This window comes from Cupressus sempervirens, chromosome 5 (genome assembly GCF_028749045.1).
Source record: "Cupressus sempervirens isolate cs-2001-9-10 chromosome 5, ASM2874904v1, whole genome shotgun sequence".
Taxonomy (NCBI): Eukaryota; Viridiplantae; Streptophyta; class Pinopsida; order Cupressales; family Cupressaceae; genus Cupressus; species Cupressus sempervirens.
Genome location: NC_143122.1, coordinates 77,683,070 through 77,744,017, shown reverse-complemented (window position 1 = coordinate 77,744,017; position 60,948 = coordinate 77,683,070). Strand labels below are relative to the sequence as shown.

Here is a 60,948-nt window from a genome sequence, read left to right as displayed (position 1 = left end):
CCCTAGCTTAGAATTCCTTTATAGAAAATTGCCTTCATCGTTCCCCCATGAATTTTCATGTCCAAAATCTAAATTTGAACCTCATCCCTAATAAAGGTGTTAGTGTGTTAAGTTCATACTAATAGTTTACAATTACCACCAACATAAGTAACAAATGCATTTGTGTAATCCATACTTCTAGAGTTCAACTTGAGATAACTTAACACATTAAAACCTCAAAGATTAAAAATCTAACTAAATGTTCATGGAAACTTCACTTAAACTAAAATAATAAATAAAATTTTACATTATCCCATATCACTTAAAATGTTTTATAAACAAGTATGAACTTTACATCCTTTTGAAAGTAATTCTATTTTCTATTAAAGCTATAAACAAGTATGAACTTCACATCCTTTTGAAAGTAATTCTATTTTATATTAAAGCTAACAATTAAAGTTTTTAATGATGAAAATATTTGTGCCCATAGCATGTCCCATCCCATTTTATTTTGTGGGATGAGTACAATCTTTGTGAGAAGATAAAATAATTCCCTTCTCATGTTTTCATCCCCATACACGTATTTAGACAATTAGCCCTAACCTATCCTTTTATACATAGATACATATTTTCCTTATTCTCATAGTTATCACAAACAATTATACACTCACCTTCATTTAATTATTAGTCATTTAGATATAATTGTTTACCCATTGACAACTTTTCATGATTGTCATCTCGCTTGAACCAACTAAACACTATCATTCAACACAATTTAATGTTTATGTACTAATCATTCTAATCATGCATTTATAATCAAGATATATTTTGTTTCAAAGTATTGTCAATCAAGTAATAGTGACATTAATTTGGTTCACTAAGAGTATCATGCAATTGGATGTTGTTTTTTGTTTTTTTATCCCTATTTACTTTTTGGGGAGTTCTTTAATCATGCATTTAGAGCCAATATAATTCATTTGATTTTTTTTTAAATCCTCATTCATTATTTGGGAGTTTTTAAAGGGAATCTTGCCTCCTTATAATGAATCAACAACCAAACTTTAAGTTTTTATGAATATCACGAAGTCCTAAAGTCTTCAGAAAGAGCATTATAGACACTAGTGATCAAATGAACGATCGAGCAAAACATCACCATACACAAGGAAGAGTTCATACATAAGGATTTGAATATTAGGACAATAAGTAGGCCCCTATATCGAGGGGTCGAAGACCTCTCTCTATCAAGGAGGCAATGTGGTTTTATTTGAATTAAGAGAAGCACAATTGCAAAACCAAGATTTTATCATGAATCTACAAACTCGTCTTCAACAAGCACAAATCTAGTGCAACATCAAAGCATTTAACTTTGTGAGAGACACTATTTCCAAAGAAAAGTACAAAAGCACAACCACAACTTTGTACCAAATCTACAAACTCATCTATGACGAGCATAGATCCACTTCTCAATCCCAAATCTACAAATTCTCTAACAAAAATACATCTTGCACATGGACCAAATCCACAAACTCCCATCTTCGACAAGCACAAATCTCTCACCTCATCAAGGTACTCCACTTGCTGAGGGAGCACCGGGCTTGAAATTTGACAGTCGTATTGGCCGTTTTCATTTTCAAATTGTATACAATAGGCTAGAAAAGTATTATAGACAGTACATGTTGACAGGGAAAATGTTTATAAAACCATAAATTTTACACTTAAATTTTTTAATAAACCGTCAAAATGTGTTATAAAGAATCTAATATTTTATTTGATAATATAAATATATTATTTTAAAAAATATATGGCATGTGATAAATAAATGTTTATTTATTAATATCTAGACATTAATTTGGAGTCTATTTAAAATCTTGTATGATTTATGATTTCAATTTTAGTGTGTAATGATTTAGAAGTTAATATAATTTTTTTTTTTTTTTCTATTAGAAATAAGGGGATCAGAGTACAAAAAATAAAATAAAAAAATACGGAACAGTCACAGCGAATAACAACAGGGGGGCCAAGCCACCCCACGGAAAGGAAATATCAACTATGCATCAGAGCAAATATGCAAGAGAGAGAAACATCAACTAACTGAGTTTTTCTCTGGTTTATAATAATAAAAATATTATTTTAATGAAAACTTTTTTAATCAAATTTGTAAGTTTAGAAACTTGCTTCTATAATTTTAAAATTTGTGTATATGTTACTAGTTCTAATTTATATTCTAATTTTGTGTTCTTTGCATCTATATCAAAAATTATATCAATAAGAATTTTTATCAACAAACAATTGCATCTCACTTTTATAGTAGCTTAGTCTTCTTTCTTCAGAACATAGTGAATAGTGAGAGCATAGTGAATAGTGAATTGTAGAAATGACTTAAAGTAACTTCATAATATAATTATATTATAAATTATTTTATGCACTTCTCCAATGACTCTTCCATAGTGTATTGCATATGATTATTATATTGTAATCATATTGATTTTTTTAATCAATATAGATTTAGATATGCATTAATGAATATATTTTACATCAATTTGAAATAAATAATAAAAATAATAACATATATTTTGGAAGAAAATATATAAATCAAGAAGAGATCTTGTTTTTATGTTTTATATCACAGTTCCAATGAGATTCTCATAAATCTAGATATTTTATCTTAAGCTATTTTTTAAAATTTAATTTATATTACAAAAGTATATTGATAAATAATTTAAATTTAAATTTAAAATAATTTATTAAATTACTCATTAATTAAAATTTTAAAAAATTAAATAAAATTGACAATCAATGTTTCCTTGAAGCCTGAGGTCACTAAAACGATGAAACCGTATTAAAAAAAAAAGAGGCATATGATAGATAGATAAAAATTTAACGTCCACGAGGCTAAAAATAGCCTATGGGACAGCAAGACAACTCAAGCAGACTTAAGTAACAATGTTCGTTGCTTGTGTCAGATGATGATGAGTCCACCCAATTGCTCAATGTACTCTTCGTTGAATAGGTTATGCCAAGAACTGTCACATATAGTGTCCGCAAATTTATCTCTACTACTCTTGTAGGCTTCACATTCTAAAATAAAGTGTTGTTCAGTTTCCACTTTCCCAGAATTGCAGAATCTGCAAATTCTTTCTTCCCAAGCCTCTTTTGGCCTCTTCCAACGTCCGTTCTCACAACGAAGTTGGTGAGAGTTGGTTCTCAGCTGAGCAATACGAATTTTAGCCCTCCAAGAAATGTTGGCTCCTATGTATGATTTTTGGAGTTGATCATAAGCGGAATTGAACTCATTTATATAATATAATTTCTTCCTTCCGATCTCGCTTCTCCAATTTCTCTTGTAGAATTTCTCCATGACAAGCAAGCGTGACCGTCAGTGACCGTAAAATTCGAGGCGGGGAGCCCCATTTCCAAATAAAGAATCAAACAAAATCCAATATATTCAACAAAAGCACCCCATTCGTTAATCATGCAGCTAATACCCCAGAAAAGGTGTCACGTCACAAAAGCAAAATAAAAATGATAAACAACCAATATAATAGTTGAAAAACGGAAAACTGGAGATTAGGTAGAGAAGAATATACAGATACATAAAATTAGTTTCTAGGTGCCCAGCATAACAAGCCTCAGTTTATATTTGTTGCTAAATTTGTTTCCACGACGGAATTTTATTTGATATGTACAAATATTAGTTGGCTACAACGCCAAAGCCGTCATGAACTTAAGTTACAAGATGAAATTCACTCTGCCCGAGCTCTTCTACCATGAGATCAGTGATTCCCACGCACATTTGCACGGCAACAGGGGCAATCTCTATGGATTATCAGCCATGGAGTCAAGCAGGCAATGTGAAATCTGTGACCGCACTGAAGTTTTATCTTTTGTTCCCCGCGCAAGAATGAATCCAAGCATATCGGACAATCTTCCTTCGCTAACTCCAAGTTTTCACATTCAGATTTTTCATTTCTGGCCACAAATTCGCTTTGTAAAGTTGATGCTAGCCAATGTCTAACATAGTCTTCCCATTCAAAAGCACTTAAACTAGCATATTTATCTGATCGAACATCGTGCTCAGCTCTGTATGCAATAATGTTAAAAGATAGTTAAAAACCCAGAATGTACTAAATTGTAATTCTGGAGAAAGACAAGAAAGTGCATTGTAGAATATACAAAACAGAAAGCTAACCTGTTATCTAAAAGTGATGCAGCTTTAAACTTCTGATGAAGCCTGTCTCTTGCACACATCGCTACTCCATGCATACTATTATTTTTTATAGCCTGCTCTGAAAATGTCACCAGATTTCGGAGTTGAATGCCATTCTTATAGCTGGAAATATTAATATTGGAGTCGCTACCAAGTCTCCGACTTTGTTCAGAAAGTGGTGTTTGGTGGTCCTGTCATGTGAACACCAATGTAATCCATTAAAGTTATTACCCTATGTTAAAATATTGGACTACAAAGAAACAATGCTTTACGCCTTGTGTCATCAACATAGACCGAACATTCCTAAATAGAATTGGAAGATTCCTCCACAAAAAGCAAAGAAGCTTGGATTCTGATTTCTTAGTAAAAAGTATCGGAACAAATAGTAGATCCAATTGAATATACACTTTTTAACAAACCCAATTTAATTTTGATATGCAATCACTAAGGTCGGTCAAAGACCTCGCACATTAAAATTTGGCCTAACTCGCAGTGGAGAGGGAAAAAATGAAGGCAGAGAGCATCTAGAAGCGCAAGCAGCAATGCCTATCATATATATTTCAGCTAAATATGTAACTATTCTTTCCTGTTTGCAAGCCTGGTCAAATTATTCTCTTCTGCCAATGCAAAATTTTAAAATGACAAATGGCTCCTAATTATTATAGTATTGCATTTTTTAACTCTAATGTGATGCTATAGCCATTTATGGAAATACTTCCCAATAGTAATTATTAATTATATACTTAAATGACACAAAGTCTACCTTCCTAAATTTAAATAATAGTATTCACGGACTTAAACCATAAACCATATGCGTGCAGCCTTTTTCTCTATTCCTGGTCCAATTAAGGAGGAACTATCCCCCCTCTCCACTTCCCCCTTCCCCCCCCACCCCCCCCCAAATCTCACCGTATCATTCCCCAAAAATAACAAAGCAAAGAGACTTGGAGATTGTGTTTACAGTCGACCCTTCCCCCGGATGAGGCATACTTGCTGTTCCCTAACAATAACATCAAAAAGCTCTCCCAAGTCCTGGATTCAGTGAACTTGACTTCATGAACATCTCTGCCATCTGATTATCAGTCCTCACAAAATATAAAATTGGCATCTCATCCTATGAATGTAGAGCATATGAAACTCAATATGATTCATTTGCTGCCACTCAAGTGGATTATGAGTTATCAGTGGCAACTTATCTATAATGAAGATAATATCTGGAAAACCGTGTGGGAGACCCAGCTCGGTCAAAAGTTACCTGATACAAGCAACCTCTGCTACATTAACTATTATATACTCATTCTCAGTAGTGGGTGATGGACTTAACTTCTACTTCTTGTAAGACCGAGCAACAGGTATCAGGATAAGGTTCAGATCAAAGGCTTTTTGTATAGTTTATCAACGTGAGAAAGTAGCCGAGCGTTAGACAAGAAGAGTTCAGAGTAGGTAGGGTGCTGCAGACTGATTCTAGGAACCGGAATGGAAAATGGAGTTTGTTTCAATATTTTAATCTCAAAAATATGATCAGAGAAAACTGTATCTGAAGCTGCAAATGAAATAAAACCAGGTTTGAAAATACAGGGAGAATCAAAGGAGACAGAGTAAGAAATACTCAAAAAATAAGCTCAATAGAGTAAAATAAGTTGTATGCTGAGAAAACTAATTGCAAAACAAGAGCAGGTGGTGGTTGGGAGATGGATGCACAAAAACAGAAGCAAAATTTAAAAAGATGCAATAAAGATAATCAGATAGGAAAACTAGAAGATGATCAATAGAGATTAGAATGTTAGAGAGAACTAGTTAGAACTGGGAAAATATGTTGCAAGAAAAATAAAAGAATGGCGAAGAGATTATAAGATACAAGTGCTTAAATACTGACAGATACAGAAAGAAAAATGTACTTATAAGATACAAGTACTTAAATACTGACAGATACAGAAAGAAAAATGTACTCAATATACCAAAAGCTGAATATAGATAGACAGATACAAAACTAATAGAATTTAGCTACACAAAATGATAAACCCCACAAGTAAACATTAAACGAATATTTCCTATTAAATAATCTATTTTTCTATATTTCTTTTAGCCAGTTAAACATCCTCGTGGTAATCTCCATCATATAAACTCATATTTGCACAGAGAAACGTGCAAATATTCAATGATCTGTTACCTTCAAAAAATAAATTGATTAATAATCTGCACAATAAAACATGATCTACCTTTAGAGTCTATATAAACCTTTCATTTCTCAGTTCCCACATAGTTGGCCTTTCTTAGCTTTGTTTGCCGGCAAATAACTGCCTAGATAGAAGACTTATTTGTAGTGAAGACCTCGGAAAATATATAACTACAAGTATGACATAGTGGTTAAATAATCAAGCAGAAAAGATGGATTGGAAAAAGGGCAACTATCTCCAGAGCATTGTAAAACTATCCGTAACAGCTGTGTTTTCAAATTGCAATTTCAAGGATCATATAAGTTATTAAAGAGATTAAAAGTGGATGAACAAGAAAGCCTTTATAATGAGGGAACAAAAGGCTTACATGATGGAGTGAGTTCTTCCATTGTTCCCTAAAATGCAAAAGTAAAATACTTTTAGCCCATTTGGATGTTAAGTTTTCTGAACAGAGACTTGGCATACCTGGTGATTCACCAAGGTATCACAGTCAAATCAATCTCTACATAGCTGGCATATCAGGTTCTTTTTACATTTTATGTGGGAGATCAGAAACAATCAGTCATGCATTCTAGAGATGCACTTTGCTGGGACATTTTCTGTTCGCTACAAGATGAATTGAAATATCCAATGCTCTTCTCACTTGGACAGGCGATCTAGAGAATATCTTATGTCATCTAAGAGACAATTTGACGATGAATTCTGAGAACCTTGCTTATTTTGAAGTACAAACTGGATTATAATTTATCTAAGTTCAAGACATAATCTTCTCAACACGTGAGAACTATTAACTTCAAGTAAAAAAGGCCAGAAATTATAACCTCAACAATGAGGGTACCAAAATTAAATAGCACCAGGAAATATTTTCAGTTTTCTAATAAGTTTGTCATCCATCCATTTTGACTCCAAGAGGCACATGGTTCACTATCAGGTGTGGTGACTTCAATTGTCACCAATAACCTAATATACTTTTTTAATAAGTTCCCTATTTCTTGTATCGTAAAGCTGTCTAATAGCTGAATTCAAAGCAAGCAATTTTTAAAAAGGCATATATCTCTTATACTGTTGAAAATTAATGCTTACATTATGTAAGAAAACCATCTTGGTGACTCTGTATTTAAAATGTTCAGTTAGTTTTATATTAATAGGGGTTAGCTTTCTTACAGGTAAGTTTATGGAATTTATCTAGGAATACAGTACCTCGTAAGAATTTACATTAGACATTGTTATAACTCCACATGAAGTATATCAGTATAACATAATTTATATCCTCAATAGAATGTGTAATTTATATTTTTCATTCTGTATGCTCTTTGATTTCCAGTTTGGTACTAGAACAATAATGAGATTTTGTCCACGTTAAACCAGCTTTCCCAGACAAGACAATAGCAGATGAAAAGAGGATAGCTATGTACAAAGTATGGAAAGTTTTTAAAATATAGGGAAGTTTCATATATTCATATCATAATATTGATAGAGCATTCATCATAACATTAAATTGGAATTGAGAGTTCACATGAAAGTTGAACAATTTAACAGAATTTAATTGCTTTCATCATTCATTATCAATGTGCATATAATATGTATTTTATAAGATTATAAAAGTATAACGAAATGCCCATAGTACAAGTTTCAACTACAAAATATAGAAAATATGTTGCTGCCTCCTACTCAGCATCTATCAGCATTGCGTCAAAATTGGAATCTTTAAGAGCTGCCTCAGCCAACAGAAACCAAATGAATCCATCTTGTTCCTCCTTATTAATCTAGGTGACATTTTTAGGATTAGCATCCCACCATAAAATTGAAATCTATCGATGCTCTAGACTTTGATGATCCTGAAACACCATGCATGGGCACCAACTTCTCCACTCATCTAGAGGTGAGTATTTCTTTTGATAGTGGTTGAAATTTTATTTATGCCAAATCCCCTCTGTGACAAAGGAATTGGCAACCTATGAAAAGAGGTGAATGAAAAGCAACATCAACTCACACATAATCCTTTCCATGCTATGGCCCAAGTATGTTGTCCAATGACATCTACAAAAGCCTAAGTTGTTGATTTGGATTCGGGTTCAAGAATCCAATTCGTGGATTCGTAAAAAAAATTATTTCCTATTTGATTCGTATGGATTTAAGTGTGTGGGTGCGCACATTATATATTCAAAAAAATAAGAGACACATAATTGTAAAACTCAATCATTTCATAGTATGAGTCTATGATATTCGATCATTGATAAAATGTGTTTGTGAACTCCCTAGTAGGCTCGTTTTAGGGTTTTTTGAGTCTATGATATTCGATCATTGATGAAATGTGTTTGTGAACTCCCTAGTAGGCTCGTTTTAGGGGTTTTTTTGTCTCCTCCCTATAAAATAGTGGGCTAGTGCCTCGTACCCAGTATGTATTCTTTGTTCCTTGCTTCGACCTAACGGAACGTTCGTCCCCACTAGCAATTCAATTTCCCAGCACTCGCAAAGCCCTCTATACATGCATCAAGTACTATAAAGCCCGCCATATTTGTTTCTATGGTGTCAAGTCCACCTCCCCTTAGAATAGTAGGGACCAAGTTGAATGACTAACACCTCTTAATCAGCAGCATGAAGAGAACGCAGCGTAAATACTGCACTGGGCAAGTGTACCTCTGCAACATTAGGTATGTCTAGGAAACTCCAGCCAGGGATAGTGAGGGGGAACTTGAAAGGAATAGTAGGGGCCTTTAGAATAGTGGGGCGTCGCACTATAGGCAAAGTGCAGCCCACCATATGTACTGTGGAAGCGGGAGACATGGCACACTAGTGTTCGCCACAACTCTGCACGCATTCACATGAAGAAGGGCTAACCGGCCCGCCTTAGAATAGTAGGGGCCTACTATTCTTTCTATGGACCTACTATTATGGCAGGCATTCTACGGACCCTTTGCATGTATGCATGCACCAACCCATAAAATTGTAGGGGCACACACATTGGGGACTGGTGCACCAAATTCTAAATGTAACATGCCCTATAGTGGCCTATAGATAGTAAGGCCACCGGCAATTCTTCATGTTATAATAATAGGCTATCAGGGCCCCTACAGTAATATAGTCTATAGCCTATAAAAATGGTGGGGTGCGAGCAGGCCCTACTATTCTAAAGGATCTACCCCATAGAATTGTAGGGGGACCACCATGCATTGCCACCCACCTGGGCATGTTACGTAGAGAACAAATATCTACCATATATCTTGCATGAAATTGTAGCCGAACAATGCCATTAGAATCTATTTTCGAGATAAAAGGATGTGTAACCTTGGGATTATTAGTACATTCGCCTTATTCCATAGCTAATCTCCACTTTTATAGGCAAATGACTACTTTCCTCTTTCTTTACAATCGGATGACTCCTTTCCTCTATATGGCCAAATAAAATATTGAAAGCCTGTGGAAATATGGATGGGGGTTTTATATCCTGTGCACACTCCTTTGATGCCAACTCCTTCCTATAAAGATCCTATAGGTAGGGTATTCCTGTGTAGGGCTTGGGCCTTGGTGGGAGCCTGGGTAAAAAGACCTTTGAATCCTCTTGTGGCTGCCTAAATAAATGATAGGCGCCTGCCTTAGGCTCTGTTGCCTATCATTTGAGGCAAAAAATTTAAAAAAATGAAATATCTTTTATTAAGTTTGGCTCCACATATTCTTATATTGGCCTACGGGTCCCTAGAGATCCTCCCAGATTCGTGTCAAATTTCCCTAGCTGCAAAGATCCTTGCCCGATTTGTCCCGAGTTCCCATAGGGTCTAGCTTTGACCCTGTGAGTCCATTTGGATCTGACCCAAAAGGTCAAAGCCAAACCCTGTGCAAATCTAGGACGTATTAGTTCGCGAATCTGGACCCAACTCGACCTTGAGTCTGATTCGTGAGCTAGAGGCGCAAATCTAGTAACGTGGACAAAAGTGAGGTGAAGTAAAAAGCGCCACAAACGAAATTTTAAACAAAGAATCAAAACACAAATGACAAGTTATGAACATAGAATAGGATTATCAATTTAAGAAAATAAATTTGGCAATTTCATAATTTATTGCGGACCACCAATCATTATCAAGGATCTTTTGTTTGAAACATATTCTCAATCAATTATGTTGGCCTTAATCTCTCTACTCCACTCCAAATCAACAATCATCAATTGTAGAGGCTCCAGCCCTTAAGCATCCTCTTTAACAAAATAAAGTAGCTAGTCTATCTAAACTCGACAAGTTTGAAGAATTCTTTCTATGAATATGTAAATTGTGATGGTTGGGAACATTTGGATATCTCACTTATGCCACCACTTAATTCAAACAAACTATATTCCTGTTAGAATATATAGTCCACCAATATAGCTAAGAGGGGGGTGAATCAATTATCACAATTATCAACCTTATTAAACTTTAACCACATAAGCAATATAATCAGAAATCACAACACGGTACTCATGCACAATAACACCAAATATGTTAACTAGGGAAACCCTTGATCAGAGGGAAAACCCTGATGGGGATGGTACCCACAAGATGATGTACTAATATAAATATTCCTTGCTAGAGGATGGACCCTGTTAGGAGTCTATAACAACATTCAGTGCATATCAGTCCTTGTTATGAGACTTTGAATCCTTGTTAGGAGATTCCAACCCTGTTAGGAGTTGTGGAAGACAGCTGAACCCGCTGCCCAAACAGCTTCAAGGGCAAGATCAATGAACCCACTGTCCAAATGATCTCGATATTATTCCTTGCAGAATAATAGAAATGAATAGTACCGCTCCTTCCTCTTACTATCCTTTCAACCGGACTTCTGCTCCTAATCTTGTAACCAAATCGCAAATCTTGCATCCAATAATCCCTTGGATCGCTTACTCACATTTAGTAAACACTCTGCTCCTTTTCACACTTCACACTTCATACAGTAATCACAACTTGTATGCACACCTTACAAACAAGGAAAAACATCTTTCCTCTATACCATATCTTCAAAATAATTCCTTGAGTCGGCCTTGAGGCTTTCCCAATTAATTATAATAAGATAATTAATTAATTCATAATTACAATATAGTGCTCACAGTCTATACAATTTCTCACACATGCGACACTAAGGCTTGCGCATCTGCTGATGTCATCATCAGACTGTCATCAATCACTGGCTTACCACACATCAACAAATTATATCACTGCTAAAAGATATAATGTAAACATCAGAAACTGCTTCTCAGGTACTCTGTCTCTGTACTGCTCTCTGTAAATCAGGTACAACTTTTGTACGTCTTCAACTTACATGCTACGCATTGAACCTTCACATCAGAACACTATACTGAACATGTCCATAAATGCGCATATGTCCATGAACGTGCATCAATAGAAAATCAAAACATTGTCCATGCAACTAAGATCTCTGTCTGCTACTTTGCCAGTCTTCACAGACTTATTGCTACGTTGACATCAATGAACACATTCATGAATGCAACATGTCAATACTCTCCAACGCTTACGATACTCCCCCAAAGTAGTATCATCAGCATTCATGCTAACAATTCCCTTGTGACTTTCAGTGCATTACTCGATGCATGAACACATAAGATCCAAAAGATATGCTTGTTAGCACCCTCCAATACCATTGTAACATCCACTTTTTCTGAGTGTTAACTAATAACAACTAGTATATCAAAAAAATACAGTTACTACTTCATTCTCATAGGAATACAGTTAAATCAATTATGTTCAAGTGAATGAGATTAATAGTTACAGTCAGTTAAACAGAAATTTCATAACTAACGATTAAAAACACCATCAATGAATTTACTATGGACATTAAAATCTACATACGATGGAATTTGAAACTGAAATCAATCTAGGGATGCTTCTGCAAACACCCAGGTTAGTCCACAAATACCACTTAGTATCAAATGATGATTACCAGCCAATACCACTATATCAAAATCAAATGACTTACCATCAAATACCACGATATCAATATCAAATGACGATTACCATCAAATACCACTATATCAATTAGGGCATCACATACCACTGTATCAATTAGGGCATCACATACCATTTTATCAATTAGGGCATCTATTATCATTGGATCATTTAGGGCATCACATATCACCATGTTATTTAAGGCATCATATACCACTGTATCATTTGGGGCATCTGATACCACTGTATCATTTAGGGCATCAAATACCTCTATTCCATTCATTTTCTTCCTATTGCTCACTGTAGCAATAGCATAAGATTAGACGATATGCTCATAATCATTATTCTTATAAATGAAAGACTAAAACATCAATCCTATAGCTATATTTCATATTAAGTTGGAAGGTCAACCGTTCTAAATGGTTACCTATTACATTAACGAGAAAGGTTGCTTTCATTAAAGGAAATAACTGAATTCAACAATATCAATTAATCCATCATTTCTTCTACTTATATAAATATCATAAAAGTAAAAATACCTGTTACAAATAAATGTTTGAATGCTCATCTTTATTTGATGCATGTCCTGACATCTCGTGGAGAGGGGAAACATTTTCAGGTGCTTAACCTCCCAACCACAGACCTCAAACTTATCCCCACACTTTCTCTAACTAGAAAGGCCCTCCCTACCTAGAATAGGCATGGAACACTTGGTCAACCACTGAGCAACCTAATTCTTAAGCACACCACTCAACTTGACAACAAATAATGTATTGGACATGCATGAGCTATCAAATGATTTCTTTTTCAAATAATTTAGAATTGTTATGACATGTCTGATTTTTATTTCTTGTTAATGCAAATTTCTATCTCACCTCTTCACCTCTTCCTTGGCTATACAGTCGGGTGAGTCCCACGTTTCTGAATCTCAAAGCAACCAACTCTTTTTGTTAATCCTCAACTGATATAAGAATATTATATGTTTCCAGCTTATCACATTTCTGTGATCTGAGAAATATAACTTTAAGACTTGTAGAATAAATACCATTTGATTTTGACATTCAATAGTATAATAAAGATGTGCTATCATGTCATGTATACTTGGTTTTGACTCATCATAACAAGTTTTGAACAAAGATGATTTACAACATATTCTGGAACTGTATCTTACTTCTGTAACTTCTATATGCAGTAGTATCTGAAAAATAAAAACATATTACAATCACTGAGATATGGGGGCAACCACATAACCTGGTAAAATTTGGAAATATAATTGAGTCAGGCTGGATGCTATCAATCAGCCCCCTTCATGGAAAAACTCTGGTTGCAGACTTAGTGCGGTTCTAATCATGTGCTTCAGCAAGGAAAATACATATGAAATGGTAAATCGCTGCATGGAAAAACGTAGAGTTATCGGGTGTTATATTGCAGAGATATCAGGTAGAAAATATGGTGCCCATGGTTTCTCACGACTTCATATTATAAAGAAGTATTTGAAAACCTTTTGGCTTCCGTAACTTAAAAGAACTTGGCTTCTTGAATGCCAATATGCCAAATATGCTTTATCAGTTACTAGCAAGAATTTGAATAAATATGGAAAAGATTTGAAGGTTATAATTTGAGGATAATTATAATGTATTTATCTACTTGCACATAGATGTACTTAGGAGGTGGTATCATATTATTTATTTTATAAAACTAATATTATGTTGTCACCTTTATTTCTATATCTATGTGCACATACATAAATATATGTCAATCAAAATCATTTGAGTTGCGCATTATTTTTAATTAAAACAATTAATGTTTTAAATGTTTATTTAATAGCTCATGCATGTCTAATGTGTGTACCCTGTTATGCAATCGCTAAGTCCTCGACCATGGTGATTCACGATTAATACCCATTTGCCCAATGATGGTGATGCTGCTGTGCCCAATTTTTTTCTAACAATGCTTCCACCCCTTTGGCGTGCTCCCTACAAAGAAGTTCTCCACAATTCAATCATATTACCATAACAAGTTATTAATCATAAATAATCATAAAGGCTAACCGCCTTTTTAATTCCATGAATTCATGATAAATAATCATCTAGCATGTCATCTTCATATGAAATTATAACGACTAATCATCTTACCATTTTGTAGAATTATAACAAATTTAACTATCAACTGACTTCATGTGAACCTCAACAGCTATATGAACATTTTAAATTGGGTCGAAAATTGGGATGTAACAACCATGCTAACTAATTTGCATGTGTCAAATTAGTAGCCATCTATACAATTTGAAGCGTCAACCTCTTCTATGACTGCTGCTCTGAAAAAGTGTGAAATTGGAAGTGCACATCCATCCACTTCCTTGAACAAAGAATCACCACGAAAAAATAAAAATTAGTAGCACACGACCGATGCTTTTCCTTTTAAGGTAAAATGGCAAAGCTACTATAATATATAAAGATAAAGAGTTACAAATAGTGTAAGGCCGAATAGAACAAGGCCACGAAAATATAAACATGATAGTAAATAGAACTTAGAATGATTGAAGAGACCAAGGTCAAAGACACATGCATACAAGGAACATGGCTGATCAAAAAACATCTTTATAAACACCCACTCTGAGGTAAATCAACAAGATATAAACCAAGGGTGCTAACACAAAAGCTCACCAAAATAAAAAGCTGAACCAAGTTGTTGATGCCTAATAATAGACCTATTACAAATTTTCAAAAAGCTAAAATTATAATGCTCCCTCTTAGCAAAGGAGAAATTCCCCACGAATCAAAGTTTGTCTTTATATGCATCAAACTTCTCTTTCTCTAAGGGCTTGGTTAGAATATTAGCCAATTGTTGATCATCTACTTTTTGGAGGCTAGAAGACTTAACGATGTTACTCATCTATGTTATGTAGTTCGGAAACTTCTTTGGAGGTTTATTCTACTTGAATGTGCTCCTAGGAATCTTGACATGCTCTCGAGCAACCCTCAATGTGTGTTCAAACCATTGAAGTCTCTTAATAGAAGAAGAAAAAAGGGCTAAAGTTTCTTCTTGCTCACTCAAAGGTTGTTGCCTTAAATTGGAAACAACTGAAAATTTTTGAGATCTAACTTTTGAAGCTTCCAACAACTTGTCCTCTACTTATAGAATGAATTCCTATGATTTTTTCAATGCAAAGTCTTCCTAAAACTTGAAGCCGTATTGACAAAATATTTCCTTAGCTATAGAACCCAATGAACCTTAATTCCTATGATTTTTTCAAAGCAAAGTCTTCCTCAAACTTGACTCCCTATAGACAAAATATTTCCTTAGCTACATAACCCAATGAACCTTTGATGTCTCCCTAAAACCTAGAATTAAATCCTTCCTACTAGAAGGTCTCAATTATCCTCTTCTTTGCATGTATATAGAAGTATGTAAGACAAACAAAGACATGGTAATGACTCACCTCTAGCTTCACCCAACCAAATGCCTCTTTTATTGTCTCAAGATCCTGTGAGGACACCTATTTTATATGTTGCTTATTGTAAGACATGCTTTTTGCCCAAGAAACGTTGACAAGTCCAAGTAATGGATCATGGCCTTAGCAACCTTATGATTCACTGGATCTTCTATTCTATAACCCCATTTTGTTATGTGTTGTATAGAGCTACCAACTTCCTTTTATCTCTACCTCCTTGTACAAACCTTCTAACTCTTTGAAGGTATGTTCCCCCTTATTGTCCGATCTCGAAACCTTGATATGCTTCCCTATCTAGTCAACTAGATCTTTGAACTCCTCAAACATTTTGAAGAACTCATACTTGTTCATTAAAAAATAAATTTGTGTCATGCAAGAGAATCATCCATAAAAGAAACATAATACATGCTTTCAACAATTGATCCTATTGACATTAATCCACACACATCCAATGCGCTAAGTATGAAATCCCCTTGGAACTATGCCCATTGCTTGAGAAAGTACACTTTCTTAACTTGCAAAGTGTGCATCCTCTATAAACACCCTAGCATTCAATGCTAAACACTAAAATTCCTACAACAATATCCCTCAAAATAGGTAATGATGATGTAGATGCCCCATCCTCTTATTCCATAACTCACACAAATAATCACTATTATCAATTAAAGATACAACTTGTTTACCTTGCAACCTATAAAGGTTGCCTTCTCTAATCCCTATAACTTGTGCTATAGTTGGAATAGATCCCTTTAGTATGATAAGAGCTTATTGATCATTGAATTCAATTGCAAAGATTTTATCATCCATTACAAAAACTGAAAGGATTTTTTCCTTCAGAGTCAAAACAAGCATTGCCAAACTTCAAAAAGTTGTCTAATTGTAATAAAAAATTAAAAAAGAATTTTACCAACTTTTGCAATTCATCAATAAAAGAAACATAATACATGCTTTCAACAATTAATCCTATTGACATTAGTCCACACACATCCAATGCGCTAAGTATTAAATCCCCTTGGAGCTATGCTCATTGCTTGAGAAAGTACACTTTCTTAACTTGCAAAGTGTGCATCCTCTAGAAAACAATCCAGCATTCAATGCTAAACACTATAAGTCCTATGACAATATCCCTCAAAATAGGTAATGATGATGTAGATACCCCATCCTCTTGTTCCATAACTCACACAAATAATCCCTATTATGAATTAAAGATGCAACTTGTTCACCCTACACCCTATAAAGGTTGCCTTCTCTAATCCCTATAACTTGTGCTATAGTTGGAATAGATCCCTTTAGTATGATAAGAGCTTGTTGATCATTGAATTCAATTGCAAAGCTTTTATCATCCATTATAAAAACCAAAAGGATTTTTTCCTTCAGAGTAAAAAACAAGCATTGTCAAACTTCAAAAAGCTGTCTAATTGTAATAAAAATTTAAAAAGGAATTCTAACAACTATATACTTGGCATCATTGCCAAGCTCCACTTGTACTCTAGTGTTGTGTTCTTCCAATTTGGTAATACATTGTCACCTCATTGTGAAATGCCTAAAGGCGTCACAATTTAGAAACCAAAAATCCTTTGAAATTGTGAAATTTGCTCTAACTCAACAACAAACTCATTCAAACTAAGTTTCTATAGAGGTTGCTACTTCATGTTATGCTACTTCCTTCACTTCTTCTACATGCTTGGACAGTTTAAAGCAGACCAAACTTATAGCAACTATAGCACTTGATTTTGCTTTTTCGCTACCTTCAATGACGAATCTTCATCCTTTCCTTTTTCCTTGTTCTTTTCTCCTTCCTTTCCCTTTCGGTATCTGATCAGTACTAAATTCACATCACCACCTTTTATGTTGGATTTTAAATCTATTGAATTTCCCCCCTAAATAGAATCATTCCACAATCTCTCAAAATAAGTAAGCCTTTTCATAGCATACATACCTTGAACAATGAGATTTGCATCTTCAACCTTCTCCTTGACTAATACAAGCTAGTCACCAAGTAGAGTGACCAACATTAATTAATTTCTAACAATGTCTATGCTAGACATCTCTTTGGATCAAGCTTTTGTTCTTGTTATTATTTTCTTGTTAATATATTCAGTATGGAGAGAACTAGCCAAGGTGTCAAATATCTCCGTGGCTAGTTTCTTCATCGATAAGAAAGGAATTAAACAATTCTTTATTGTATCTAGGATTATCTACCTAGCTTTGATAGAATTCTGTGAACTACCCGATCCTATAGATTCATAGGTACGCCATCTAATCCTTTGTGATCTCTTAAAGATCATTTTCCTCCAATAACTAAGTCATCTTGACCTTCAAAGGCAACAAATTTTACACATCCTCCCCACTAACCTCAAAACAAAGGCTAGGCAATGCATTACTTTTTTTCCATGAAACAAACTATTCAAACCTCTCAATAATATAAACCACCCCAAAATAGTAAAATTAGGTTTTCCAAAATTCTGATTACACTAGTAAGTTGTAACATACTATTTTTCCTAGCCTTAACCAACAACTAGTAAATTATTGAACACAGTTACTTTTCATATTCATGAAAAGACAGTTATAACAGATCATTTACATATTCATATGGGAAAGGGGTTAACAGTGATAATAGATTAATTGAATTCTAAATAAATGCCCTAACCAACAGAATGAAGTAAAGTTTAATTTAAACACTTGACTAACTACTTGAAATACTGAAAAGGAATATTCCATCAGCAACTAACTATAACATGATTCAACTGAATTTGAAGAACATAACAAGAGTAAAATACCTGATAAATGAGGGAGACATGAATGTAGATCCGTGCTATGTTGAGAAAGTCCTGGCATCAGGTGGAGAGAAGTATTATCAAAGGCTTAACCTTCCAAACCTGACTCTAAGTATCCCCACACAATCTCAACTAAGAAAGGCTCGCCCTATACAGGATAAGGCACAGGAACACCACTTGTCTTGCCACTGAGCATCCTATTGTTAAGAGTGTCAAATTCACAGTCAGCTAGGTTGTAGACTCCTTTTATGTTGGATTTTAAATCTATTGAATTTCCCCCCTAAATAGAATCATTCCACAATCTCTCAAAATAAGTAAGCCTTTTCATAGCATAGATACCTTGAACAATGAGATGTGCCTCTTCAACCTTCTCTTTGACTAATACAAGCTAGTCACCAAGTACAGTGACTCCTTCCATCAACCTATCCTTTTGACTGCAAGTTGTCTTGACCTCTAGTGATTACAACAACATCATATGCCACTAAACCTACCCTAGTCCGGGATCTATGTGGAGAATATGTACCCAATCACCCACTGCTCGACTTGACAACAAGACCATACCCTTTGCCCACCATTACCTGACTCAGTTATAGATTTAGTTATTAAGTTCTTCTAATGCTTATCATGTTCTAATCCAACTACTTTAGTGGCAAGAAAACTCCATGGTTATCAATCTACACCTCTCATCTTGACCATACTTGGTCATCCTGGATGATCCTAGTTGTGACTGTGCTTTATTTTTAAGTAGTCCAACTATCTTTGCAATCATTGAAAGTTTTTGCCCAAACAAGGGCTTGCATGGAAGCAAAAAATAATATGCATGTATTTCACGTATTGCATCTTCTCATTGAGATAAAGCTTCCCTCATCTCAGAGGTATATAGTGTAATACCTTTGTATGAGGGAAGTATGACTCGTGACATTATTAAATATTGGATAGAAGTGACATAACAGATCAAGAGATTATAACTATAATACTAAAGCTGAAACTTTACTAGATGGCTTGCATAAGAATTCTACCATGAAATGATTGAAAATAGGCCACGCAACTATTGGGCCGAGATATACTTGAGATCAAAACATCAATAAGATATATGATCTAATATGAATATCATTGCCTAAAAGTACTTAAATTCAGACTTCAAAAATGCATATGAACAATCCTTAACATCATTGATCACACATTGTTAATGCAAACGATATGACCTTAACAATGTCGGTCGATATTATGTAAGAATAAAATCACATGAAATGGTGAAGTCAAGGAAGGATGAAACCAAGTACAAGCTGTCAGTAAATGGTGGACAATGAATGATTAACTTTTTTGCAAAAATCAAGCCTTCCCATGAGCCTCTTGTATTACTAATGCAGTGCAAGGCAGGTGTACCTCCAAAGAAGATGACCTAGCCCCCAGCAAGTAACCACACAGCATAATATAAACAATAACACAAAGATTTAGATGCAAACAACACTAATTCTCATATTAGAATCATAAGATTTACACCCAACATACTCAGTTGTAAGGCCTTCAGGGTTAAAGCCAAATACAAAAACAATTATGCAAGACGTCACAAGATCCAAACCCCAACTAACCTAGACCACAATTTGGAAGAAACCCCAACAAGAATCTAAACTTGTGCTTGCAAACCACCAAGCATCCTTCTTGCTTCCCAAGCCCGCACTTAGCTAGCTTTGCTAAACTTCGCTCTTCTCATCTACTCCATGCTCCACTGAAATAATCATGAAATGAATAATCCAAACATCACAAGACCCTTTACTTATACTAAACCAAGCCATAGGTCGGTCTAGCCAGTTACATTAAATAAACTCTCAAACCACAAGTCGGCCTGGCAGATTAAATTAAATATACACTTAGGACAAGCCCCAAGTTTACAATCCATAACTAACTCATATGACAACATAACATTATGCGGCCTTAGACATAGGTCCATGCGCCATCCAACGATCTAGATCTAAGATTGCATAAGCCAACTCCAATAAATCGAAGCTCGCAAAAACAATCTCCAAGGTCTGCTAGGAAATAGGAAGACATTACCAACAACCACCAAAAGGGCTCTAACTCCAATATGATCACTCCAATCCTTATCCACACATAGGACAAGGTCCACCAATATGCCTTGAACATAACCCTAACTATGTGAAATGTAAGGCCCACAAAATCCATGCCTGATGATCATGTAGGATTACCCACTACCCCAAGATGCTCTTGCATCAATTACAATATTGATCGACTAGCAATTATCATTGTCGGTTCCATGCTAACTTGCAAAGGAATTGTCATATCTCCCACGTTTGGGAGAGCTTAGAGAGATGAAAATATATGATGAGTGGAGACAGTATTTTCTACTGAATGTCTTGAGGTTCTTGGAGAGAGGAAGAAGATAGTAGGTGACATTGGGAACATATATGCTCAATGACTCGATACTTGCTTATTAGAGTTACGGTTCTTGAAAGCTTTGTAAGGTGGCAATAGTTATATTATGCATTAAGTCAAAAACTAATAAGAAAAGGTGGCGGCATTTACATATTTGAGCTAAGTCGAAAATAATAAAAGATAAGGGTGGGAATGGACCCCATGATATTTTAAATTGCCACCAAATGAAATAATAATGGATAATAATGTCCTTCCACATGAATTATTTTAATAAGACTATAGTATTTGCATATATAATGTTCTAATGTCCAACTAACCATGAGAAACAAGTTTGTTCATTTGTGTATACCAATTGAATGCCCGAATCCACTTTACCAAGCGTGCACAAGGAAAACCTAGATAGGTCGTATGGTATCTAGAAGTGTTGCTCTAGAGGCCGTATGGTAACTTGAAGGTCGTATAGTATGTGATGAGGGTGAAGGCAGGTCATACGGTTAAGGCTGTACAAGGGTAAAATACTAAGGCCGTACAATAGATTAGTGGTCATACGGTAGATTGGGAGATGATGCCGGGAAGAAGGATCCCCCATGAGATACAGACAGGGAGGTCGTACACTAGGCCCTTGGGTGGTCGTACGATATGTGTATGGAGAAGCCACAAAAAATGAAGACTTCATACAGTGGGTGCAAAACAGGCTATGAACGATTTGTTTAAAATATATATTCGCCAAAATAATGCCAATGCAAACGGTAAAAACCAACACCATATATATGTATGTATGTATGTATGAATCCGTAACAAAGATGGTGCACAAATTTGCCATATTACATGCAACAGTATAGGGTGAGGGTTGAATTCCACCAAAACCGGAAGAGCAAAGTAAGGAAGATCTTTCACTTCCGAAATGTCAAACAACAGAGAATCCCAATGGGAATTTGCAGTACAAAGAAATAATCAAAATCACATACCAACAACTACCTACAAGCCATGCTTAAATACTTGTTGGGGAAACCTTTCTGAGGGTGTACAAAGATAGCCGACGGCAACATCTACCTACAAAAACGAAATAAAAATGGGTCCAAGATATATTAAATCAATCAGCCCATTAACAATGTTTAATTAATAATTTATTTTATAATGGGAACATTACAGCATAAGTTTGCATCGGGTATATACACGTGTATATGTTCGTTATATTTAAAATATGCGTAACATTACATATACATCATATTTTAAATATACATACATGTGCATATATGGGTATGTAACACAAGAATCCTTGCATAAATACTATGGCGTTATTAGAGTAATTCATGTTTGACAAAGGAAGGATTCCAGTTCATCCACATACTCGATTCAAAGGTAACAACTGATTTATTTCATTTACTATTTTAAAAGTATATTATGTTTCAACTTGTTAGCATGAATTCTCACGATATTCCTATGGGGGAGTATATTAGCATTGTTGGAGACATGATTTAGAGCTTATGTGTTGCATTCATGACAGTGTTTGTCATTGATGTCAACATATTGGTTATTCTGTGAAAACTGGCAGAACAACAGAGAGATATTGGCTTCACGCAGTTCGAAGATTGAAGATTAGCCAATACGCACTTGGGATTATGTTCCATTGTATGTATAGATGCTACAATTAAGAGTGCATATGAAAATATGAAGACTAGACAGAGTTATGACAATTTTGTCGAAGGCATCTTTCAGACAACATTTCTCGAAAGAGGGTATTACTGTTTTGATTTTTTCTCCTAAAAGAGATGAAATCTGGTTAAGTGACCTGAGACAGAAGTTGAAGACATGTTGGAGATGCCTTGGTTTAATTGGCATAATCTGGAGATCATCAAGTGAAAAGTTATGAAGACTGTGAGTCGAAAGTTTGTGTGTAATCTTGGTTGAAGTGTAAAATTATAATGTAACATATATTGTAATATCTTAAGATGGTCCTATATTATAATTGTAAATTAGGAAAGCCTCAGGACCGACTCAATAATTTGTTTTAGGACTTGGCTGTAATCATCAATGAGATCTTTTGTGTGAATGTGAATCACAAGCGATCGTATCTTTGTAATATTTATTGTGTGAACTTGGTATACAAAGTTGTGAAGATCAAAGAAAAGATTGGTGCAGTTGTGGTATGATGAGCTTACAAGGAACTGTATTTGACAAAACAAGTTGTCAGTTGGACATTTGTTTCACATTGTATTATTCAAAAGGAATCATACGGAGGTTATTTGGACAAAGGGTTCAATGGTCTTCTTTTTCAATTCCTACCAGAGTTAGCACAACTCCTAATAGGGTTAGAATCTCTTAACAGGGATTCAAAGTTTCCTAATAGAGACTCATATGTAATGATTGTATTCTATTCACTCTAACGGGTTCTATCCTCTAACAAGAAACTTTTATATTAGTACATCATTTTGTGGGTACCATCCCCACCGGGGTTTTCCCTCTGATCAAGGGTTTCCCTAGTTAACAAATTTGGTATTATTGTGTATGGTTATCTTTCTATGATTGTTGCATCTATTGTTTACATGTTTCAAAGTTAATAACGATATTGAGAGTTGTTTTAATTGCAAAATTGATTCAACCCTGCCCCTTCCCAGTTATCTTAGTGGACTTTACTTTCTAACAATTGGTATCAAAGCATCAAGTCCTTGAAGGAAAATTTTAACCACTTAAGGAGATCTATGGCACATTTCAGGAAAGATAGTCCAAAGTTTGATGGAGTTAACTATAACAACTGGAAAAATAAGATGAAGACACATTTACTATGCATGGGTCCAGAATTTTGGTTGGTGACTAAGAATAGTAAGATTGGGTTTAAAAAAGACAAGCTTGAAGGATGTGAGGAAACATAGAAAGATATATTCATGAAGAATATGTTTGCTAGAGAAGCATTATTATCAGCCCTTCCTAAAACTGATTATGGAGAGGTAAAATCTTTAAAACTTGCTCATGAGATTTGGAATGCTTTACAAAATACATTTAAAGGTGATAAACATGCTAAGAAAGCTAGACTACAGAGCTGGATATGTTTATTTCAAGATGCTAAGATGTTGGAAGATGAAACTATAAGAAGATAAATTTTCCAAAATATCAAAGATTGTCATAGGAATAAAGAACTATGAGGAGAAAAGTCAGAAGATGAAGTTGCATGAAAAATATTGAAGACCTTGACACCTGCCTATAAGCGGACCACACAAATGATTGAACATGTTATTCCTTGCACACCTAATTTCACAAGAGAGATTCTTCTTGCGAGATTGCAAACATCTGAGATGTGGATGAAACAAAGTGAAGAATTGCCTAGAGTGGAGACTGCTTTTAGCATACAAAGAGATAGACCTATATTGACAAGAAGTGCATGTACAAGTGGAGACTATGTTAGTAACAACCAAACAAGAGATGAAGAAGAGAAGAAGATTGAAGGACTTTCCCTGCTTGTTAAGAGAGAACCTAAAGTTAACAAAATTCTTATGTGGTGGACATGTAAAACTTGGTCATTATTCTTCTAAGTGTCCTAAAAGAGAAAAGAAGTATAAGAAATATCCCTACAAGTCTAGAGTACCTAAATATTATTTTATGTTAATGAGGATGGTGAACTTTATTTCAAAATGGTAGACTCCTTGACTAAAAGTGATGATGAGGATAATGAAATAGGATTTTTTGCTATTAAAGAAGAAGAAAGCCCTAAAAAGAAGTTAGAGAAGAAAAAGCATTAGTATCGCAAGTTGAAAAGAAAAAGTCTGATTGGTATCATAGATAGTGTTTGTTCTCATCATAGGACAGGAGATATAAACAATTTTGTTGAATTCAATAGCTATAATGGTGGAATAGTTAGAGTTGGAAAGAATGCAACATGTCATATAAAAGAGAAAGGATCTATTACACTTGATGGAAAGACTAACACTGATGATGTTTACTTTGTGGATGGTTTGAAACATAATCTTTTGAGTGTTGGACAACTTGTTGATAAAGGTTATCAATTACAGTTTATAGAGAAGACTTGTATTATCAAGGAAAAGAATGGCACATTGATTGGTATTGGTACAAGAACAAGAGGTAATGTATTTCAGTTGACTCCTACTGAAATGACATGTTTAGTTGCTAAGGTGGATGACAGTTGGCTATGGCATAAGAGATTTTGTCATATCAACTCTGATAACATTGTGAAGGTTAACACTACATTTGCAGTTAAAGATTTTCCTATGATTATGAAACCTATTAATATCATCTGTAAAGAATGTGTAATGGCAAAACAGAAGAAAAGTTATTTTCCAAGCAAAAAGCTTACTACTTAAATAAAATTGGAGATTGTGCACATAGATTTGAGTGGTCCTACAAAGACTAGAGCATTCCATGGTGAAAGGTATTTTATGATTCTTATTGATGGTTTCACTAGAATGATGTGGGTTGCATTTTTTAGAAAAAAATCTGAAGCTTTTGAAAAATTCAAGATATTTAAGAGTAGAGTTGAGAATGAATCTGGTTTGAAGATTAAATTCTTGAGATCTGATAGAGGAGAACTTTGTGAAGACAATGGTATAAAGAGATAGCTTTCAGCCCCTAAGATACCTAAGTAGAATGGGATAGTAGAAAGAAGAAACAGATCAATGACTAAAGCAACAAGAGCAATGATGTTGGAAAACAATGTATCACGTATCTTTTGGAGAGAATCAGTAAATCCAACTGTATACACTATGAATAGTGCAGATCAAACAAGGCACTAGTAAGACCCCCTATGAACTTTGGTTTGGACATGCACCTATTGCGAAGTACTTTAGAATCTTTGAAAGTAATGCTATATTAAGAAAGATGATGACATTGGAAAGTTCGATTCTAGAAGTGATGAAGGTATGTTTCTTAGATATTCATTGAAAAGCAAAGCATATAGATGTTTTAATCAAAGATCAAAGACTATTGTTAAGAGCGCTAATGTGAAAGTTGACGAAAAGTTTAAAATTCAAGAAATGATATGATTATAATTTTGATGAGGAAACTAATCCTAGAACTAACAAGAAAAATGTTGAGCAGGAATTGTTTTATGAAACTGACACTGATTTGCACACTAAATTATTAGAAGAACGGAGAGAAGAACCTAGACCAAAACCAAGAGGAAATGTTAGAGTTGAACAAGTGACACCTAAAAGAAAAGTTGCAAAAAATCATCTTGTTGAGAAGATCATTGGGAGCATAGACAAAGGAGTTATGACAACAAACAAGGTACACGAAGAATTGTGCTTAATTTCTTAAGTAGAACCTAAGAATACTAATGAATCTTGCAAAGATGATTATTGGATAAAAACTATGAAAGAAGAATTGGATCAAATTGAAAAGAACAAGACTTGGGAATTGATTCCTAGACCTAAAAATAAGAATGTTATTGGAACGGCCAATAGTGGCATGTTGTGATGGTTAAGTTGTTGAGTTGTTATCCTTGCCATCAAGGTTCAAATCTAATGGGGATGAGGTCCCTCGTTTGTGACCTCATTGGTTCATAGCTCCAGGTGAAAGCATTTACCCCTATTTAATTATTTATTTTTTTTAAGTTATTGGAACTAAATGTGTATTCAAAAACAAGATAAATGAACAAAGTGAAGTTGTAAGAAACAGAGCAAGATTGGTATGTAGAGGTTACTCACAGCAAGAAGAAATTGGTTTTGAATAAACCTTTGCACCTATTGCTAGACTAGAGGCAGTAAGAATGTTTTTGGCATATGCAACTAACAAAAACTTTAAAGTTTATCTGATGGATGTCAAATCAGCTTTTCTAACTGAAGAACTAGAAGAAGAGGCATACATTGAACAACCTGATGGTTTCCTTTGACAAATTAAGATAATATGGCTTGCAAATTGAAAAAGGGATTGTATGGATTGAAACAAGCACCTACAACCTGGTATGCAATATTGGATAAATACTTAACAAATTTGGGATTTGTGAAAGGTAATGTTGATAGTAACTTGTATCTGAGAAAGAATGATCCAAGATTACTGATTGTTGTAATATTTGTGGATGACATTCTTTTTGGAGGTAATGATGAAGCAAGGCATTTTCAAAAGAAATGAGGAAGGAATTTGAGATGAGTATGATTGGAGAGATGAAATATTTCTTGGGATTGCAAATTGTATAGAACAATGATGGCATTTTTATATCACAAACGAAGTATTTTAAAGACTTTTGGAAAAGATTTGGATTGGAAAGTAGCAAACCTGTTGGAACACGTATGGTAACTGGATGTAAATTATCTACCAAAGATGAATCCCCTACTATTGAGCAAAAAAATACAAATCTATGATTAGTGAATTGCAGTATCTGACACATATTAGACCTAAATAACTAATGCAGTTGGAATTGTGGCAAAATTTTAAGTAGAACCTAAAGAGACATTATGCAACACTAAAAAGAATTTTCAGATATTTGAAAGGCACACCTAATTATGGATTATGGTATAATAGATCACATGATTTCATTATATGTGCATACATTGATGTTGATTGGGTAGGAGTGTAGATGACAGAAGAACATCAGTGGTGGAGCATTCTTCTTGGGAGCAAGTTTGTTTTCTTGGCTAAGCAAGATACAAGATTGCATTTCACAGAGTACAACAGAAGTAGAGTATGTAGCAGCAGCAAACAATTGTAATCAAATTATTTGAGTGAAGCAAATGTTGAAAGACATTGGGATACAATTCACTGAGCCTATTATCATACATTGTGATAACATAAGTACTGTAAGTATGTCAAAGAATCCATTGTTACATTAAAAAACAAAGCATATATCAAGTATCACTATTTGAGAGAGAAAGTTACCGAAAAAGAAATCAAATTAAAATATGTTAGTACAAAGGAGCAGATAGTAGATATATTCACAAAACCTTTGGTGAAGGACGGAGTATTTGAGAGGTATGCTTGGGGTTATGCCCCAACCTACTTCAGAGTAGTTGAAACAGAGATTGCATCAGTCTAGCTAGTAGTAGAGCACTATTTTTTTACCTGGATGCTTGATGCTTCCTCTTTGGGGGAGTATCTATGCTGGCGCTGAGTCATTAAGGACTCTTGGTATTGGTACTCTATAGTGTCTTTGGACACTGGCGCTTGAACAAATTGTTTTGGAAATGATTGAACTTCAAGAATTGACACTATGATACCTTTGTCATTGGTGTCAATGGGGTAGAGAGTAATATCATGAAAAACATCTTTTGGGGGAGGAGATATGCACATGAAATACATCCTTTGGGAAAGATATGAATTTGAAAGAGAGATTGTTGATTGATGAAGAGGATTTAATTGATGAAAAGGATTTAAGAAAAATGCTAATGTATGGGGTGGTTTCATCTATGTTGCCAGCAATGCAAAGGGAGAGATTGTTAGCAAGAATGTTGATGATATTCCTATGGAGGAGCATATTAACATTGTTGGAGACATGATTAAGAGCTTATGTGTTGCATTCATGAGTGTTTGTCATTGATGTCAACATACTAGTTGTTATTCTGTGAAAACTGACAGAACAACAAAGAGATATTGGCTTCACGTGGTTCGAGGATTAAAGATCAGCCTATGTGCATTGTTCTACTGTATGTCTAGAGCTATAGTTAAGAGCACATATAGAAATATGAAGACTGGACAGAGTTATGAAGATTTTGGTGAAGGCAGCTTTCAAACAGCATCTCTGGAAAGTGGGTATTGTTTGGATTTTATCTCCTAACAAAAATGGAATCTAGTTGAGCAAGCTGAGACAAGGGTTGAAGATATGTTGTAGATGCCTTGATTCAGAGGGCATACTCTAGAGATTGTTGAGTGAAAAGTTTTGAAGATTGTGAATTGATAGCTTGTGTAATCTTGGTTTAAGTGTAAAATTGTAATGTAACATATATTGTAATATCTTATGATGGTCCTATATTATAATTGTAAATTGGGAAAACCTTAGGGACAACTCGATAATTTGTTTTAGGACTTGGTATAAAGGAAAGACATTTTCTTTGGTTGTAAACATCAGTGAGATCTTTTGTGTGAATGTTAATCACAAGCGATCATATCATTGTAATATCTATTGTGTGAACTTAGTATGTGAAGTTGTGAAGATCAAAGCAGTGATTGGTGCAGTTGTGGTACGGTGAGCACAAGGAATTGTATTTAGTATAACAAATTCCAGATTGGACGGTTGTTTCACACTGTATTATTCAAAACGAATAGTACAAAGGCTACTTGGACAGTGGGTTCAGTGGTCTTCCTTTTCAACTCCTAAAAGGGTTGGCACAACTCCTAACAAGGTTGGCATCTCCTAACTGGGATTCAAAGTCTCCTAACAAGGACTCATTTGTACTGATTGTATTTCATCAACTCCTAACAAGGTCTATCCTCTAACAAGGAACTTTTATATTAGTACATCATTTTGTGGGTACCATCCCCATCAGAGTTTTCCCTCTGATTAAGGGTTTCCCTACTTAACAAATCTAGTGTTATTGTGCATGGTTATCTTTCTATGGTTGTTGCATCTACTGTTTATATGTTTCAAAGTTGATAAAGATATTGAGAGTTGTTTTAATTGCATAACTAATTGCATAATTGTTTTAATTACATATTGAGAATTGTTTTAGTTGCATCTCCTAACAGGTACTCATATGTACTGATTATATTTCATTGACTCCTAACAAGGTCTATCCTCTAACTAAGAACTTTTATATCAGTACATCATTTTGTGGGTACCATCCCCACCGGGGTTTTCCCTTTGATCAAGGGTTTCCCTACTTAACAAATCTAGTGTTATCATGCATGGTTATCTTTCTATGGTTGTTGCATCTATTGTTTACATGTTTCAGAGTTAATAAAGATATTGAGAGTTGTTTTAATTGCATAACTGATTCACCCCTACCCCCATCTCAATTATCTTGGTGGACTCTACTTTCTAACACAACCTAGTTAGCTCATGGTAGACACTTGTTATACCCTTATTGCCTAGCCCACTTTTCCCTGACCATGGTGGCTTATGTTCATATCTGATGGTTCAATAGTAGTAGGTTGATGCCCTCGTACCCTATTCCCTCTCTGGCAATGCTCCTCCCCCTTCGTCACTTTCTTGCCAAAAGAGTTGACAGGGTGAAAGCATTCATCTTTTCAAAGGAAATTAAGCTATCATAACTAATTACTAACTTGATTAACCATCAAAAAATATCATAATGACAAACCACGTCTTTCTTTTCACAAAACATATAACAAATAACTAATATTCCCATTTATGTGAAAAAAACAAATAAATATCTACAATAATCAAAAATGAAGAAGTAACATAAGCCCTAGCTTAAATACCTGATGTAGATTTATGTAATGTCCCCATTTTTCGGTCCTCTTCTAGTGGAGGTGATATTAACTTTTTGGGTTGGTGTTAGTAGGATCAAAGGAATCTTTTGATGATGTTAGTGTGTTCGTATGGGTTAATGAAGATGAACACTTTCTAGAGTGATTTCAGGCAACTTATTTGAGACATATTACTTTTTTAGTGTGAGTTTCGACACTAATTGGTCAGATTTGGCCAACTTACAACTTTTAGTAGTTACTATTTATAGTAGCTTCTGTTTTATTACTTTTTTAGTGTTAGTTTGGCCCTACTTGGTCAGTTGAAAAATTTGGCCGACTTCCTACTTTTAGTATTTACTATTTGTATTAACTTTTGTTTTTGGCAATTGATAAGAGGTTTAGTGTCCAATATCTTCAGTTTAGGGGTTTAAGCAGTTATTATTTTTAGCAAAATGCTATGTTTAGTAAATGTTCATTTCAGTACAACCGGTTTCAGTTGGATTTGATCAGTTATATTTTTGTTTTCAAGAGATTTATTTCATTTTATTCACTAAGTCTTCATAAAATGTTTTTTAATATAACCTCCCTTGACCTAATAACATGATGTTATTTACAAAAGAAGGCCATTTGCCATCCAAAATGAATGCCAAAGGAAGAAGAGAAATATTTATTTTATTGAGCTTATATTATGCTTCCAAAAAGGGACGTCTAGAAGGAGTAATAAAACAAAGTAAATTTTAAATATTTTTTTAAGGGATGAAAAACATTTTAAATTCAATGAGGATTTTAAGTAAACTGGTTTTGGAGTGAAAAGGTTTCAAATGGGAATAGATTGCCCTAATCTTCTAGTTCACTCTATATATCCATGTTTTGAGTTCTCATTTGGATTATGCTCATTGCTAAAGTTGATATACTACCATTATGTTATTGAAATGATTCTGGAGTTAATGCCCTGACTGGTTGAGGAAGAAATACCTCATTCAGATTACTGGTTTTGGTGGTGAAAGACCCACCTAGCTGGTTGGTTCTCATAGTTTCAACTTTGCAGTGTTCTTGAAGCTTTCAAGTGGTTTGGGGTTGGAAGTGATGGAAGTATTTCATAGTATTTTGATGTGGGTTGTGGCATTTGGTGTGTAGGGTGATGTTTTGTTGTGTGGTTTGAGTTTGGAAGTGATTCGAGTTTTTTTTCGAGTGCAGGCGTGAGTTTTCTGATTTCTGAAAGTGTGCTTTTAATTGCAGCCATTGGTGAAGAACTCAATTTTCCAAGACAAATCACTCCTGCAACAAGAGACATAATTAGACTTTTCTGAGGTCCGAAATCTACATATTGTGGCATTGTTACAAGGGGGAATTGGTGGTAAATTTTAAGAAGCTGATTGTTGTTGGTTTGGCACTTGCATGTGCCCTTAGTTGAGTAGTTGAAGTGAGTTTTCTGTCATTATGGTCTGAATTTATTATCAGAAATTCTGATTACAGTTGATTATTATATTTTGATATTGTTATTGAGCTAGTACAAACTTATTGAGTTGAAAGGACATTTATTTACCATGCATTTATGTTTCCTATGTTGATGTTGTTGAGCTAAAGAAAAATACATAAAAGAATATAAAATCTAAAACTAAATCAGAGAACTGAAAACACAAGATTTAACACACAGATTTATAGTGGTTCATCTAGAATGTCTGGATTACATCCACTCTTCAAGCAGGGCAATATTTCTATTTAAAATATAATTCTCTGTACAATACAACAGCATCAACTGGCTTTTCATATTCTATACCGGTAACATTCAATGCAAGATGAAAAGGCTGAGAAGGGGAGGAGTCAGCAATGATTGGACTACACAATTAGAGCCGTTACATATTCCCTTGTCAGAACCGTTACAATCTCCCACTTGAAGTCCAATCAGTGCTGCACAGAGATATCCCCTACTTGGAATGCTTATGGCTATGTCGTGACAATGCCGAGAGAAGCTCTACAATTGTTAGAACTTCTCTCAAGGTACAACCTTTGTAAACACATCAGCCAGATTAACCTTTGTATCAATCTTTTCTAGCTGTAGCCTTCCCTCTTCAAGAACATGACGGATGAAATGAAATCTGGTTTCTATATGCTTCGTGCGACTGTGAAAAGCTGAAATTTTAGCCAAATGAATGGCACTCCTGCTGTCAGAAAATAGAGTAAAGTTGGATTGTTGAAATCCCAACTCTCCAAACAATCGCTGTAACCATGTCAACTCTTTAGCCCCTTCAATAAGAGCAATATATTCGGCCTCGGTAGAGGAAAGAGCAACAACTTGTTTCTTACGAGAAATCCAGCTAATGGCTGCCCCAGCAAAAGTAAACACAGCTTGTTGTAGACCTCCTTTTATCCAAGTCTCCAGCCATTTCAAAATCAGCATATCTGCAAATATAAGGGTTTTTACTGTTAAAACATAAAGCATGAGAGAAAGTGCCTCTCAAATACCGAAAAATCCATTGAATTGCTTGCCAATTTGTTTTACCTGGATTACTTATAAAACCACTTACGACTCCCACTGCATGAACAAGATCTGGACACATGCTAATCATTGCATAAATTAAACTCCCAACTGGTGAAGAATAAGGAATACCATCCATCTCAGATTTTTCTTCCGTAGTGGAAGGACACATCTTTGAAGACAATCGAAAATGATCAGCCAATGGAGTGGCTACCGATTTGGCATTTGACATATTAAATTTTTCTAAAACTTTGAGAATATACTTTTCTTGAGATAATCTAATTTCTCTTTTATGTCTATTTCTGATTACATCCATCCCAAGAATCCTCTTCGCTGCCCCTAAATCTTTCATGGCAAAACGAAGAGCTAAATGCCTCTTCAGCGCATGAATGACTCACATACCATTTCCAGCAGTCAACATATCATCAACATACAATGGTAAAATCACAAACTCACCAGTAGGAAGCCTTTTGTAGTAAACACACGGATCTGATTTGCAGCATGTAAATCCTTGTTGTGTCATTAAGTTATCAAACTTAAGTACCATTGGCGTGGAGCTTGCTTCAGCCCATATAAACTCCTCTTTAACCTACAATATAAATGCTCTTGCCCCTGTGTAATGAATCCCTCTGGCTGCTCCATATACAATTCCTCCTCAATATCCCCATGTAGAAACGTCATTTTGACATCAAGTTGCTCAAGCTCAAGATCCCAAGCTGTTGCTATGCCCAAAACCAAATGAATGGTTTGCATCTTCACCACTGGAGAGAAAATCTCATTAAAATCCACACCCTTTTGTTGAGCAAATCCCTTCACTACCAATCTGGCCCTGTACCTTTTACGTCCTCCATCTTCCTCTTTTATCTAATAGACCCATTTATTTTTCAATGCCTTACGATTTGGCCCAAGAGGAACCAAATCCCATGTCTAATTTGTATTTAAAGACTCAATTTCATCTTTCATGGCATCCATCCAAAACACTGAATTAACATCAGTACATGCTTGTTTATATGTTTGAAGCTCTATCTGATCAGAACATAGAGAGAATAGAAGTTCATAATCATCAAATCTTCTCGGACATGTTCTCTCCCTAGTAGACCGCCTTGGCTGTGTATGTTGTTCATCTACTAGACAATGAATATTAGTCAGACCTTTTGTAATTCCATCTAAAAATTGATTGCCAATGCCCTATAGATTTTCTTGATGCTGTATTAAGCCTTGCCCTTTGCCAACAGCAACAAAAGAGCATTAACCACTTGGTGGAGCAGACCGCAAGGGAAAGGGGAGAGAGCCCGTGGTTATTGAACAAGGAAGCACGCAGTTAGAAGACTTGGTCAACACATGAGTGGGTTGTGCGAAGATCAAAGGAGGGACAACAGACTCTGTTTGTGGTTGAACATGATCAGTCCCAATATTGTTGGTCGAAGTGTGAGCATTTCACCAGGGATCTAGGTGAGTGTGCGTTGAGTGGTAAGGAAATGCCACAAGTGCCAATGGTGTATTAAATTATGGAGTAGAGGATCAAGCAGCATGGGTAGAAGGGAATACCATGGGAGTATGGGTTTTGTTCGAACAGGGAGGAGGACCCATCTCTTACCTGTGGTAGAGCAGGGGTATGCAAAGGGGTGGGAACATTGATAGTAGATATGTGAGGAGGATTAATAGAAATAGGTAGTGTGAGCGTAGGAGCGAAACTAACAGATTTGGTCTGAATGTAGAGCTTTGAACAATGGAATCTGGGCCATTATTAAATAAATCACAATCAATATGATTATCAGAAGTAGCTACCATTTTGTGCAAACCAGAATATGAATTTTCATTGAATACAACGTCCCAACTTCGAAGCTCTTTATGAGCAATCAGATCCCACAACCAAAAGCCAAATTGGTCCTCACCATAACCCATAAATACGCACCTTCTGGATTTAAAATCCAATTTTGTTCTCCATTTTTTTTGGAATGTGAACATACACATCATAGCCAAACACCCATAAATGAGAAAGAAACCCATTTACAATCCACCTTTCTTCCGGAATATCAAAATCCAAACATGATGAAGGAGCTCAATTTGTTAAACAAACAATAGTATTGCACGCCTCTGCCCAAAATTCCTTCTCCAAACTGGCATTAGATAACATACAATAAGCCCTTTCCAAGATAGTCTGATCCAACCTCTCTGCTGCACCATTTACTTGAGGTGTATAAGGGACTCTTTTAATCCTCCGAATACAATGATTTACACAAAAATTATCAAACTCCGAAGAGCAAAACTCACCACCATTATCTGTTAGTAGACATTTAATATTTTTCCCAATCTGATTTTCCAACATAGCCTTAATAAGTTTAAACTTTGTAAATACTTCAGATTTCTCATTCAACATATAAACCCAAACTTTTCGAGTGCAATCATTAAGAAATGTGACAAAATAGTTAGCACCACCAAGAGAAGTTACCTTCGTAGGACCGAAAACATCATAATGCACAAGCTCTAATAAAGAAGATTTCTTCTCATGACCCGTCCTTACGAAGCTGGTGCGATTTGTTTTCCATTAAGACAATGCTCACACAACTCTAGATCAAAAGATTTGAGATCCAGAAGTCGGTCTCTTCGAAGCATAACTTCAAGACCTGTTTTGCTCATGCGACCGAGCTGCTTATGCCAAAGTTCAGCATTACTTTCCGCATTTTCCACAACCGCCATGGCTGCTCCCACTTCACTATTGCATTCTAAAACATATAAACTTCGAAATTTCTTTCCTTTAGCCAAAAATAACTAACCTTTGGACACTTTCCATGAATCAATATCAAAGTTAACATCACAACCTTGTGTATACAACTAACTAATTGAAATCAGATTATGCTCAAGCATATGAACATGCCTAACATCTTTTAAAAGCCATTGACTGCCATTTTTCAGAGACAATAAAATATCCCCTTTGCCAACAATATCACATTCTTAGTTATCCCCAAGAAAAACTTTACCAAACATACCTTTATGCTAATTTGTGAACACTCCGACATGGAGTAGCATGAAAGGATGCACCGGAATTGAGAATCCACGAACTTGAATCCATGTTACCAGCTGCGAGTACCAAAGCTCCATCATCTGCAATTTTACGCCATCCTAGATTACTTCGTTTTGAGCCATCTTGTAATTCCAACATTGTTTCTTTGCGTGCCCTGGTTTACCAAAAAACCAGCGTTATTTCTTCCTCTAGACTTCGAATGATGATTCAATCTGCTTTTTCCACTATTATTATTATGTCTACCTGTATTACTTGTGCATCACCGAAAAACATGGAGTAGCACGAGAGGATGCACCGGAATCGAGAACCCACAAACTTGAATCCATGTTACCAGCTGTGGGTACCAAAGCTCCATCCTCTGCAATATTTACGCCATCCTAGATTACTTTATTTTGAGCCTTCTTGTAATTCCAACATTGTTTCTTCGTGTGCCCTGGTCTAGCACAAAACTAGCAAGTGTCATTTCTTCCTCTAGACTTCGAATGATGATTCGATTTGCCTCTTCCATTATTATTACTATGTCTGCCTCTTTCACAACTTCTTCCTCTATTGCTTGTGCTCACAACAGTTAGAGCATCACCAAAAGAGGGTTCTTGGTGTTTCCTTCGCATGTCTTCATTGCATAATGTGGCTGCGACTTCATCAAATTTCAGCTTGCTCTTGGCTGCTATTGAAGTGCTCACAACCATTACTACACCTTCCCAACTATTCGGCGGTGAACATAATAATAAAATAGCTTGTATTTTATCATCTAATGGTATACCAACTGAAATTAGTCAATTGGCTGATTTATTAAACTCATTTAGATGATTCAACATCACTCCTCCTTTCATTTTCAAATTATATAGCTTCTTCATTATAAAAACTTTATTCGATGTTGAAGGTATCTCATACAATGAAGATAATTCCTCAACTAGCTCTCAAGTTGTCTTCTCACCTGAAACGTTAAACAACACGTTACTTGAGAGAGCTAAGAAAATCATTGCCCTTGCTTTCAAATTCAGTGTCCCATTCTTCGTCTATCAATGATCCTTTGCCCTTTGTTTTACCAAGCAATGCAAGTTGTAAATCTTGCTTGATGAGCAAAGATTCTATCTGGACTTTCCATAGCCCGAAGTTTTTCCCAAAAAACTTTTCGATTTTCCACTTATCCTCCTCATTCATGGCGCCTATAAATCTTCACCGATTTTCAAAAAATCAAATGAGCTTAACCAACTCTAATAACAATTGTTGAGCTAAAGAAAAATACAGAAAAGAATATAAAATCTAAAACTAAATCAAACAACTGAAAACACAAAATTTAACACACAGATTTATAGTGGTTCATCCAAAATCTCTGGATTACATCCACTCTTCAAGCAAGGCAATATCTCTATTCAAAATATAATTCTCTATACAATACAACAACATCAACTGGCTTTTCATATTCTATACCAATAACATTCAATGCAAGATGAAAAGGCTGAGAAAAGGAAGAGTCGGCAATGATTGGACTACACAATCAGAGCCGTTACATATTCCCTTGTTAGAATCGTTACATGTGTAAGGCTGTTAGAGAGCGACGACCCAGCACCCTCATCATCTTATTATTTGAACTCAATCCTTGTCATTCCTATGCAAAGTATTGAGCGAGTGGCAAAGACACTACCCCCACTTCATCTAGTTGCTCTTTTATCTTCTATACTATTGTATTGATAGAATGGCCATGATTCAAATCCCTTTGGTTGTTATTGAGAGCATCGCGTAAGTTAGGTTAGTATCATGCATGTTATCTAAAGTTAACAATCAGCAGGTTACTCTTCTTTATGTTGAATCAACATAATTTCTAAAAGCAAAATCAGGGGCGGTTATCAAAACTTATGGCCTAGCCATCACCTATACTTTGTCAAAGAAAACAATTCAAAAACTTTTGATCTACCACCTACAAATTTCAACTAAACAAAGACATTATTTCAATTAATAAATTTCTATGTGATTTCTAATTTGTTTAGGTCACAATTTTCATCAAAATAATCCTACTATGAATTTCCTCCCTAATCTTTTATAGTCTTTTCCAATTTTCACCTAAAAAATGTTTGTAAATGACCCTTAGTCCATTATTTTATTAGCGTCTCAACATGAGTTCCTTCACTAAAATCCAGTGTTCCTAACTTCAATGTAGAGTGAACATAAAAAAATTTGTTACTTTTTTTTAAAAACCTATTCCCCTTAAAACATTCAATTTGATATGCAAAAGTCATGTCTATAAATTGCATTTTTGGGCTTTATCAGTACTGTTTTTGGCATCGTAAAAACTCAAGAAAATCATGCACAACATGGAGTTTTATGTGGCTCTCAAGGTGCTAATGTGGTCTTGGCAGTAGGGCCACTTTCGTTGAATCCCACCCTATACCACTTTCGTTGAATCCCACCCTATACCACGATAGGGAGTGTGCCTAGGGCACTACCTCCAGACTTGCAAAGCGTGCTACCCCTTGACCTTGTTGGAGGTGTTGCCCCTGAACACCCACTTTATCTTTGAAGTACACTACAACTTTGAGTTAGTAGAATACAAGTCGGCAATGATTGGACTACACAATCAAAGTCATTACATATTCCCTTGTCATAACTGTTACAGATGTAAGGCTATTAGAGAGCGATGGCCCAGCACCCTCATCATCTTATTATGTGAACTCAATCCTTGTCATTCCTATGCAAAGTATTGAGCGAGTGGCAAAGACACTACCCCCACTTCATCTAGTTGCTCTTTTATCTTCTATGCTATTGTATTGATAGAATGGCTATGATTCAAATCCATCTAGTTGTTATTGAGAGCATCGCATAGGTTAGATTAATATCATGCATGTTATATAAAGTTAACAATCAGCAAGTTACTCTTCTTTATGTTGAATCAACATAGTTTCTAAAAACAAAATCAGGGGCAATTATCAAAATTTATGCCCTAGCCATCACCTGTACTTCGTCAAAGAAAACAACTCAAAAAACTTTTGATCTACCACCTACAAATTTCTACTAAACACAAACATGATTTCAATTAATAAATTTCTATGCGATTCTAATTTGTTTAGGTCACAATTTTCATCAAAAGAATCCTACTCTGAGTTTCCTCCCTAATCTTTTATAGTCTTTTCCAATTTTCAGCTAAAAATGTTTGTAAACAACGGCCCTAGTCCATAATTTTATTAGTATCTCAACATGAGTTCCTTCACTAAAATCCAGTGCTCCTAACTTCCTAGACTCATCATAAATCACTCGAGTCCACAAGCCAAGACATACTTTATGAGTCAAGAGATCCGTCAATCCGGTGAGTCAAGAGGCTAACTCGTCGAGTCTAGGCTTGTTGACTCAACTAGCATCGATGTAGAGTAAACGTAAAAAACTTTGTTACTTTTTTTTTTTATAACTTATTTCCCCTTAAAACATTCAATTTGATATGCAAAAGTCATGTCTATAAATTGCATTTTTGAGCTTTATCAATATTGTTTTTGGCATCATAAAAACTCAAGAAAATCATGCACAACATGGAGTTTTATGTGGCTCTCAAGGTGCTAATGTGGTCTTGGTAGTAGGGTCGCTTTGGTTGAATCCCACCCTGTACCATGATAGGGAGTTTTCCTAGGGCACTACCTCCAAACCCACAAAGCGTGCTGCCCCTTGACCGTGTTGGGGGTGTTGCCCCTGAACCTCCACTTTAGCTTTGAAGTACACTACAACTTTGAGTTAGTACAATACAAGTCGGACATTATCTAAACTCTCATCATCAGTCTTCCTGGATATTACTTGATGTATACATGTCGTCTGGAAACTACTTTTTCTTTTGGGTGGGATGATATAGTCGGCATAAAATGCCTATATGGTGTTTGATAATATTGGATATTTCTTAGTGTATTAATTGTCGTTAATGTATTAATTGGCATTTGTACTTATGTGATTAATGTATATGTATGTATTTGATCAAATTAGCTTCTATTTGATGATGTTATAGTGTCTTTAAGCTTTATCCAATAATGGGTGCATCAAACAAGTTTTAAATCCTTAAAAATCTTTATATTTCAAAGGTTTTTTCATTTTGCCTAGTTACGAGTCAAGTCATTCTCATCGAGTTTGAGTCTCGAAACTTTGATTAAATCTACTCATCATTTTATCTTTTACAAGATCTACACAACTTTACTCTAAAACAAATGGCACACTTTTACATAAAATATATTTATGAATTTACTTGACAACTAGATACAAATTTCACCAAGTCCATTTTTCAACAAAGCAATTCCCAAGAAATTTTTTCTCAAACTATGCAATTTGTTCCTTCTTTAGCTAGCTCCAAGACCATATTACAATTCTAATCATGACGACTAATTCTATAATGTTTAAATAAAAATTATATTAATGACACAAATCATAGAAATTCAAATTGCAAAAAGAAACACAACTACACAACAATTTGCACCTTGAAATCTACTGTATATTCCTTTGCATGTTTACAAGAATGCCTCCACAATCTTCAATACAGATGCTTCAAATTGTTACACTGCACTAACTTATTGAGCTTAGGTTTTCCATACATCTATTTATTATTTAGCTAAAAATTTAATCTTCCAAATTAGAAATATTATCTCACACAAGAGATGACTTAGAAGATTAAATCTAAATCAATAGTGATTATCTACACTTTATTAGACTTAAATAATAAATACAATACTTTCACTATAATCATTAAAACAAAGTTAAAAATGGATATAACTCAAACTACTTGCATGTTCATCCAAACACAAGAAACAACTCCTAGGCTTGGCATGAGTTTTGTCCCTAGGGGCCATGATAAAATGTAAAAATTTAAAATAAAAACCATACTCAAATCAATAAGGACACAACATCTACTACACCCCCTCCCTAGCTGATATGATAAAGTGTTGAAAGTAAAATACAACATCCTAGAATAAGTCATTGCATCTACTAGGCAGGGTGTCACTCTCATCCCTAGATGCCATAATAAAGTGTTGAAATTAAGTAAATCAAAAGAAAGATACTGCACCTACTAATAATATGGGTGCAAGTCTCATCCCTAGATGACAGGATAAAATAACAAAAAAAAAGTAAATTAAAAGCAAAGTACTGAAACTATGACGTTGGGTACAAGAACCATCCTTAAGTGACATGATATTTAGAAAAATACTGCACTCAACAGTGTGTGAATCCCATTCATGGATTGCATGATTAAGAGTGAAATCAAGTAAAATAGTAAATGTTGCTTCGGGCAGTAAGATGCTGAATTTACAAGGGTGGGTGCAAGTTCATTCCCTAGGCAACATGATGAAGTGTTGAATGCATCCAACAGTAAGAGAATCTAATAAATATGCTTGGTGTGAGTCCCATTTATAAACAACACTAGACACCCTCTCTTCCCAAACTTCTTCGGAGCTTTTCCACTGCCCTTTCAAGATATTTACATAATTGTAATGTCTTTGTAGGCATTGTTGAAGATGGTAGCTGCAACAGAGATCGTTATCTCTGGAATTATGAACGTTATTACTGTTATTGTTACATTCAGCTGAAAAGGACACTTATGTTTAAATTGTAATATTGAATGTACTGACATGTGTCATTCACATGCATTGAGGCATGAATATTTGAATAGTTATTATTAATTATAGGAGTTATGGGAATCTCACGAGACCTTTGGTTATAATGTGAAGAGTCTCTCTTATTGCTATATATTCGCATCTACCAAAGGATATTGTACACTTGAACATTTCTTTATCAATAAAGATATATTTTTTGTTGCGTGGCTGGGTTTTTCCCTTCATTTTTGAGGTTATTTCTGGTGTTTATTTGTTCATTTTTGGCTCTTTCTTATTATTATTTTATCATCATGGATTGCTGGGCTCTAGATTTAACATGGTATCAAAGCTGGAGTTTTGATAATAGTTATTTAGCTCTCCAATTCAAGTTGCTGCAGAAACTATTTATTTTTATTTTTATTGCCTTCACCATTGGGTGAGGTTCTTGGCTTCTTGCTATCATGTCCGTTTGATGATTTTGGTGTCATGGGACAGGAAATTTATTTCTATCATGCAGTCTATCTTTTCATGGTATCTTTAACTTAGTTTTTTAAAATGATTCGATTTTGGCCATCATATGTTTAATGAGATTTTTTTTTGAGTAATCGTATTTCTAAGATTCTCCAGTATTAAGTTTTGTTTGGCTTTCTTGCCCGTATCTAGTTCAAGACGAAATTTAGCATGGTCAGATAGCAATGTTTTATTTGTTGGGCTGATTTTGATCGATCAGTTTTTTTCTCCGCCTCGCCTTTGTTATCGAGTTTACTTGCCGATGTCTCACCTTCTCCACCATGACGTCACTGAATATTTGTTCCTTTTTTGTTTTGCATCTTGCGTCAAATTTTTTGCAGTATGGTGTCGGTTTCATTTCTTTTCATTGTTGCTTGTTTCAATTCTTTATGTATGTAAATTCCATGCAAATCAGCTGAGAAGGTGGAAATGCTTTCAAGCGGGAACTCAAATCAAAATCCACCCCTTTCTTTCAAATATGATCCGCAATTTCTGCAAGTCTGCCAAATTCCCCAAGAGCGTTACAGTAATGTAACTTAAATTTGCGTGGAAAGCTCATTCTAAGCGTTGATTCAGTCGATTTTAACATAGCAGCTGTATAAAGAACGCAATAGGATAGTGATAGTGGGAACTTCAACTGGGAAACAAAGAGAGTGGAGGGGTATTTGAATCAATTTGAAGTGAAATCGAAAAATTCTTCAGAAGAAGCACTTGCTAGATGGAGGAAACTTTGCAATGTGGTGAAAAATAAAAAGAGGAGATTCAAAAATATCGCCAGTTTGGTCATGAGAGCCCGAACCAGAGACATTCTAAAGCAGAACAAGGGTGAGGCTTATCATTTGTTTCCGTGCATGGTAACCATCGGATCTGTCATGTGCATCTAAAGAAAATCGACTCTTCTGGATGATCGATTGATTTAAGTTTATAGTGATTAATGGAGGAGGGGACCTTGTAGTGATGTGAATAATATTCGCATGCAGCCATACCTTGCTTCTTTGCTAAGATGTAGAGTATCACACCATAAGAAGCCAAAGAAAAGAAGATTGTTCGCATGGAGAAGAGAAGTATCAACATGGTATGCTTTGAAGGTAACGTATTTATTCTTCTCAGTAACATCATTGTAAATCTTATTGCGTCCTCGCTTTGTGCATGTTGTCTAAAAGAAAACGGATACTTAATGTCTATTATCAAAGTCTATTCTTATTATTAAATAGTAAAGTGCTTAAGATAATCTCGACAACTGTGAGAGAGACAGGAATGCAAGAATATCATATATGGGTTACAAACATGAATATTTTTTACAGGGGAATTTTGTTCTGAGATAGTAAAATTTTTGCATCACAATAGGTGTAGCTTTCAATTCAGGAGTTAACAATGTTGGGAATTGTTTGTTGCTTTCTGGAGGATGTCAAACTTCTCTTTTGCATCCATTTGTTTCTTGTGTATTGCATTCCCTTAGATTACTGCTGCAAGTATGCAGAAGTATAATCTTATTGTTAATGATGTTAAGGCATTCTTTATTAGTTTAAACATCTTATGGTAGGTAATCACGTCAAATATGTTGAAAACATTTAATATGCTTAATTTGACAAAACATTGTTGGGATCCTATGAAGATATATTGAGGAAATGTTAATCCCATAGATGTTAGAAGTTGTTCGATAAGGAAAAGAGTTGATGATGGATTGTCACTGAAAGGCATATATGGTGAGATTATGCTCTGATTTTTATATGAAGGAGAATCCATGTGAAAGAGATAAGTATTCGATGGTGTTTATTTCAAAATCTTATCTCTCTATATATATTTTTTAATAGATTGGTTTAATCTCTATTGATTGCAGGATGCAACAAGAATCATGAGATGAAGATATTGTTAAAAGTATATTATTGCATTCAAATTCAAAGCTCCAAGGGAGCTTGTGCTTCAAAGGGAAGCTTCATAGTTAAGAGGGAGTGTTTATGAAATTCCCTTCACTCTCATATATGCTTGTGATGCTTATGGTATCTATAAAATTTGAGACTTAAATGGAATCAAGTCTTGCTTTTATGCATATTTCTATTCTTGTATGAATAAATAAGATTGTAAGATCAGCTATGATAACTCTTTCACTATGCGATAATGAACATCATGTTGAGAGAGTCCATGATGTCATCACGTTGAGAGAGTCCATGATGTCATCATGTTGAGAGATTTTGTGATGGGAGTTGGATGTTACGTTGCAAGATTCCATGATAGTTCATGAGATCATGATTAATTGTTACAGGTTTTCATGTTGAGAGATTTCATGAATGTGATTAATTGTTACAGGTTTTCATGTTGAGAGATTCCATGAATGTGATTAATTGTTACAAGGTTTCATGTTGAGCGATTCCATAAATGTGATTGATTGTTATAGGTTTTCATGAATCTTATAGGATATATGGGATGAGATTTCATCATTAACATTTTGATTGTAGTCTTGTGTGATTGTTCGGCTAAAGATCTCTCTCTGGCTAAGAGGGAGTATTGAAGATGGTAGCTGCGATAGAAATCTTTATCTTTGGAAATATGAATGTTATTACTATTATTGTTACGTTCAGTTGAAAAGGACACTTATGTTTAAATTGGAATATTGAATGTAATGACATGTGTCATTCACATGCATTGGGGCATGAATATTTGAATAGTTATTATTAATTATAGGAGTTATGGGAATCTCAAGACCTTCGGTTATAATGTGAAGAGTCTCTCTTATTGCTATATATTCGCATCTACCAAAGGATATTGTACACTTGAACATTTCTTTATCAATAAAGATATATTTTTTGTTGTGTGGCTGGGTTTTTGCCTTCATTCTTGAGGGGTTTTCCTAGGATATTTCTGGTGTTTATTTGTTCTTTTTTGGCTCTTTCTTATTGTTGTTTTATCATCATGGATTTTTGGGCTCTAGATTTAACAGGCATGACACTCCAAAATGAAGCGTCTATATTTGACTATCCCAGAACTGCAATAAATACACACCTTTTCTTCCCAATTTCTTTCAACCCTTTCCACTGCTCTGCCAGGATATATACATAATTGTCCATATTTATGTAATTGTCCGAAATAAAATGTTTTTTATAGAGATATATGATCCTTTTCAAATTTGATTACCCCAAAATAGAAACAAATACAAATTTCCTTCCCAAACGTCTTTTGACCTTTTCCAATGCCCCTCCAAGACATTTACATAATCATCCAAAATAAAGTATTTTCCAACATTTGACTACTACCATACACATTTTTTCTTCTCAAACTTCTTTCGACCCAACGGTGCATTTCACATCTTGGAATTATAAACCTTAAAATAGATAAGGCTCGTGACATAGATGGCCTACAAGTAGAATACTTTAAATAGAGTATTGAATCCCTCATGCCTCACATCAAAAGAATATTTACAGGAGTCACGGAGAGGGGGTTTCTAGCAAATTGGACAACTACTATTGTCATCCCCTTGCACAAAAGTGGCGACAACAACAATCCTTCAAATTATCGCACTCTAATGATCAATCCTCTTATCAATAAACTTTTTCGGAGCACAATAGAAAGGCAACTCAGCAATTGGATTGAAAAGGAAGGAAAGAGGGCCAACAAGCAAGCAGTTTTTAGGCGCACTTGATTGAGAAAGTTTAGATACCCGAGGGGGAGAGGTTTTTTGCTGCTTTGTAGACTTCAAGAAAGCTTTTGACATGGTATCGAGAAGCAAACTTGGGAATAGAACGAAAGAATTGAAAATTCAAGAACATTATAGGGCTTGTTTACATAGGTTATATGACCAAGTCTGGGATAAAATCAAAACCAACAGGGCTTATAAGAATGTTTCACAAGTGATATTGGAGTAAAGTGGGGCTGCCCTTTATCCCTTGTTCTTTTCGGGATGTACATTTACAAATTAGAGAAATGGCTAGACAAGTTTGGTGGTGGTGGAGTTTATTTGACCAGCTATGTATAAAGTTGCTCCTATATGTGGACGATCTCATTCTACTGGCAAATACAACACAAGGTTTGAAAGAAAAATTAAAAGCCCTAAAGTTATTTTGTCATGATTTTGGAATGTAGGTGAACGCCAACAAGAGTGAGTTCATGATGAGAAAGAAGGTTTGTAGAGAATACGTAATTGAATGCAGCCCTTTGCAAGTGGTCAATGAATATAGATACTTGGATCTTGATTTCTACAATAAATTTAGTTGGGAAACTTGTTGAGAAAAAAGGTTAAGGGGGATGGAAAGTGCTACACTCACTATAGAATAGATGTAGAAGTGCCAAGTTATGGGATTGGAAAAATAGGAAGACACTTTTTGGGTTCCTAGTAGTGCCTGTTGTGCCATATGGCTGCCAGGTATGAGGCTGTAACACTTCAGCAAGTAAATGGAAATAAATAGAAAGATTGCAAAAACATCTAATCGCGAGTAGCCTTAAAATTAAATCATCTATTCCGTATGAGATTGTCTTGGTGGAGGCTGGGGCTTTTCCTATTGAAATGACAACTATGTGCTGATTGCTAAGCTACTTAATAAATTAGAAAACATGGAGAAACACCACAGGCCAAAAATAGCAGCACAAGAGAAATTAGACAAACGAAAGAGCACAACGATGAAGCAAAGCATGGATGGATAAGTGGGGTATTAAATTTTATAAGTGCCCAAGCATCAACGAGGAAATAAAAAAGTACATTCAAGGAAAGCATGTGGAGAGGGCATCTTGGGAGGAAGGAGTACTACATCAAAACATTTTAACCCTATACATGACCATAATTTTTTTAAAAACTACATAGGAATGGGAATAAAATGAAAAGCAAAAATGTTAATTAGCCAAATAAGAACTAGGTCACACCAAAAAGATGGGCGACACCCAACGAAGAGTGGGCAAATAGAAGATGTTATTGCACTCAAGGAGCGATGAATACCAAATGGCATTCCATCATAGAGTGCTCAACATAAGAAAACTTGAAAGCCCTAACGTTATTTGTCATGAAGTTGGGATGTAGGTGAACACCAACAAGACTAAGGTCATGTAGAGAATACATCATTAAAGACAGCCCTTGTAGAGAATACATCATTAAAGGCAGTCTTTTGCAAGTGGTCAATGAATATAAAGATTTGTGTCTTGATTTCCACAATAAACTTAGTTGGGAAACTTGCAGAGCAAGAAGGTTAAAAAGGTTTCAAGGGGGATGGAAAGCGCTACACTCACTCTAGAATAGATGTAGAAGTGCCAAGCTATGGGATTGGGAAACTAGGAAAAATCTTTTTGGGTTTCTAGTAATGTCTGGTGTGCTATTTGGCTGTGAGGTATGGAGCCATAACACTTCAGCAAGTAAATAGAGACAAATAGAAAGATTGCAAAAACATTTAATCACAAGTAGCCGTACAATTAAATCATATATTCCAAATGAGATTGTCTTGGGCCTTGGCCAAGGTCGGGGATTTTACTATTGAAACAACATGCAATCAGTAATGATAGGCAATCACTAAGCTACTTAAGGCAATTAGAAAATATGGAAAAAGACCATTGACCAAAAATAGTAGCAGAAGAGAAATTAGACAGAGGAAAGAGTACATGGATGAAACAAAACTACAAATGGATGGATAAGTGGGGTATTAAAAATTTAAAATAAGTGAGTGTCAAGCATCAATAAGAAAATAAAAAAGAATCTTCAATACACTGAGTATCTTGGGAGGAAGGAGTACTACATCAAACATTTTAATCCCAGACACAAGCATGCTTAAAAGAACTACATAGGAATGGGAACAAAATGGAAAGCAAAAATGTTAATTACCCAAATAAGAACTAGTTCAAATCAACTAGGGTGTGAATCAGGAAGATGGCGATACCCGAAGAAGAGTGGTCGAATAGTAGATGTCGTTATTGCACTCAAGAATCGGAATAGACCTAACAACATTAAATGGTAAAGTGCCTAGTGTACAAGGATATTTGGAAGAATTACACTAATCCCCTAAAATTGAACGCATGGAAATTTTTATTTGAAGAAGAAAAGATCACAAGAATAGCAAATTTCCTAACCAAGATACACAGCAGAAAATCCAAATTGGAGAAAGAAGAAAAGATCTAGTTGGTGAGGGCTTGTTGCGTTTGGTTGCTGCTTGTTCATTTTTGTTGACGGCTACCCGTGGGTCCCACAGGCATGTCAGAGTGTTGAAAATGAATCTAACTACACTACAACATCGCGCAGGGAGGTTCGAAGGTTAAAGTGTTCAAACCAACAAACATGAGACACTCAAGGCAAAAGTTAAAATGTTGAAATTAAGATACTTAAAAGTTAGTAGCCAAATCTCACATCCACGATCCATCATGGAGTCTCATGCGAAAATGATAAATAAAATTCAATCAAAAAATTCCTGAAAAAGCTGATTTTTGTGATGGACTACGAAAAAATCATGATTAGTGACAGAGATGAGTTATAACGACGTCCAAAATTTTAAATTTATCAAAAAGAGTTGTGAAAACTCACTGCTATCTGAAGGTGCTCCAAATGATTCGCGACAGAACCGTGAAAGCAGTCGCGGCGCATATGGCATGGTTGCTGGGTATTGCGAGTCGCGGGGGGCTTGATGCGCCGGGATTTGAACTCGCGACGTGGAGATCGGCTGTCCAAAGAATCGTCGGGCGTTTCATAAGATCTTAACTCTCGTCCGAACCTTGGTCTGTCATTAAATCCTAAACTGTGAAGAAAACTGTTGCCGCCGATGAAAAGCCTTGAACGCTCGTTATCAAATGAAACGGCCATGGACGCTCAGGTTTTACTTTTTTTTTAATTTTTACAGACGACTCTTTCTGCCCCACCAGAAAGACAATGGAAAAGTGAGTAAATATGGAGGGTTATAAAGAAGATATTTTTTCCTTGTTTCAGAAAAGGATAGAGATATGTCAGGCGCTGTGGATTTTGACGTACAAGGAATAACGGATACGTTGTACTTCTGTCATGTATAATACAGGGTGTATTTACGGGACAACCTCCACATGTCATGCCAGCATCCTGTATAACGGTTTTTTTTAAGTTAAAAAGGTCAGTGGGGCTTCTTTATTCTGGAAGTATTTGACGATGTAGATTTTGTAGAAAATTAGCTGATGTTGAAAATACCGATATTTGTCCCTGGTCAAACTGGTAGTTGACCAGAAGGTTTGAAGCGAAGATAGAAATGTGGATGAAACAAGGACTCATTGTGTCTAGTTTCCGCCGAATGCAATAATGTTTAGGAAAATTATTAAATTAGAAAATAATTTGTAATATTTTGTTTGTAATACACATTATCATTTAAATTGAAAAAATAAACCAACAAAATTTTTAGATGGTTTGATTTGGACACGAAAAAAGGGGTCTGGACTTGGTTGTCAAATTATTATATTAGTACACTTCATCGGCTCCAACAAATATAGAATTTGTGAGCTCTAATTTGTGAGGTATTTGTAGATGTAATTGCCTCTCAAAGTGAAAACAACACAACTACATGATAGACCTATAAAATTTAGATTGGGTGAAGATCTTCAAATATTTTAAGGATATGATGTATACTCCAAATATTATAGAAGGAAAAAAGATAAGGACCATAGATTTTTTTCTCAAAGATAGGTATGCATTTAATGCAACCACCCATCCAATGCATTAAATACAACCACCAATCAATGAGTCACATTTTACCAAAGGAAACATATAAACTTAAAGTTGAGGAAAAAATATTTTAAAGTCAACATTTGAATTGTTCTCCCATGACTGCTCATGGTACTAACCAATCAGAAAGAAGAATTTTATTTTATTTTTTAAAATTAATTTAAAAACTAAAAACCAGAAACATTATAGATGCACAAATATTTGTAAAAATTCATTTATTTGATTGGTTAGAATAAAAAAGAAATGAGCATTCACATGAATGCTATAGTATCTTGCCAGCAACAAGAACTAACAATATAAGAAATGGTTGAATAAATAGGACATTTATATGATATGGTTTTTCTAGTGGTTTATTTTCATATCCATTGACAATGCAGATTTTATATCTTTTGTAGCAACTTTGTGAAAGTAGCCAAAATCATTTTCAATGCAATGTTGGAATAGCGGCTCTATGAGGGAATGTAATAATCTTTAGGTAAGTGACAAGGTTAATGAGGATTGTGAACTGATCCATAGCAGTTTGTTGACTTTTATTATTCATAAGGCCTTAGATGCATGTAAAATGTCAAACAACAAAAATAGGGCTACTAATACTTTTCAAACAAATCCATGGTACCATGAGGAGTGTAAGGCAACAAAGAGATCTATAAAAGGGAAAGAAACAAACAAAGAACTCAAGAAGTGGTATACAAAACTATTTCGCGCCAAAAAAATGGAGAATGTTATAGCAAGGAAAAAGTTAATATCCCTTAGAAAGCATGACCCCAATAATGTTGTCTAGTGTGGAGCTTGATTAGTCCCCAGGAGGGAGATTGTTAGTTTGTGGTGACTGATCAGGGAAGTACTGTACATACTTCATAATTATAATAAAAAAAAAGGTCGTGACCAACATAGGGCCAACATGTTGTAACCGTAAAGCAAAAAAAAAATTGTATAAAAGGGCTTAGGGTTAGGTATATTTGATGATGTGTGATGTGAAAATTGCTTCTTGTGGTGGTATTGAGTTGTAAGGGATTACAGATTGTAATAAGGTTGTAATCACTGGATCATAATAATATTGGACTTTTGTTTGGTGGACGTAGCCTAGGGATTGGGTGAACCATGTTAAATCTTAGTGTTATGTGTTATGTTCTGTACGATTCAATATTTTCTATTATTGTTTATATTTGCATGTAATTGTTATTTATGTATGTGGTTTAATCCTAACAAGTGGTATCAGAGCGAGGTTATTTTTCAATTATCCTCTGTGGGAATGTCTCACAGTTGAGTGGGAGTCTCCCGGTTGAGTGGGAGCAATGGCAGACAAGGTAAGTTGAAGGTTGGCAAGTTTAATGGGTAGAACTTTTAGTTATGGAAGATGCAAATGGAAGACTGTCTTTATCAAAAGGATTTATGGAAGCCGTTAGAAGAAAAATCCAAGAAATTGAGAACTATGAAAGATGAGGACTAGGAGATTTTAGACAGAAAGGCACTTGGAAGGTAGACGAGGTAAGTTGAAGGTTGACAAGTTTAATGGGTAGAACTTTCAGTTATGGAAGATGCAAATGGAAGACTATCTTTATCAGAAAGATTTATGGAAGCCGTTAGGAAAATCCAAGAAATTGGGAACTATGACAGATGAGGACTAGGAGATTTTAGACAAAAAGGCACTTGGAAGCATTCGATTATGCTTGGCACCATTAGTGACATTTAACATTACAAAAGTGAAGACAATGAAAGAGTTTATGGAAACCCTAGCGAAATTGTATGAAAAGCCCTCCACTTCAAATAAGGTATTTCTCATGAAATGTTTATTTAATATGAAAATGACAAAAGGTGGATCTATTGCAGATCATTTAAATGAGTTTACTACTATTACTAGTCAGTTATCTTCTATGGGTATTAATTTTGATGAAGAAATTAAGGCTCTCTTGATTTTTTATTCTTTGCAGAATGGCTTGGTAATGAATTTGAGTAATTTTGTTTCTCGATCTAATACCCTATAATATGATGATGTGATTGGCGTATTTTAAGTGAGGCAACTTGTAGGAAAACCTTAGGTGGATGTATAATAGGAAGTGCTTTGAATGCACAAAGTAAAGGTAGAATGACTAAGAGAGGAAACAATTCTAGAAATCATGGAAAATCAAGAGGAAAATCAAAGGGAAAGAGGTCTCAATCCAGAGGACCGAGAGATTGTTGGTAATGTGGTAAACTAGGGCATAAGAAGAAAGATTGTTGGACTCAAAAGAACAATGAAGGAGATAAACCAAAAGGGAACAAGGAGGCAAATGTGGTAAGTAACAAATTTGAAGAGGATGCTTTGCTTCTTTCTTTAGAAAGTGTTGATGATTCATGAGTTTTAGATTATGGTGCTTCATTTCATGCTACACCTCATAGAGGTTATTTTATTGATTATGTCCAAGAGGATTTTGGGCTTATTTATTTGGGGGATAATTTGAACCCTGTCAAAATGCTGGAAAGGAAAAAGTTAAGATTAAGTTGCAAAATCAGAATCATTGGCTACTACATGAGGTAAGACACATTCCAAGGCTAAGTATTGTAATACCCCAAAATTGGCACATTACATCATTGAGTCTTTGAAAATTTGTTTCAACTTAATTTGAATCTTATGTCATCATCACTCGAGGCACCCTTGTTCCCCTCTATATGGCATCATATGTCATCTATCTTATCTTTCAATCAGCTGATCAATCTTATAACAATTCTTGTCAAAGTTTGATGGATAGGTATCGAGACAGTCTAACCCTGACTCCTGAGGATCAAGCCTCATTATGGGGATGATTCTACAACTCATGATAGGTCTTGTTATCTTTCATGCACTGGTATTCAAGTGTTCTATCTGGACTCTAGGGGATTAAGCTTTGTTCTGGAGATAATTCCAAATTCTTGTTGGGGGTTAAGCTTCGTTCTGGAGATAATCGTAACTCTTGCAAAGAATTAAACTTCGTTCTAGAGATAATTCTAAGCTCTTGCTTTCAATCACTATTCAATGGGTAGGTATTGGAACAGTCTAACCTTGACTCCTGAGGATTAAGCCTCATTTTGGGGATGATTCTATGAAACGTGATTAATCTTGTCATCTTCTAATGGATAGGTATCAGGATAGTCTAACCTTGACTCCTGAGAATTGAGTCTCGTTCTGGGAATAATTTTGTGAAGTTTGACAATCTTTGTTCTATCAATTTTGGTATCTAAGTATTCTATATGGATTCCCTAAGGTTAAGCTTTGTTTTAAAGATAACCTTTAAAAGCTTATCAATCCTGGTATCTAGGTGTTCTATCTAGATTCCCTAAGGTTAAGCTTCATTCTGGAGATAACCTTAAAAAGCTTATCAATTGGACTCTATATCATCAATTTTGGAACCAGATTCATTTCTTAATCTATGCTTCATACTTTTGATTTTTTTGAATCAACGTGTTTCTCGCACATTTATTCAAAGAGAGGCAAATATAATACCCCAAAATTAGCACATTGCCATGCTAAACCAATTCTAGTCTATTTAATCAATCTTAAAGTCCTATTTTACTAGGCAATTATGATTCTAATAATCTCTACTTGACCTAAGTGTCAAATGTAGGAAATCATCAATCTGTATTAATCACTTACTTTAATTAATTCCTGAATATTCATTGAATTGGCTAAATTAACCTTTTAATTGAATTAATTTAATTATAAGTTCTAGTACTCTAATTAAATTAAATTCACCCCTTTAGCTAATATACATGAGGAATTAAATATATTTGGTTTAATTAAATATCCTCATTCTAATTGTTGAATTTAATTATTCAATTATGAGGTCATATTTAATTTCTTTAAATCAAATATCTTCTCCAATATTCTCTCTTCGGTTTAGAAATGGAAACTCTAAGTTGACTGAAATCATAAAAATGAATTAAATCAGTTAACTCCTTATTCCACTTAAAAGCAATCAGTTAACTTCTTTTTCATAAGGAAACTTTTTATTCTGACTGAATCTTCTTTAGATTTTGACCATTCTTTCAATTTGATCTCAACCGTTGATCAAATTCTTGGATTCTATTTAAGAAGCCCTCAATTCCTCACTTCAAAGGTTGAAAGTGAATTACATCGAACTTATGTTGAATTAATTACTCGCATATTTACTTTCATATCTTTGATTTTCTTACATATTAATCTCATTTTTCTTGAATATGCATTCATTTACATTAATTATTCTTTCTTATTTCTAGATTAATTTGCATCTCATTTAGATTAATCTTGCACATCATTTAGCTTTAAAAATCCTTCATTCTAGATGTTTAATTGTTAGCTTCTCGGTCTGAGAGCGAATAGCAAAATCATTCTAGTTAGGAGGCAATAGATTGACCTGTTGGGTTATTTTGGATGAACAAACCCATGTTCATTCCAGGATGATTCCTCAGATAATGATCATGTTGAAGTGTGTGTGAATCACAGAGGCCCACATTTAGTACTCACATTTCTAGCACCCATTGTGGGGCCAAGAAATCAAGTTTTTGGCCTCATCTATTCTTTATTCTATAGTTTTTTAATGTTTTTTCACTTTCGTTCGTACAATCTCTCAATTTCTCACGCAAAAAATCTCATTCTCAGGCAAAGAAACTGAGATTTCACTCCCTATTCTGCACTCCCTCATGTAAGAAAATGCCAAATTTGTGTTTCTTCATGCGGCTTACTATACTTTCTCGCATGAGAAAATGCTAAGTTTACACTTCTTTGCAGGGTTCATTGCACTTTCTTACACTATGTGTTGTGTTTCTTCACACAAGACTTGACATCAATAAACTAAAAGTCTATACTTTTGCTTCATTTTCATGATTTCTTTGATCTGATGATTATTTTTGCAGCATTTATTTGATGATATCTAACCTCTGATGCAACTTAACAGTGGTTTTCAGATCGCTTGTCGAAGGAACCCTATTACAAACTCTTAAACAGTACTAGTGGTTTGATTGCAAGATGCCTAGTCAAAGATATGTATGTCAAAGAATCAATTCAAACCCACTAAAACATTGTGTCTTCTTTTTTTTGCTTTCTCACACATAGTTTAATAGAGCTTGTGAACTTTGTAGGGCTATAGACAAAGGAATAGGGGAGTATACTCTTTGCTACTTGGAAGTGATGCAGAAGAATAAATCATAAAACTAGATGCCTTTGGAAGATGGTACTCGAGGGAGGAAAGAAAGTTAGTGGTTCTCCCAAGCAAAGCTTTTTATGAAGATATGATGATTTCTTTTTAGGGGATCAAAGTCTTGGAAAAAGACAAGTTGGAATTGATAAGCTAACTTAGTGATGAACATGTTCTACGTGTTTGGGTAAGGTGGCGAGGTAGAGGAGTATGATCTTTCCCCTCGAGAGAAATTATAAACTTGGACACTTAGATCCAAACCACCAGTCCAAGTCAACTTTTAGAGGGCCTGTCAGAGCAATCCAACCTCTCAGAATGACCCAAGTGAGCACACACCTTTTACTGGTGATTCCAACTCACTATAATAAAGAATATTTTAGAGAAAAAGACTCCAAAGCCATGTTAATTTCCTCTTCTTCATTTTGATATCACATATCAAGATGAGGCTCTGTATGTTGCACTAGTCGGCACCAGCCCCAATCTTTCTAGTCAAGTGTGTGCACTTACAAATGTTAGTGTGGGTTGTTGGCCTCAACTTCATTTGCGAAGCCACTGGGGGTTAATGTGAACATAAGCTAAGTAAAAACTTCTTAGTTAGTTGCTACTCGGTTCACCTCCAAAAGGGGGTATAATCTTTGTGCAAGGAGGGGGAAGAATCTCTTCTATAGATACTCACCATAAGCACGTACCTGGATGCTGGAAGGTGGTATACACACTTGACCCCTACCACAAGGGTGCTCATTTAGCATATATATTATTGAGTCCTTGGAATACACCAAAAACACAGGCATCCTCTACTAGGGTGATACGGTCGTGTGAGGTGAATGCATGCACATAAGTTGTGAGACAAAAGTTTTGCTTCCTCTACCATTTTTTGTTATAGAAATAAAGCATGTCTTTTTTAAGTCTTTAAAAATGTCCAAATATTTCAAACAAACAAAAGGTCAAGACTACTCTATCCTTTTAAGTTGCTTTGTCCTCGGTTGGATTGTTTGTGACTACTGCTTGCTTCCCGTAGCTGAAAACAACTGCCTTTGTAAACCAAAACATGTCCAAAATATGAAAACAATACTAATGTCTACCTGAAACTTGTAAACATTGTTAGTCTTCTATTCAAAACTATCAAAACCATTAAAAATCTCTTCAAGTTCAGTCAAAACTTGTCAGTCTGGTCCTTTTCTTGCGTCTAGTTCTAAAAAAATTTGTGCAAGAAAACTATCTATCTATACTTCTTCGCGAGGTTCTTTGTAGTTCCTCGCACCCTTTTCTTTGTATCTTCACACTTGACAAACACTATCTTTTCAAGTCAAAACCTTTTTTTCAGTCAGCTATCAAATCCTTGTGCAACCTTGTGCATGTCATCACCTAAGAAAATTGGTTGTTGTTCTAAAACTTTTCTTGGTTCTTTGCACTTTCTTGCGCAGTTCTCTAGAAATCTTCATGTGACATCTTGTCTTGAAGCTGTCAAAATTGTTCTGCCAGTAGTGTCTTCTTACTTAGTTGTCTATATTTCCTCACCCTAGAGTCATTTTCTCATGCGATTCTATCAAAATATTTCAAAAACAATGAGCTATTTTGAGCTCCCTCTTCAAAAACTTGATCCAAGTCTAGTCTATGGCTATAAACATTACGCTATTCCTCTGTCTACAGTGGGCTTCTGTTTTAAAAATTGGTTGTCACTACTTGAAACATAGTACATCAAAATGGCTAGCAATAAATACACTCAGTCTAATGTTCCTAGTGAGGAAGAAGGGATTCTAATTACAAATATGAAGAAACAAATCATAATAATAAGCACTCAACTTCGAAGACTAAAAGAAGAAGAAGACACATCATCGAGCACATTCTCCTTGCAAAGTTATTCTAGTTCCTCTAAAAACAATGAGCCATCAACTTCTTACAATGTTGAAACCAAACCCTTGGAAAATAGTGTACCCAAGAAATCTAAAGGTATCTTTGAAAAAAAACCTTGGGAATTTAAACCAAAGTGTGATTTCACACCTTTGGGAAAATCTTATGAATTAACCTTAGAAGAACTTCTTGAAGAAAAACTCATTATTTTACCTAAGGTCACTTTGGTGAGAGTTTCCTTTATGGGTAACTATTGTGCTTATCATAGACATAATTTACATAAAACTTCACATTGTAAGGAGCTGAAAAATAAGATCCAAGATCTCTTTGATAATAGCATAATTCAAAAATCTAAACTCTCATCTACTAGAGATTCTATTGTCAAGAAGGATCAACATCATGAAACCAAGTCTAGTAATGGTTTAAATGTGAAACTTGTATCTTCCAACATACAACCACCTTCTAGAGTGTCCAATCCTTTCAACACATATTCACTAAACAAAGAACTCACTACTCCCCCTATTGACTATTTATACCCTCAAGGACTACCTTTAAAAGAAGCTCAAGCCAACAAATATTAGGTTGCAAGTATTTTCACTACCTTCATAGATCATACATCTTCATGTCCTACTATACCTATGAAGTCCACTCCAAGTAATTTTCCTTTCTGAACTTTAAGATCCTATTATGTTGACTCCAAGAATAAATTCGAATACAGATTTAGATACTCCCTCATCCTCGAAATTGGTTTCATGTCAAGAGGACTACTTAAATGATGAAGAAACAAGTGATGATCAAGACCAAGATTCCTTCATCCCCTTTCAAATCTTCCAAGATCTCGTGCCTCCATCTCAAGAGCCACATAGTCCTCCATGTCCCATGTCATGCACCTCTACTAAGCAAGATCAAGATATTCCTTCCAACATCCCTAAGGAGACTATTAAAGACCAAGATAAGGATACTTTTCCTATGCTACCTAAAACTCCTATTGAAGAGAAAAGTGTTCCCTCACCCTCTTGTTCTACCTCACTACATTCACTTCAAAACTATTCTCAAGCTTTAAATACTCCTGTCAAAGGTATTGCTCCTATAACAGTTACCCATAAATCTATTGATGGCTTTGGTCATGTTGCTCACTGTAAAGATGTTGATATCCCTACTCATGGTCCATTTACATTTTCTAAATCTATCCTTGGTCCCTATCCATCTAAGATAAAACCTTCAAGTCTTCCATCCATATTAGGACCTTATGTTCCTCTATCTCCTACTTCCACTCTCAACTCATTACACATTCCTCCTACCCTACCCCAAGATCAACAAAGATATACATACTTGTGTATATGAGCAATGTTAGTATGCTAATAGAAACCAAATTTAAATAAAGCTTCTACAAACTAAACAAAATTCATAAACTTCAAGATAGACTAAGATGAACTCTCAATTGAGAATATGAGCCATTAATGGGCTCTCTCAATGAGAAGCTCTCTTGTTGAGTAGCTTTGTCTAAATAGATAGGATGTATGCTCAAGCTTATTCTTCAAAAAAGGCTTCAAATGGAGTTGGAATTTGGGTGTGAGTGTATGGTTTTGATGTAAAATGGCTTCTCAAAATGGCATTATGACTTTACTTCATGGATTGTGTTATTTTGCAAAGGGGAAGGATCCAATTTATAGGCAAGAGGCTTGAGGGATTGAGGGCTAAGATGCAAGGATGGGAAAAATCTCATGGAGGGCTCAGATTGCATGAGAAGAGAGCACATGGATTGTGCTTCCTTATAGCCAATCAAGAAGTGACACATGTCACATGGTGAGAGGATGGAGGAAAGGGGAAGGATGAGTCAACAAAGCAGGCTCAAGGGATAAAATCTTCATAAAGACCCTCATAATGACTTGTAAGAGCAATAAAAGGGCTTGTAAGAGTCATTTATGACCTAGTGGACTTCATAAAGTTTTATGGTTGAGATATTTTGAGGGTGATGAGAGCAATTTCGACTTGGACTTGATTAAGAAGGTTTTAAGCTTGTTTAGGCTTGTGGAAATGATTAGAGGATGGATTAGGATGGTTTAGGATTAGCTTAGGGATAGGCAAGTGGATGACATTTAATGAGGGTGGGTGAAGGAGGAGATATTTGTTAACTTTGGCTTGGGTTAGTAAGTTTTAACCCATGTTTAGGGAATGTGACAAGGTTAGGAGGGGATTAGGATTAGGTTTAAAGACATCTTCTAGAAGAGTCTAGACTTTGGATGAGGATAAAGACTTTCTAGAATAGTCTAGAATTTCCTAGGATGAGGATGAAGACTTTCTAGAAGAGTCTAGAACTTCTTAGGATGAGGATAAATTAGATTTTTAGGAAATAAATAAAGTTTTATTTATTTCAAGGGTTTGGGTTGAGGAGATATTTATTAAAACTTTTTTAATAAACATGAGGATTAATATTTAATCTTAATTAAATATTTTGAGTTGGGATTAGGGGTAGGAAATGATGGGATTAGCCTTTAATCGAAATTAAAGAAGGATTAAAAGATTTTGGAAGAGGTTATTGGTCATAAGGAAATTGGCCAAGTTTTGGGCAAAAAATAAATTTTTTATTTATTTTAGGATTTTTGGTCAATTTATTAATTAAATAATTAATAAATAAGGAAATAATGTTTAAATAAGATTTATACATTTTTGGGAGGGATTCCTTAATTAAATATTTTTAATTAAGATAAAGGGATTTAATGGCATAAAAATTAATTAATTAATTAATTAATTAGTTAATGATGATGTCATCAGGTATTTTTTCAAAAAATAAAAATACTTTATTTTTTAAAAGATTTTTAAGTGTCTACATTTTGCCCCTCTTTGATGTGATGCCGCAAGTGGCATGGCATCAAAGATAAGAAAATAACATGCCCAAGGCTAGAGCAAAAGAGGAGAGAATGGACTAAGATATTTAAATAAAGCTTCTACAAACTAAACAAAATTCATAAACTTCAAGATAGACTAAGATGAACTCTCAATTGAGAATATGAGCCATTAATGGGCTCTCTCAATGAGAAGCTCTCTTATTGAGTAGCTTTGTCTAAATAGATAGAATGTATGCTCAAGCTTATTCTTCAAAAAGGGCTTCAAATGGAGTTGGAATTTGGGTGTGAGTGTATGGTTTTGATGTAAAATGGCTTCTCAAAATGGCATTATGACTTTACTTCATGGATTGTGTTATTTTGCAAAGGGGAAGGATCCAATTTATAGGCAAGAGGCTTGAGGGATTGAGGGCTAAGATGCAAGGATGGGAAAAATTTCATGGAGGGCTCAGATTGCATGAGAAGAGAGCACATGGATTGTGCTTCCTTATAGCCAATCAATGAGTGACACATGTCACATGGTGAGAGGATGGAAGAAAGGGGAAGGATGAGTCAACAAAGGAGGCTCAAGGGATAAAATCTTCATAAAGACCCTCATAATGACTTGTAAGAGCAATAAAAGGGCTTGTAAGAGTCATTTATGACCTAGTGGACTTCATAAAGTTTTATGGTTGAGATATTTTGAGGTGATGAGAGCAATTTTGACTTGGACTTGATTAGGAAGGTTTTAAGCTTGTTTAGGCTTGTGGAAATGATTAGAGGATGGATTAGGATGGTTTAGGATTAGCTTAGGGATAGGCAAGTGGATGGCATTTAATGAGGGTGGGTGAAGGAGGAGATATTTGTTAACTTTGGCTTGGGTTAGTAAGTTTTAACCCATGTTTAGGGAATGTGACAAGGTTAGGAGGGGATTAGGATTAGGTTTAAAGACATCTTTTAGAAGAGTCTAGACTTTGGATGAGGATAAAGACTTTCTAGAATAGTCTAGAATTTCCTAGGATGAGGATGAAGACTTTCTAGAAGAGTCTAGAACTTCTTAGGATGAGGATAAATTAGATTTTTAGGAAATAAATAAAGTTTTATTTATTTCAAGGGTTTGGGTTGAGGAGATATTTATTAAAACTTTTTTAATAAACATGAGGATTAATATTTAATCTTAATTAAATATTTTGAGTTGGGATTAGGGGTAGGAAATGATGGGATTAGCCTTTAATCGAAATTAAAGAAGTATTAAAAGATTTTGGAAGAGGTTATTGGTCATAAGGAAATTGGCCAAGTTTTGGGCAAAAAATAAATTTTTTAATTTATTTTAGGATTTTTGGTCAATTTATTAATTAAATAATTAATAAATAAGGAAATAATGTTTAAATAAGATTTATACATTTTTGGGAGGGATTCCTTAATTAAATATTTTTAATTAAGATAAAGGGATTTAATGGCATAAAAATTAATTAATTAATTAATTAAATAATTAATTAATAAATGATGATGTCATCAGGTATTTTTTCAAAAAATAAAAATACTTTATTTTTTAAAAGATTTTTAGGTGTCTACATTTTGCCCCTCTTTGATGTGATGCCGCAAGTGGCATGGCATCAAAGATAAGAAAATAAGATGCCCAAGGCTAGAGCAAAAGAGGAGAGAATGGACTGTGAGATGCCCCCTCAAGAAGGCA

General features: G+C 34.9%; 1 protein-coding gene across 1 annotated transcript; it reads right to left on the bottom strand.

The window, feature by feature from the left end:
• Positions 1-3,518: 3,518 nt before the first annotated feature.
• LOC149554632 (putative E3 ubiquitin-protein ligase RHY1A) lies at positions 3,519-48,630 on the bottom strand. The gene is made up of 3 exons (XM_089828700.1): positions 48,290-48,630; positions 4,169-4,377; positions 3,519-4,059 (listed from the first exon to the last, which is right to left on the bottom strand). Exons 1-3 carry the CDS (start codon positions 48,563-48,565, stop codon positions 3,753-3,755), a joined length of 792 nt encoding a protein of 263 aa, XP_089684826.1. The 5' UTR covers positions 48,566-48,630; the 3' UTR covers positions 3,519-3,752.
• Positions 48,631-60,948: the final 12,318 nt, after the last annotated feature.

Bases quoted from the DNA above. Each gene is read 5' to 3' on its own strand.
- LOC149554632 (XM_089828700.1), bottom strand. From the start codon at position 48,565: ATGGCCGTTTCATTTGATAACGAGCGTTCAAGGCTTTTCATCGGCGGC. The intron at 4,378-48,289 runs GTGAGTTTTCAC...TTCACATGACAG, and splicing joins TGGAGCACCTTCAGATAGCA to GACCACCAAACACCACTTTC. The intron at 4,060-4,168 runs GTTAGCTTTCTG...TATTGCATACAG, and splicing joins GCATCACTTTTAGATAACAG to AGCTGAGCACGATGTTCGAT.